The following is a 72,089-nucleotide window of genomic DNA, read 5'->3' as shown; positions in this document are numbered from 1 at the left end:
TCAGCATGTCATTGAACAAGAGACAAAACACTGGAAGAACGCTTTACAGAGGCTCATGACAATAACGCTCTATTTCTCTAAAAAATAACTTGGCTTTCCAAAGCTCTTCACTGCGAATAATGGGAACTTCCTGGGTTCAGTGGAGAAAATACGATGAAGTACTGAAGAAACATTTGTGACACATCCTTTCCAGAGAGGTGACTGATCACTACTGCGGAAAAACAATTCCGAATGAGATACTTTAATTATCGGTGAAGAAAGTGCTGCAAGACATTCTTGAAAGGTTGACAAGTGCCAAGTACTACTCCAATACTAGACTGAACTTCGGACGTGTCTTTCGCTGTTAGATTCCTTGACACTTCTGGTGGCAAAGTGACAATTCAGGAGCACTTTATTGGTTTTAAAACAGTGGACGAGTGCACTGGAGAAGCACTGATGGATACAACACTTACTACTTTGAAGGAATGTGATGTAAATATCGAAGACTGCCATGTCTAGGGTTATTACAATGGTGCAAAAGAAAGGGTGTACAGGTAAGAATCCTAAATCAAAATCCAAGAGTGTTTTCTGTTCCATGTGGATGCCACTTGCTTAATCTGCTGGTGGGGGATGCCGCAACATCTATACTAGTCTAGAGAACTGAAGGGACTAAATGTATGTTGTGGCAAAGTGGTTTGCAGTGCACAGGTGTAGTGGTTATGCGGTGCTCAGGAATGATAGACACTAATAGAGTTCATGGTCAAAAACAGCTGTTTAATTAGTGGGGTTGCTTGTTTGGCAACCTTAAACAATAGTACCTGGCTCTACACAACAATGTGTATTGCGCAGGTAAAAACACAGGGCACAGTCCCAAAATAATAATGCTGTTCACAAACACGCTCTCATGTCCAAAAGTGGCTGTTCCTAGTGCAAGTGGTGACTCAATACAGTTAATGGTGACAACAATGGTGTAAAGTGGTCCGGAAAGGGTGCTGGCATTTAGCGGCAGCTCCCAGATTAGTTCACCGTCTACAAATAACAAACATAAGAGTTATTAGACAATACAAAACAACCCAAAACACTCATGGTTCTATTCTCGCTGTACTCCTTTACAGGGCCTTTCGTAACCATAACAAAGGAACAGATCACTTGGCCACATCCCCTGATATACCCCCAATCATGCCCCTTTGGTGGCGAGTTCAATAACGTATCCTCCAATGCATGACTAAAACATCGTGCGCCACATTAAGGCTATTACTTCTGGTATTGTGACTCCGCCACCTTTCGGGATCTTCGACTTCCGACCGACCCTGGAATGAACTGTCAGACCATCCAGTGCTGTTGTATCGTGCCCTCACAGGTCGAGAGGGAGATTGTTGACTCGGATTCATTCAGTCTCTGTCACAGTATTATATAGTATTTAAATATGTATTATGCACTTAAAACATGAATATTTGTGATTTAAAAAAACAAAAAAAAACAAAAAAGACTGGTGACTGGAGACATATATATATATATATATATATATATATATATATATATATATATATATATATATATATATATATATCACATTTGCTTTCCATTAAGTACCTTGTCCTTACCCCTGGAATGTTGTTTCTTACTGTTGGCATGGAGACCAAGAGGCACTCCACTAAATGGATCAATGCAGTTACAGCAACATAACATTTACAGTCAAGTTCCCAGGAGCATTTTTCTAAACCTGTCATTTTGATTCAGATAACAATATTAGGCTTAGTGCTGCTATGATAACGTATGACTTGTCTCATTAGCTGGTTCCTGCTGCTTACTCTAAATGGAAGCCTATTGTGAAGGGATCCAACGGAGGGCAAAGGGCTTGAAACAGACCATTTAGATGATTTTATTGTTTTTTTTTTCTTCTTCATATTCCTTGTTATTTTATTTGAGATCAGCTGTACGATATAATGATCTAGTACTGGTACAGCAGGGGTGCAAAATAGCGCCAGGGTACTTCATGTAGCCACAGCAACATTAAATACTGCTGCCAGTAGACATGTTTGATAATTTAGCACTAATTTTTTAAACGATTTGAACCTCTGTATAGATATAAACACAGTCAACACTTAATGGTATTTGCATGTAAAATAACTAATAAATCTGCTTTTTATTTACTTTGACACACAAGGTAATGTTAGTTTTTAAGAGGACTTTTTTATGGCAAAGATATGTTTATATTTAGTTTTTTCCCCACGAGTTATGTGTGTTTAAATAGGTTATGCATTTTGTCAACAGGGATGTATCAAATATCATTGTCACAAGTTTTTGGAAAACATGCATTTTTTTTTTTTTTTTGAGATTGCAGATTCAATAAGTAGACATTAGTATAATATTGACAAATAATCTTTTCTCTTGTACACAATCACCTCTCCATCACAGTAAATGCCTAAAATCCCCAAATATGTATTGATGTATTTGGTAATAAATGATACAAAATAAGTACATCTTGCTGATTTGCAATCTGGTCTAAGTGGTCTCCACTCCACTATGTACACTAATGACAACCCACATTAGGACTTCAGAACTATAAAAAGCATTATTAACCCTTAGACAGCAGCAAGGTGTGCAAATGTACCCCAGCAGGTAGAAAATTAACAGATACTGTACCATCATTCTTTGAAGATCACAGGATATCACTTAATGGGAATACACTTTAACTGCTTACCTTTATTTTGATACCAAGAACATCTTTATCCAACTAGGGAAATTGGTGTAATCTTTCTTTAAAGTGTATCTATTACATTTCTGGGGTGAAATAGATGGATTTATCCATAAATATACATTTTTGTACCCAATAGTATTTCTTTTAAACTCTGCATGTATGTGTGGATACTATTAGTTTCAAGCAATATATCTTGTAACTGCATTCTTTACAGTATCGTGCTTATTGACTGAGACAGTACAGTATTGAAAAAATATGAGTATCATTTTTTTTCTCCAATTTTCAGTGAGTTAAAAAGAATCAAGGAAGCACGGCGCATTCCTGGAGGCCAAACAGAGGAGCTGGCGGCAGAACCAACAGTGCCCCTACCCAAGACGTAGGTAGTAAAGATGTCACTGGAGGATGATCTTGAGGCCTACCTGATGGTTTTTGAAAGGCAGGCAATGGCAGCCCAGTGGCCTTGGGGATGGTGGGCTACCCATTTGGGCCCCAATTTGATCAGCATACCAAGCCTTGACTAACGAGGAGGCTCTGAATTAAGATCAAGTGAAGCACGGCATTCTCTAGAGGCTCGACATCACAGAGCCGCCGCACCGTCACCGGTTCTGGGAATACCAGCGACCCTGCATGGTGGTGCAACAGCTTGTGGATCTAATCCGGCACCAATAGCAGAAAAAGCGGCAGAGATGCCATTGAGCAATTTATTAAGGTGCTGGGTGTGGACACTCAGAGCTGGGTCACCCGATATCGTCCCATCATGCTGGATGCAGCAGTCAGATTGGTAGAAGGATATGAGGACACACTGCCTCCGACCTCAACGGTCTTCACCCCCAGTCCTCCTTCCAACTGACCCAGACCAACAAGCCTAAGGATGGGACCCCCACTGCACTCCATCCCCTCACCCCAGGGATCGACACCTCATCGATATTCCATGGTCGGCCTTCCTCCACACTTCCACCACTTCCAGTTGCCAAACCAGGAGCGGGACATGCAGGCTCTTGGGCGCCCTTTTAACCCACATGTTACCAGTACCATGAGGTCAGCCACCTCGCCCAGAATTGTCCAGTGGTAATGGAGTGTTGCGCGGCCTCCCACTACGTATTATCAGCACCAGGTAAGTCCCAGCGTAATGGTCAGGAGGGGCCTAGTATTGTTGATGTATGGGTTGGTAATGTGAGCACACATGCATTACACAAGCAAGCTCTGTTGATGGGGGTACCTTGGTGGTACCTTGGGGTCGTGGTCATTTCCTATATTCATGGGGATAACAAGGATTACCCCCTCACTAAATTAAATTTGACTGTTGGATGTTATACTCACCGCATAATCGTGGCAGTGGCTGCAAAGTTGTCATATCCAGTAATTTAAGTTGAGACTAGTCGCATTTTGTAACAGTGATTAATAAAACAGTAAAGTCAGTCTGCGGTAAGATTATGGGAGCAGTGAGAGAAATGATTGGGTAAATCTTCCCGCTGCATGCTGATTTGTTCCATACCTGATTTTGCACAAAAAAGACAAAAAAGAGAGCGAAGGGTTGAAAAATGGGAAGGAATGTCAATGAGACAAGTCTGGAGTTTGTTGGGGGAAACTTCAAAGTCTATCAAATGCAAAGGAAAGGGGATCAAGACTCAATGTGACCTGCAGGGATGGGTTACTGAGGCCCCCAGTGCTGAAGCTACTTTAGCTCTGCTTGATATCCCAAAATTCTGGAACTGAAATGTGAACCTAACATTGGAACAAAAAAAATATTCCTTGCTGGCTGGAGGCAAGGGGAAGGATGTAGAGGATAACCATCCTCTTACATATCTTTATCACATTATTGTCGGGCACTTGCTATAGAGTATCCAAAGCTACAAGCACAGCCAGATTGTAACACAATTACGTGTTCCCCAGTCTTTTCGACATGAGATCATGCAGTTGGCTCATGATGTCCCATGTTTGGACCATTTAGGTAGCTACAAGACTCGAGAACGAATATTGTCTCATTTTTATTGGATGGGAGTTTTTAGTAAGATGACGAGATATGCAGTGTCTGGAATGCCAGAAAGTAGCGGCTGCGTGGGTTCGTCCAGCCCCGCTGGTCCTTCTTCCCCTGATCTCAATTCCTTTTGAATGAATTGCTATGTATATAGTGGGTCTATTGAGGTAGTCTGACTCTAGATATATGCACATTTTGGTAGTGGTGAACTACACGGCTATATATCCAGAGGTAGTACCATTGAGATCCACCAGTGCCGCAGCAATTGCTCGAGCATTAGTGCAGATTATAGAGAGAGTAGGGACCCCAAAAGAAATTCTAACTGATCATGGGACGAACTTCATGTCACAATATTTAAAGGAATTGTATCAATTATTGTAAGTTCGGTCCATTCGGACCTCCGACTATCATCCACAGAAGGACGGTTTGGTGGAATGGTTTAATCAAACTTTGAAACAGATGTTGAAGCTGTTTGTCAACCACAACAGAAACATTGGGCTAAACTCCTCCTACCTAATGTTTGCACTGAGAGAGGTGCCTCAGAGCTCGAACGGATTCTCTCCCTTTAAGCTGATGTATGGGAGGCAACCCCAAGGTATCCTTGATCTTGTGAAAGAAGGGTGGGAAATTTCCAAAAATACAGTCAAGTATGTAATCATGTTAAGAGACCACGCCAGGAGCAGCAGTACAACAAAGAATGGATTCAGACTTTTCAGCCAGGGTATAAGGTACTGTTGCTACTTCCTACTTTGGAGTCTAAGTTTGCTAAGTGGCAAGGGCCATATGAGGTGATACGGAGAATTGGTAATGTGAACTATGAAATTAGGTAACCCGATCACCGAAATATACACTACTATGAAAAAATCTTAGACATGTTGCATTTTTCTACTCTAGTGTTTTCTACTATTAAAGAGTCAGAGAGCAGAGATCAAGGAGATGCTATCTCCAGTTACAGAAGGGGAGGAGCCGCTGCCGTCTCCAGATACAGTAGGGAAGAAGCCACTGCTGTTACCTCGAGAGCTGGAGAAAACAGTGTCCATACATCAGGAGCTGCCATGCTAGAGAAAACTATTACTGTTGTCATGCTTTGTTTTTTAAAAGTCACTAAATTGTACAAGGATGGTTGAAATAAATGTACAATTTGTCAACATATTGTGCATCACTAATAAAAAAAAAAGATAACTCCCTGGCTATACACAATGTGTAAAGCGCGGGGATAACAAAAATAGGGTACAGTCCCGAACAAAACACAAGACTCTGTCACCAGTCCTGGGTGAGTGCAAACGTGCAAGTGCTTGGTGCAGACACAGGTTGTGTGGTGTGTAGTGGTGCTCCGGATCGTGCTGACCCTGTTTCGACAGCTTTGGAGATGTGCTTTAACTGTCTAAAGTGAAAAACACGGACAGTTAACAATACAAACACAACACGTATTTTCCCTTTTTAAGTGCTGAGAGTTCCTCTCTCCCTCCTTCTCTCTCCAAACATTTACCCAAATGAAGGACAAGATCAGTTTTACCCTGTAATCCCACATGATATCTAGGTAAACAGTTGCAGCTTCCTTACTACTTGCAGCTGACCCTCGTTTACCTTTCAAGTCAATACGGTCTTACAACAGAGTCTCGCTTCTTTCCAGGCTGACCCACTTCCCGGTCCCGGAAACGAACTGTCAGGCCAGCCCTTCCAGATACTTCTCCTCCCGTTCTTTAGCGCCCTCACAGGTCGGGAGGGAGATTTATCACCAGAACTCATTGTATTTCTGTCATAATCCCTTATACATGTTATTTTATATTTTTTATTTTTTTTTGTATGTTTGTTTTTGCCACTTGGACTTGCTGATAGTATTATTCCAACATCAGATGCAACTTAGACAGAATGTTATACAGTATAAAATGTGAATTAAGAACTTACACAGGACATGCCTGAATTCAAACCATTTATGGTCATATGCACATGTAACAGTGTTATTTAATGTTTTTTTGGTTTTTTTTTTTTGCACTTTCACAATATTGTTTGTCATTTAGTAACACACATATTAATATTATGATTATCATATATGTTTATTTAGTTTAGTCACTATTTAATTATTGCTTGATAAAGCGTGTGTATATTTTATTTTATTTGTTTTGTGTTCCTACCTCTGCATCCGTGACTTGAGTGAATGATCCTGCTGAATTCTAGAGCCTGTGATAGATTTCTAGTGATTGACAGCTGGCCTCAGAGCTGGAGATTGAATCAATTTCCGCTTGAGGCTTATTTAAAACAACAAACCGGGTTGGAAAGGAAGAGAAAACGGAGGGCAGTAAAAAAAAAACACTCTGTAGATTGTTCCTGTTTGTTGATTTATCTGTTTGTTGTTGTGTGTTTTGTGGGAGATACGGAGCTATCTTGAGTTTTTAGTTTTTTAAATTCTGGCTTGGTTTTTGTAAATTTAACTTAGTTTGCAGAGTTCATGTGTCGCCGATGGCATGAAAGCACATTCCTTATTAGATTACTGGGCCTTGTTATGTAAGCAAAACAGATTCTGTCTGTAACTTTTAGAATATAAGTTCTGAGCTATAAAGAAAACGGTTTGAAATTGTAATGCTGCTCAAATGATGATTTGTTTTAAAGTGAGTTTGATTATTCTGCCTGTTACATTCTAAATGTAACACACCCTCAGACAGAGGGCTTACAACTATGGATGAAATAAACTAAGCTTTGAAACACAGAGGCATTATTTTTTATATGTAGCTAGACTAAGCCAGTTCAGTGTGATAAAGCACAGAACAGGATATTAGATAATTAATTCATCAGGTTCTTTTTATTCAGATAGCAGATCTAAAATACAGGGACTAGTGTCACCAAGATAAACACACAGCAATACATATGAAATCAATGAACATGTATTTATTTGGCATCATGTTTAAAAGGAGTGGCAACATATTGTCAAGAGCCACAAATGACCACAACTATTCCATTCACAAGCAAGCAGTTGGTACATATTTTCCATTAACAGGTCATCATGATTAAGATAGGTATTTTTATCAACAAAGTGCACTCAGCAATACTTCACGTTAAAAACCAGTGCTTGGTGTATCTAGTAAAAGTATAAGGTTCCTTATCTTAAAGAGAATGTAATACAGGATAACAATGATAACTCTGACAAGTGTAAAATCAAAACACACACTGATTGTGTGTGCAGGGGAAGGATCATCAGAGTGAGAGAAAAATCAGTATCACAATATCTTATGTTTGTTTCCATAACAGTTCTGATCAGGCTAAAAACTTGTAACTCCCTCATTATTCAAACAGGCCAAATACTTATCATCAGGAACGTCCATTTACAGGCCCGTTTCACTTCCCTCTGTTACTCTCCAAAACTGGGTTCCCACTCCTGCACAAACTAAACAAAAAACAGACAGACATAAAACCCCAGGATGACCACCCAGTTTGTAAGAGATTTGGACTATTTGTATTCAGTTAGTTTATACCCAATAAGGCATATCAGTCGAATCAGTGAAGAGGCTACTAAAAAGTGATACAAATCAATTGCAAAGTGTTAGACAGCAATAATATAAAATGTGCACACTAATTAAATCAATGTGTGCAATTATAAAAAATAAACAAGTGTCAAGTAAGCATGTGAAAGATAACAGGCATTTTTTACCCAGTTGCACAATTGTTCTCTATTTTAACCTTTGTTTGGACAATGTGAGTCCATGCCAATGAATGAGCAACATGGGTTTGTGTGATTACAAAGGAAGCATCAACTACAATATTCAGGAAACAGAAGTAAATGTTTGGCACACTTAGCCTTGTTATGGTCAAAACATTGTTGGAATTCTAAATATACTGACTGGAATGCTTGGATCCTACTCAGTGCAGGTTATTATCATAAGGTCCACAGGACACACCTTGCCACTCCTAACAAATATGTACACTTAATTCAACTGAAGCCGATGTATCACACTGGTACAAATTTCCAATCTAAAGTTACACACAGCTCTTGAAGGAATATGTGTAACTAAAATATTAAAATATTTTTTTCATTCATAAATTCACAAACATTGGACTGACCTGGTCCACACACTGGTTAAACATCTTGCTGTTAAATGAACAAAAAACAAACAAACAAACAAACAAAAACAAAAAAAAAACAGATGGAGGAAATATTGTACAAATTTGCATTCTGTCTAAAATGAAGAAAACCCCCAGGTCTAACTACAACACTGATCATTTAGTTCTTATATTAAACTGTGTTACTTCCTGCTGTTTGAATTAAAACACATACACTTTAATGTACTAAAACATGGCGTGGTAGCAGCAAATAAATTATAAATAGGAACCACTTCCTCATTGATTTAATCTTTTAAAAAACTTTAAATAAACACATGCTTAGTATAACTCACTATAATTATTATTTAATGAACATTACGGTTTGCAATTTTGTAAATATTTTTTAGATAATATAACTTATTTTCAGTATGGAACATTGGATAGCTTCACTTTTTTATTTTGAAGTAGTACTTCTAAAGGCATTATGGTATACTGGCATTGTCTATGCAATCGATGCCTGAGTGCATTAAATAGTATAAATCAAACTTAAAAAAAAACAAAAACAAAAAAAAAACATATAAACTATGTTTATTTACAATGTTATATCTTGTACAGTGGTGAAAAATACTGCAAGAAATGTAATGTTTGGGCCGCTTGTGATAATAAAATTGGCTTGGTTTACATGCAGTTTACAAACTCCAAATTCTATCTGCCTTGTACTGAATGTACATTTAGCAAGCACATATCACTCACATTCCTCACATGCAACTGCGGCCAAAATCTACTCAAAGTAACCCTGGGAACCATCTCTGGCAGCAAAAGAATGATAGTGCTTTATAGTTTAGTTCTATAAGTAAGGTTATAAAAAAATACTGAAGCTACTACAAAGAAAAAATAAATAAATAAAACAAATAACAAAGCCCTTTGCAAAGCATAGAATTTGTATCCTTAACACTTCAGTCATTTTCTTGTTTGGTGATCCAATAGCTGAATGCTTTAAGCTTAAGACTTTGCTGTCCCTTAGGAGAAAGATAAGATGTAAGTCATGTTACAGTAGCTTTAAGTGGCATTTATCACAGGTACCTACCATGAACAAAAAAGTCACATTTGTACCCCAAAATGCAATAAATTAGTACAGCTGGGAATTTGTGCCAGTGGTCTCCTATGTTATTTCTGAAGGTATCACCTCAGCACCAGGCTTGATTGACCATTGTTAGAGTTGAATCCAATCTCTTACACCTAACTCATAGGGCGAGATTTGTTTCACAAGAACAAAAGCGTGAAACATTCTCCACAGATTGAGTTTATATAATAGGCCATACAGCTTACATTTTCAACATTTTAACATAGTAACATATTAACCATCTCTACTTACAATATGTCTAGTCCAGGGAGCTACACCTGTGCTTTCGAAGAGATGATGTACCAGTTTTGTGGCTGTCGTACACAAAAACATAATGACAGCTTTTACAAGCAACGAATCCAGTCACTTGTTCATTATTATCATTCGCTATAATTCCAAAATAATTCCACACTTGTGATTTACTTCTCAAACTATTATCCACTACATGGTATAAACCCTGTGCTATCGTTACTTTCACCTCGTCCACAGACATTTTGAATATCACCAAGCACATGTCATAAAAGCATCAAACAAGCCTCAAAACGAACTGAGAACGCTGCTTATTCAGCTGACGCCTGCTGCTTTAGTGCAGGAAATACCGGTACATTTATCTTCTACGACGTTATTTGGGAGAGGGTTACAGATGTTTTTGGTGATTCAAATTCAAACCCGAAAATTACATTTTCTGACCCTCACCCAAACCGCAAACAAAAAATAACGACATTCTACTGATGAGAGCCTTGCACTGTCCATGTGGAATTTGGACTCAGGTATATTATTATTATTATTATTATTATTATTATTATTATTATTATTATTATTATTATTATTATTATTATAATCATATTAGAACATTATGTAATATTTGATAAATGTAGTCTATTCTAGATTTACTACAGTATTTTGAAAATGTGCTGTACTAAACATTTTAACACTACCAGAGTTGTATGCATACATAGAACTAACATGAGCAGTCAATCTGACCGTGGTACTAAAAACAACATAAATATTCTAATGAAAGGACAAACAATCAGATATAAGCTAGAGTTTTAGTCAGGCCTGTCATATATAACATCTGCACAACTGAAACAGTGTAAATAAATGAACATTTGAACAGAAATGGGTTTATATACAGACATAGATAAAGTGCAACTGCAAAAAACTATAAAAAATGTAATAAACAGACATTTGAAAAGGAATACATGAATATACAAGTATTATTTATATATAAAAAAAAAACTGTACAACCAAAATGATGTAAATAAGTAAAAAAAAATCGATTTATATATATATATATATATATATATATATATATATATACATATATACACACACACACACACACACACACACACAAAAAAAAAAAAGCTCAAATACACAACTGAAACTATGTAAATAAAAAAACAAACATTTGAACATAAATGGAATGTCTATACAACCGCAACGGCACAACATGTTAGCAAAGAAGCCAAAGTGTTTGCACAATCCACATGTAGTGCCATTTCCACACACTGCTTTTAAGAACATAAGAAAGTTTACAAGCGAGAGGAGGCCATTCAGCCCATCTTGCTTGGTTGGTTGTTAGTAGCTTATTGATCCCAGAATCTCATCAAGCAGCTTCTTGAAGGATCCCAGAGTGTCAGCTTCAAAAACATTACTGGGGAGTTGATTCCAGACCCTCACGATTCTCTGTGTAAAAAAGTGTTCTGAATGCCCCTTTGTCTAATCTTCATTTGTAACCCCTGGTCCTTGTTTCTTTTTTCAGGTCGAAAAAGTCCTTTGGGTCGACATTGTCAATACCTTTTAGAATTTTGAATGTTTGAATTAGGTCGCCGCGTAGTGTACTTTGTTCAAGACTGAACAGATTCAATTCTTTTAGCCTGTCTGCATATGACATGCCTTTTAAACCCAGAATAATTCTGGTCACTCTTCTTTGCACTCTTTTTTGCATATTGGGCACAACTATCAACAGTATCTTACCTGGCATTGTCATTGCTTGCGGGTGGCACCAAAGTCTTCTTTTGTTCAAAATATTTCTGGCAAAGTTATTTGGCTAGCTGCAATATATAATTTTTTGTTTGTGCATTCCTTGTAAATAATAATAAGAGTTTATGACTGCTAGATCCAATACATTATATGGTTCTGTTTCCAGGTATTTCCAAATGGAGTGCTGGCTATCTGTTTCCACATTTGGCAATTCACAGGCACTGTCTCTACTTTCAAAGCTGCTGGACGTTTCTCCTACGCAACCCCATTCTTCATTATTTAGTTTTCTGTCAGTGGAAACACATTTTTTTGACTCTAGATTCACTTCCAGACAAATTCTGTAGTAATTCTAAGCACTGAGCTGCAGTCATACTTTTGGCGACTCATTTTCACAGCTCAGGCGAGAAGCCATGTAAACTAAAGGCTGCACTGTGCCGATTTATCAATTGAACTCTAATTAGTTCTGACATATTTAGCAACTTGAGTGAATCTAAAAATCTAAATATAGATCACAGGAGAGGCCCTACCTGCTTACATCACTGACACTCAGTAGACTCCTGATTGAAGTACAACTAAGGCTGATTGAAGTACAATAAACATCTCAGATTACAGATGCCATTCCAGCAGATCAGCCAGCGATCTTTTGAAATGTGATTAGCTAAGACGAGTCCTTGCTGATAAATCCAAAAAATAAAACAGAATATGGTAGCGGCCAATTTAACCGTGTCTGGTAGTTCCAGGTATGAGGGAATTATATACCCTTAAACTTAATTAAGATAATTAAGACATATATTTAGGAAAAATCATAAATGCACGGCCCCACATCTGCCAGACAGGTTGAGTAAATTACATTAAAAAACCTCAAACGGTCCAATTGACCACCTTAACTGGGTAATTTTTTAGTAAAGGGTAAAGCTCCATTCGTAGACAACCATAAGGATCTGCATATATATATATATATATATATATATATATATATATATATATATATATATATATATATATATATATATATGTGTGTGTGTGTGTGTGTGTGTGTGTGTATGTGTGTGTGTGTGTGTCTGTCTGTCTGTATTTAAATATATATGCAGTCAAAAAATGTTTAGACAATAATACATTGATGGTATAAATCGCACTGTTATGGAATGCTGTTTCCCTCATTTTACTTAAGAACATAAGAACATAAGAAAGTTTACAAACGAGAGGAGGCCATTTGGCCCATCTTGCTCGTTTGGTTGTTAGTAGCTTATTGATCCCAAAATCTCATCAAGCAGCTTCTTGAAGGATCCCAGGGTGTCAGCTTCAACAACATTACTGGGGAGTTGATTCCAGACCCTCACAATTCTCTGTGTAAAAAAGTGTCTCCTATTTTCTGTTCTGAATGCCCCTTTTTCTAAACTCCATTTGTGACCCCTGGTCCTTGTTTCTTTTTTCAGGCTGAAAAAGTCCCTTGGGTCGACACTGTCAATACCTTTTAGAATTTTGAATGCTTGAATTAGGTCGCCACGTAGTCTTCTTTGTTCAAGACTGAACAGATTCAATTCTTTTAGCCTGTCTGCATATGACATGCCTTTTAAGCCCGGAATAATTCTGGTCGCTCTTCTTTGCACTCTTTCTAGAGCAGCAATATCTTTTTTATAGCGAGGTGACCAGAACTGCACACAATATTCAAGATGAGGTCTTACAAGTGCATTGTACAGTTTTAACATTACTTCCCTTGATTTAAATTCAACACTTTTCACAATGTATCCGAGCATCTTGTTAGCCTTTTTTATAGCTTCCCCACATTGCCTAGATGAAGACATTTCTGAGTCAACAAAAACTCCTAGGTCTTTTTCATAGATTCCTTCTCCAATTTCAATATCTCCCATATGATATTTATAATGTACATTTTTATTTCCTGCGTGCAGTACCTTACACTTTTCTCTATTAAATGTCATTTGCCATGTGTCTGCCCAGTTCTGAATCTTGTCTAGATCATTTTGAATGACCTTTGCTGCTGCAACAGTGTTTGCCACTCCTCCTACTTTTGTGTCGTCTGCAAATTTAACAAGTTTGCTTCTTATACCAGAATCTAAATCATTAATGTAGATTAGGAGTAGCAGAGGACCTAATACTGATCCCTGTGGTACACCGCTGGTTACCACACTCCATTCTGAGGTTTTTCCTCTAATCAGTACTTTCTGTTTTCTACATGTTAACCACTCCCTAAATCCATGTACATATTTATTTGGGTGGCCAAATGAGGCAGACTGCACTTGTGGTTCTTCAACACAACCGAAAAACTTATTGGAAACCCAATTTAAGAAAGCTACACAATATGAATAAATGCACAAGGCCAAACTGGAACACTGACAGTAATATTTAAGTATAACCTCCTATATTTTAATATTAATTATGTCATTAGAATTTTGAAAGATAATTTCTCTGCCTAATATAAAACTACATGGAAACCTTATTTGTGCATGGAAACCAAGCCATTGTTATCCTTTCACTATAGAAATGCATGTAGTCTCTACCAATTGGGTTTCTATGAAGAGACACACTTCTAACATAGCTTACTTGGCTTGTATGGCTAACACACATTTAGTTCCATTCCTTGCCTGCTAAGTATTTTACAAAGCCTGTTTTCTTAAATCTTGAATGGTTTTAATTGAATATTTGACATCATCAAACTTTAAGTGTGCCAATAAAGACACCTGCTTTAGAGCTCTGTTATTGTTTCCATGGTGCCACCTTCCATCACCTATTTTTAATGGTTTACACAACAAGATCAAGGCTGTCCCAGCTGTTACTGTCACAGTTGCTAAGCAACCTGAGAATCAGAGTTCAAGGAGACAAAGAATAAAGCCTGCAGAATCTTTCCAGCTTTTGCTTTTTCAAAACACACACCACTTCTTAATACTGTTGTAAAGTTTGAATGTTCAACTAAAATATTACAATAATTCTTATGCTATCTTTATATTTATTTGTAACTAGGATATTAAGGCCAATTGTTGCCATCTCAAATGAAGTGTAGGCTATGTAAGAAGAAGGGGCAGCACCTGAAATGTAAAGAAAGAATCAAGCGTAAAAGTGTATACAACCTTTGTTATGTCAAGAACTACAAAAAAAGATTAGCAAATGGATAATACACTAATACATGAGGTTAACAGACCTCAAAGACATTGCACACCCCTACAGTTTTATCATGCTAATTTCCTTTTTAGAATTCATGAATTCCACCTAATGGATCTATGGTGGATCAAAAACTAGGCTTGGCAAAGGGTTGCATGTTTATTTTCCCCTTAAGCTTTCCATACAAGCCAGTAAGTGTAATTAGATGATAAACATTACTGTACCTGGCATCCTTACTGGGTGTATACTGCTTTTGAAGCTTTGAATTTAAATCAGTCAACCCTGCTGTTCCTTTTTTTTGTGGGTTAAACCAGAATTATTTATTTAATGTGACATGTCTATTTTGGTGTAGTCAAAAACACATAATTTAAAATACTTTGGGGGTGGGTACAATTCAAAATGCTAACTTGAAGCGAATATCTTTAAACTACAGTAAAGAACATCTTGACCAAGCCAACTTTGACATATCTACCAAGCTTTGGCTACTTTGATTGTAATACATAAAAAATTCACAAAAAAAAACAAAAAAACATATACACTGTACAAAATAATGTATAACATTTCATAAATGTGCTATTTGCGGTTAACCATAAATAATTATACAGACATTTACAGTGGATAAGAGGACAGCAACATGAAACACCTGATCAGTCCTTATTTACATGCAGCATCACTACATGAGATTGCAAACTTAGCAACTCAAATTCAATGTTAACTAACAGGGTTTTCTACATTCCGATTTACAAAGGGCACATTACTGAAAAAAAGTATCTTATTACTTATTTGTTTCTTCAGAAAAAAGGTAATATATGTTCTTATTACTTAACAGAAAAAAGTAGCGTGTTATATTACTTGTTATATTGTTATATTTCTTACTCTTGTCTTATTCTGTGGAACAGTTGTTGTGACTTTTTTACTTTTTACTTTTTAATAGAGTAAACAATACTAATTCTGGTCATTCATTTATTAACTGTGTCAACAGGTTTTTAAAATGTTTGTAGTATAAATAAATTTCATTTTTGGCATACAAACATAATGTATTGTATATTTCCTGACTTTCAATAATTTTGAAGTATGAAGTGAAAAGCATACAAATGTTAGAATTCAATAAAACTACGAATGGCAAATCAACAATAACATAACAAAAAAAGAACTATATGGTGATAAAGCAGAAAAACGCAAAATGATGGGCTGATGCAATAAATGTGGCCACCACTATAAACAAGCAAACACATAAATAAACATAAGTGGTACATACAATCAAATACACACACTTCTCTCAATCATGTACTAGTACTAAACTTCAAAATATGAGTTGGTAGATGGGTTTCCTGTATCATCAAATCTGGCCTGTAGGGATAAACTTTTTTTGTTCCTAGTGCCTAGCTTTATTTAAATACATGCCTCAGAAAGACTGATTTGATTGCCCCACAGTTTATTACTGCCACGAGACATCCCGGAAGAGAGAGTGTTGATGCACCGATGTTAGAGCAGTCTGGCTAGAGTTGCCACCTGTCCGGGTTTGACCTAAACAGTGCGGGAATTGCACATGTGTCAGCAGTGTGACGGGTGACAGCAACTAACAAGCTTGAGCACCCTAATGTCCGGTTTTAAGTGATATGCATAAGAAACACCAACACATAAGAAACACCAGTCTTCCTTTAATATTTTCTTTGACATACATTAGTTGCTTAAATGATTTCCACTACTTATTAGAAATGTACTATTTAGTACTGATCTGTACATTCTACTTTGTCCCCAAGAAAACAACTATGGCGGCTAATGCAAAAACGACATCTTCCACAGCAAAATGTTGTGTATTTGCAACCACAGAGCCTACAGGAATTAAAGAATATATAATAATAAGTTTCAGATACTCTGGCCTATAAGCACCAATAACATAAAATATATCATGCTACTGAATTATCTGTACACATTACTGTACAATGTGGAGTAAAAGATCATTTCAAATTGAAACTAAATGATTAACGCATTTTCTGTTTTTTTGTTTTTTGTTTTTTTTACCATGGCCTACTTAGTACACAATTAATACAAAACAGTACCTTACATACACTACGCACACTTTACAGAAATACATCATTTTAAAACATACATAGAAAATGTTACAGAGTATGCAAGGCTGCAAGTAAAGCACTTAGCCTACCTCCTACCTTTGTTCTCTGTTGGTATGAGTTAGACTTCCTTTTCTTTACACAAAGCAGTAGAAGATTTCAAATTCAAAATTTGTATTACCCTAGTCTCCATCTTGCGTTTCGAACCACTGGTGCCCTTTCCAACTGTTCAATTGCAATTAGTTTAAACTCTAGAGTATGAGTTTATATGCCCTCTTTTACTCATATTCTTCATTTTTATGATTGAATAGTCTACTTATATCTGTTCCTTTATTTATTTTCATGTGTCTTCGGTGTCAGTATAACAATCGACCCAGGGGCACACATAATTGGTTATTATTAAGGGACATACAGTACCTTGTGCCTTGTTATCTGAATGTATGGCATAATGGTGTCTTTATTAGTGAGATATTACTGTATCTCAGAAACCATTTAAGGTGGTGACTTCATACAGTGTTTGCAGGGGTAAATAAACTATACATCCTAAATGTATACCTATACAACCTAATAAAAACATCCTATTGAGGTCATGTAACTTTTTAAAATGTCTTTTGGTTAGAGACAGTACACTTTGAGTTAGTGTTTTAATGTTTTGGCACAGCTGTATTTTTTTCTTATTTGCATGACCGGTGTTGTCAGTATATAACCGCTTCCACTGCCTCATATCAATGACACAGACCACACAGTGGTGTCACTAGGAATACATTTTTACTGGGATAAAAATAAAATTTTAGTCAAAAAAATAAATATATCATTAACTCTTTAGCCAGTCACCCACCTCAGATGATGTTTGAAATTTCATGACCCATATTTTTTAAAAACAAATTGTCTCCCAGCAAAACCACACCAACCTAAAATTACCTTATTCATACTGTCAGAAATATGTGATATTAAAAGGACAAGAAGAATAGAACGTAAACATGAATAAGTTGATGGGTTTATACCTTCATTGAGAGACGTGCATTTGGTTCACTGCTACTGAAACTAATGCTGAGGCTGGTGACACAGATGTTACAGCTGGAACCTGTAAAACTGGTGCTGCCAGTACTGGGACTGGTGAGACTGGTGCTGACACTGCTAGAACTGGTAAGATTGGTGCTGACACTGCTGGAAACTGGTAAGACTGGTGCTGCTACTGTTGGATTGGTAACATTGCTGATACTAGTGCTAAGACATAGGACTCCTGTGACTGTATGATGCAACAATTTAAAACACTGATTTAGATGGCTTAACATTAATATAGTTTGACAATCTTCCTATGGCCTGATCTATCGAAACACTGTAACACTTCCTCCTGGGACATGTCTCTGTGGACATATAGCAGGCAAGGCCATTCAGTCTATTTTCACCCATAGTACTGCAAGACCAATCAAACATATTAAAACGATGCACTCAGTTAAACTCTTTCCACACTATTAACCCAGATATGCCTGATTCTTTTTTCTCTTATTGTTGCAATTTCTTATGAAGATGACAGTAAATAATGTAAGAAATCACAGTATCAGTGTCAAACTGAATGAAATGGAAAAAAAACTGAGGTGAAAAGAGGTGCTACGACTGAAATTGTTTCGTAAACATACTGTAGCGAGGATTGCAACTGACACCAACAACACACTCTTATTCAAAAGCACAGCGGGTTCAGCACCACGGACAGCAACAACAGCACAGTAGCACACCAGACAGTAACCAACTACCCACCGAGCACTGCAGCGCTCACAGATATTTACACAAACTGGACCAACTGAAACCCCCCAAAGTCCCAAACAGCAGGCTAGTGCAATGCCAGCTACAGGTCCAACTTCCAGGGTGGGCTGGCACAGTGCCAAGTAGGGGAAGGGTCGCAGCAGTCCCAGTACTGTAGCGAGTCGGGCTGTGCTCTAAATACACATGGCCCCATGCATTAGCCTATAGACAGTACTGTATAATGCTATAAACATACACCAGGTAGGGCAATACTTGGACAAAGCATCAGTGTGCAGTTAAAGTGACAAGAAATAAATAAACCCATATAAATAAAGATAAACTCAACTACACGGTTTACACTTTTTTAATTTTTTTTTTTTTTTTTTTTTTTTTTTTTTTTTTACAACACATCAATATTAAAAACAGTACTTCCTTGGATTTTTTATAAATATATATTTTAAAAAAAATGCTGTCCCAAACAGTGAATTTATGGATAGAATTACCTCCAATTCTAGATGACATCAGAGCCACTGCAAAAATTATAATACAAAAACAGCTATTAATTATTATATTGGGGAAGGAGGAAGTCATTGCCATTGCACAGGAAAAGCATTAATTTATCAAAACTTATCACAGCTAAACGTCACACAGGACTGTCAGCAGAAAAACAATATTAATATAAGAAGAATTAAAATCACTAAACATTCTTACCTAGAGATGCTTCATCTGAAAGAAATGTGTTATAGATTGGTTTCTTCGTTTCATCTTTCAGTATGTACAGTACCAAACCATCTGTTAAATAATATATTAGACTACCCGCTGCTCCAGAGGCCTGTTGTACTAATGGAACAAAAATGGGATCGAACCAGAGTCCACTGGAGTCGGATCATAAGAAGGTGTTGTACTAAGCCGATCTGGATCAGGCTCCACTGATCCGTAGTCTTGATCCAATTCTGGAGCTACACACAACGTAACTAAGCAAACTGACCAATGAGAAGCGAACATGTCTGTGTGGTGCAAAGTTTCAACACCCCAGATACAGTATACAGCCTGAGATCACAGTAATGTTATCAAGAAATGGCAAATAAAAATAATAATAATAATAACAATATAAAAACATGTTGATTATGCCACTCTTAAAAATGAAAGTGGGAATATTAAAAAAAAAAAAAAATCTTTAGCTATATTTTTGTACTTTTTTTTTCTTCAAAAATGTACCTTGCTGATTTTTACTGAGGTGGCCGCTATACCTCTGCCACATGTTTTGACATTGGGGTTGGTTCTCTCAATAAAGTTCCATTACAGGTGGTGGTCAGTGAACATTATTGGTTTTAGTTGCACAACCTCTGACCATGTTAATGATACAGACCACTCACTTTTAGACAAGCTGTATTCTATTAATAAAATACAATGTAACAGAGTCAAGCGGGATACATAATTGCTTGAGGACAATTATGCCATGAGTGTCTTAAGGAGAGGGCTTAAAGAGTAAGTAGCAGGCTGCCGAAAAATATAGTGTGTCCCACATGTATTGCTACAGTAACGATATATATATATATATATATTATATATATCTATATATATATATATATATATATATATATATATTAGTTATATATTAATGTTTTGACAACTTTTCCAGTAATAACTTTAATGTCTGTTTCAAAGGTCTTTTCAAAATGGTCGCTCTAGTGCACTGGAGTTTGAGATCAGGGTTGTGTCCTCTAATTCACTGCAGGAAAAGCAATTAAGAAAGAAACACACAGTAGTAAGTGCTCTGGTTTTTCTCTTCCATACCACATGATGGACCGTTATTGCTGTGTTACCTGTTTGACACACCCCTGATCTCAAACCCCACTGCAGTAGAGGAGACATTTTGAAATAGACTTTGTAAAAAGTTGTCAGGATGTTAACAATGAAAAGAAACATTACAGGTACATTATTTAAACAGTTGTAGAAGCACGTGTGGGACGTGTAACGCTATATTTTTTTGGAACCTCGCTACTTACTCTTTAATTCTAATTATATATCAATATTAAAGCAGGATAAGATAAAAGATTTAAGAACAGGTAAGTAGGCTTAACCCTTTAACACTAGATCCACCATGGCAGTCATTTTGACGGTTTGAGGTTTTAGAATTGAAACTACAGAGTATGTATTAAATACCCTGACATCATTTGAAAGGCAGGATCACAAAAATAAGTCTCACACACCTAGAACCGCCAAAACTGTCATTTTGACTGCCTTTTCCAATACATCTTTTTATTTTTAATATTACCTACAATATTGTATTTTATTTTTATACACAAGCCTGTTGTTATCTCAACTGGACCTGCAGCCATCAATTCCTTCGTTTGGTACATGGAATGCTCTGGGGAAAATATCAGTAGGAGAGATTTCATCTTGAAGCCAGCCACAACGCTTCGGCAGAAACATTTCGATCAGAAAACTGCAAAGCAGCAGCAGGCTGCAGCAGCTCAACCTGGATTATGTGCTGCACGGAGTGACAAATGCAAGAGAAAACATATGGGGCCCGATCTTCGATCTTCGTGCAATCCCCTCGCTAAATTTGTGCCTCGCAAAAAAAATAGTGCTTTGGCACAAAATGAGAGATATTCCAAAACGGCACAAAGCAGTTGCGAGACATTGGAATATAGCAGATTTTTTAGCAATTCGCAAATCTGCTTTGTGCCTCTCAAAACCGTCTGCGCATTTACTACCAATATAGCACCTGCACACAACAGCCAAGCGAGAATGCAGAATGATGGACAGTCACCATTAGTAATGCGACAAGCTGCTATCACTGGTGTCGCCACAGTATGTACTGATATGACAACAGACGAGACCACACAATATATCGTCCATGTATACATATGTACCATTCAAATACACAATTGGCTTCACAGTTAGTCGCCGAGTTTTTAAATTAATGAACTGATAACGTCACTGTTTTATCGAATGCAGACAGTACTGTATCACAAGGAAACACTAGCGCACTCTCTGATTTGTAAATGTAACAAGTTTATTCAACTACAAAGTAAACATCAGTCAAGCATTTTTATATACACAATACATAGAAATACGTTATGTTATTCATTCTACTCACCCATTTGAACTTCAAGATTAAGCCCAGTTTGTAAGGTTTTGAGTGTCGCCGGAATGGATTTTTTCGTTACGACATTTTTTTTTTTCTTTAAGAATAATAATTAATTCTAAATACGCTCCTAAAATGTTAATTGTAGCCTAAATGATTTCTCAATAAATGAACAGTCTCTGTACAATTAACAACATCGACATTCAGCAGACTGGACAGCTGCATAAAAACGGCCAGAAATTACAGTTAACAGAACTGTTTGTCCCGCCTCAGCTAACTTATGATTGGACTGCTGCAGAGAAAATACAGGTCTTTGATTGGTTGACTGTATCACCGGTCTGGCTTTAGGAAAACGTAAGCATGCCTTTCACAGCAAGAGTGCCCTGACTGTGATTGGCTCTCCGAAGTGCAGCTGCTCACCCCTACACCCGTAATACGCAGCAATCTATGGAATAGCCAAATAAAGCAACAGGCCACAAGATGGGTGTATGACGTATTTATACAATTAATTTACAGATGTGTGACAACACACAGCAAAGATAACAGGCAGGACCCCCCCTCCCCTCTTCATCCTTCTCTCAATCTTCATTTCTATACTTTGATGGCACACGTTGGATGCGGATATGCTTGTGGAGCAGTGAAGAACACATATAACTGTATATGTAAACACACTACCGCTGTCCATCATATCAATACAATACTCAGTGATAAAATACATAACTGATCCGCCCATCCGGTGTGTTTACAACGCTGCTACCCACGTTTCCCATTGTTGCCTGTTTGTAGTCCGTGCTGGAATGGTAGTGTGCACGGAGTTAACGCAGTCCTTTTACAATCCTTATTCTGCGCGTCAGAAACCTGGTTTTGTGCTTGGCGCATACCTTCGAATATACCAGGATCACGCATATTGTCGGCCACTCCCCCCATATTGCGCGATGCATACATTTTATTTCCTCACAGCGCAGAATGGATTGTGACGCACTATATATATATATATATATATATATATATATATATATATATATATATATATATATATATATATATATGATATATTAATATATAGAGTGGAAAATCAGTAGTATTTTTCATAGTTTATGAAATATTGGATAATATTCTTTGGTGTCTCTACTGCTAAACATTGCTTTCTTGATGAATTTCAAAGATAGAAAGGCAAAGTCAACTAAAAATGTGTAAAAACAAATCTCTTGTAATCTGCCCAATACTGTCAATATTTTTCAACAAAACTTTCAGGAAATATTGTACGGTTCCTCAGGTAATAGAATAACAAGTATCTCTTTGAAAACACTAATTGAATAAATAAATAATAATAATAATAATAATAATAATAATAATAATAATAATAATAATAATAATATAGTGTTGAAAAAAAGAAATAAGTTTTTTTTTTTTTTTATGGGGTTGGTTTCTGGAGTACTTTATAATATTCCCCAGAATGTTCTGAAAAAAAAATATTCCAAGATGCTATTGCAAAAGTATTTATATTTGTAGTTCATTTTTATAGGAAGAGTCAAATACAGCCAACAAAAAGCCTGGTCCTGTGGGAGCATCCCACTGAAAAACGTTTGGTCCTTAAGGGTTAATGTCTCATTAAAGTGGAAGTGCTTGTAAGGACTTTCCACAGGTGTGCTGTAGCTCCTTGGCTTTCAGTATTGGATCAAGATGGCAGTTACCAGATTTTGAAAATGAACAAACCTCAGGCAGAATATTGAGCCTCAGGCATCTGCCAAATAAAAAAATAAAAAAATAAATAAAAAGGGCCTGGAATTATGTGGGAAAGTGTCACCCCCATGCTGTAGCAAGGAAAGTGCACTTTCCCACGCTTTAATTGTAAGTTAGTTTTTCTAATGGACCTGAAAATTGATTGATCAATGAAATACAGAAGTTTGGAAGTTAAGATAAAGGTCTGTTATTAATCATTGTTGCACGTCTGCATTAGATATGATTCTAAAAATGTGATTCTCCACACCAAATTGTACCTGTGTACCAGGTTGCTAAGTGTGTACTGATTCTGTAACTATAGAAAAATATAAGTCTATTAACTCATGTGAAGTCAGTTACTTGTTAAGTGTACATCTGTGAATATATTGTCCAAACAGTCAAGGGAGAAGGGAGTGCCCTTATACTGGCATGGCACAATCTCTCACAATGCTTCTAACTATCTGCCATTATGATGTTCTAGGAAGACAATGCATACACATTAGCAAAATGTGATCTGCCATCTGGGTCACCCAGCACTGTCACTGGATCTTAACCCAATTGTAGAATAATGGGATATCACCATCTGATCTACTTGATAAGTCTCATGTTTCTAAACCCACGAAAAACTTTACTGGACAAAGCAGGTTATTAATCAGACCAATGGCATCCTAAATAGTGCTTAGAGGAGTTTTACATTTTGACACATGAAACTGCTCATACAAACTAGACAACGTAACATTTGCTTCCACTGATAACTTTGATTGCAAAAATGTTTTTTAAAAAACAAATATCTAAACAGCAAGATGGTCTGTTTAATAATTGATGTGTTATCTTAATTGCAACACATTGTTCCTCCAAATAATTGCAGATTATTTATAACAAAATCTCTGTTCTGTTGAAGGCCTGCTTTATCATAATTTACAAATGATCTGTATACTTTACCATGCATGATATTTTGCTGCAGTACATTACTCCCAGGCAATTGTAGGTTAGTGTGCCCCCTAGTTACTTTGTAAGTCATACTACAGCCAATATACTGTGCACACTTGAGCCTTGCAGCCAGTAACACAAGAGGGCCTGGAATAAACTGAATTATGCTTTATTATTTATAAAACTGTAAAGGACTGTTAATAATTATATTAGATGGGCTATATGGAAGTCATTTTAAGTAATTATGCCCTTGTGTATTTTAAGAATTATTATGGTCTTCTCGGTTTTTCCAATATGTTGTAGTTTTAATTATTTCAAAAGTAAAAATAACACAGTTTGGGCAGTCAGAACCGCTCAGCTTTAATTCACAATTTATTTTCTTCACTAAAGTTTGTTTTTGCTTAAAACAATATATATATTTTTTGACAGGTAACACCAGTAATACCTATTTCAACTATGGATAAATACTCTTGAATGCTGAATGCCTGAAGAGAGGCAACAGGTATTACAGGTACACTCCCCTTTTAAACCACCTCTTTTCAGAAATTCAGCTTGCCTTGAGACATCACGAACCATGACAACAATATATCGACGATTCATCCAATAAAGACTCATTATTTGTAGGATGATGTTGTATAAATATTGTGTTTATTGTATGACATGGAAAAAGAGCTCAGCTCCTTGTCAAAGTCTAAGTTCTCTTGCACTTCCTCATGCCAGTGTGTAGTAGTATCTTCTAGTACCGTCCCCCCGTTCCGTCCCACCCCCCCAGTAATATTAGTTCCCATACCTAATCTAACAAGTACAAGAAGGATTTGCCAGTATAACCATAATGTTAAAATATACTGCCTCGAATAAACCCACAGTAAGAGCTGTAGAGACCACCTACAAAAAATAAGAGGTTTCAGTGAAGGGGTCAAACAAAAGGAAGCTACAGTACTGGTAGCCCTAGAGACACTATCTACATCACTAAACAGAATCAGTAAATGCAAGTGAAATTAGTAGTTCTTTTCAACACAGTTTAAGCAACCAGTATTTAAATAGGGAGTTTATTGCAGGGTAACATCACAGGTAGGGTTTGTTTCCACCAGGAGAGAGACTCAGACACAAGATGCTGCCGGTTTAAGCGCTAGTGCACATGTTTATTTACAAAAGCAAAACACTAAAAAACAAAACAAACAGACGCAGTGGCCAAAATAAATGCTTTAAAAAAAAAATGACTGTACCTACACCTTTCAATTTCAACATGGTATAGCACAGCACAACAAAATCCACTAACCTTCACCAACATTAACTAACTTAACACTTGTTATTTGTAATTGGAAAGTCGTGGTTGTGTAATAATTTGAAGAAGGACAAGCTCCATTAACTTTTATATTGATAAATGTCCTGCAGATTCATACAAAAAAAAAAAAAAAAACATTATCTGGCAATTTAAATGCTTAAACAAAATGGTATATTATACAGCATCACTATGGACCTTTAAATACTGAATAGGTTATAGAATATCCGGTAACACTTTATATTAAGGTGCTTCTTATTAATGTTTTATAAATATATAATATAGACTTAATAAATATGTTAGAGTAAATCAAATTTTAATTTTGATTAGACACGAAATGCCTGAGAACTGCTATCTACATCAAATCATGTTACTATCTGTTGGATATATGCCTACTTAAATTCCATTCATATCATAAAAGCACCTTAGCTATATACTCTAAAACAGTGCAAAAAGCACAATTTGTGCTAAATCAACTGCATTGTTCTTTCCCAAACAAACATGATATGAGTTTAATGCATGCAGAGTGAATTGTTTTGAGTGTAGTAATGCTGCCACCCAGTGCTCCTTTGTATACATTTCACAATTTTGGTTTTACATTATTTTTTATCATCTGAGATAAATGTCACAAAATCCTCCAAACTATAAATTTTATCAATGGTTAGTAATTAAGTGCCTCTAAAATTCCAGTCTTTTGTTTCTTAAACATAAACTAAATAGATACAGTGATTGCTTAAGCATTGTCAATCTTCAATAATAAATTAGGAACTGGTTGATACAAACACATTGCCTTTCAGGGTTGACAGTGACTATATTGGAGAATCTGGAACCAACTCATGTAGGTAAATTTGTTTACTAGCAGTTGATAGCCCATAAACAGTCATAATTTTAATCATATGGCTACACGTATACACTTATGACCAACGGGATACAGATAATTGATAATGTCTTGACTGAAACAAATTATGAAAAACCCAACATTGATACCCCTCTCAGTGCATTTCACTTACTGATCAATATGCAAATGCTGCTCCACAGCCAACTCTGTACGATAGCAGAGGCACATAGGATTTAAAAAAAAGATTCTTGGACATTGTCTTTGGAGGAATTAGAATCATTCATTGCAATCCTATGTGTTCGCAGTGCTTATGGGGGCAAAAGCCTTTATTTGGAGAGCTTCTGGTCAACTCAGTTGGGCATTCCTTTTTTCAATGAGACAATGTCACACAACCGTTTTCGTGAAATTTAGCTATTCCTGCGTTTTGATTGAAGAGAAAGTAGAAGCGCATGCCTGGAGACAGACAGATTCTCCCTGGCATAAGATATTTGGAAAGGCTTTATCGGAAACAGCATTGTCTGCTATAAGTCTGGAGAGAACATCACCGTCGATAAGCAGCTGTTTCCTAAAATAGCATGCTGTCGCCGGACCCAATACATGTCCAACAAACCGGACATGTTTGGGATAAACTTCTGGTTAGCAGTGGACATGGATTCAAAGTACCTAGTCAATGGTTTCACCTACCTAGGCAGTGATGAAACTCGACCAGCTTGTTGGAGACTGGGGGACACTGTTGTACTTAGGCTCTTGGAACTATATGTCGGGAAGGGGAGGAATGTCACCACCGACAATTTCTTTACTTTTCTCCATTTGGCAAGGGAGTTGAAGAAAAAAAAAAAAGCCTGGTAGGAACTGTGACCAAGGTGAGAAGAGAGCCGCCACCATCAGCACAAGCCTTGCACTGTGCTACACTATTCAAACAGAATGACTACGACACTTAGTGTGTACAAGTGCAAGCCGAGGAAGAAAGTAATGATTGCTAAGAACAAACCTGAGACTGCTGCTTTCTACAATGCTAATACAGAGTAGATATTTTAGATCAGATGGCATAGCAGTACTCCGTGAAAGGAGGGTCTCATCATTGGCCTGTTGGTGTCTTCTACAATGTTCTGGACTTCAGATCAATGCATTTGTTTTATACAAGGAATGCACCAGAGTAGCTGTTCTTAAATTATGGGTCGTGAACACATTTCTGGCAGGTCGTAGCATGAGAAAATAAAGAAAGCCTTAAACATGTTTTCCAGCAAAAGCGCCACAGCAGTCTGTTGACAGTGCTGCTCGTTTACGCTGTGCTTGTACGTACTCGACATTTATTTTTATTTTTTTCTGAATGGCTTTTGCGATACGATCAACCTATTGATTATCTGCATGTACTCTGCGGTAGTCCAATCATAAGTTAGCTGGGTGGGATATAAACTGTGTCTGTTTCAGGTGTAGGTACCGACTGTAAGTTTAACCAAAAGGAGAGTCAAATATCTGCCAAGTTTTACACATCTGTCCAATCATAAGCAAGCAGAGACTGTTCACGGTATTCTCCATGAAAATTGAAGGTGAGTGAGTAGCTAATAGGAACGTGAAAGATCTGACAGCTGTCCAGTCATTCGTGAGCAGATGCGGGGTGTTAATATGCCGGGAAAGCACTGAATTTCGCCGACTGTTATTGAGAAAAATAATACGAATTATTACGAATCCACTTTCTCTGAATAATTGTACTACAGATGAGCTATCTTTAAAACAGAGTAGTGTTGACAAATTTGTCAAATTGAAACAAAGCAAGATGCTAGCTACCCTTTTATTCACTGTTATCTGTGTAAACATACTATTTACAAATATTTGCATTGCTTATTTTATGTAAATTATTTAAAGAATAAGAGCAGCACGCACAATTACTGCCTGAGACTTGGCTTTATCAGAGAATAACCAAGAAAACTCTCAAAGAATATATATATATATATATATATATATATATATATATATATATATATATATATATATATATATATATAGAGTTTTAATATATATATCTATATATATATATATATATATATGAGAATATATATAATGTTCGAGAATTATGTTGCGAGAAGGCAGTGTGTAAGATAAGAACCTATGCAGTAATTAGTGTGCTCGCAAACAGCCAATTAAGATCAATTTATTCCCGTACCCAAATTACTTTGAGGACCACTGACCTAGAACAAGTGCTGAACCCATTGTACGCGCAAGAGGAAACAGTGCCAGATAGCTAAATGCAATAAAAACAGATGTTGTCAAATCTGTGCCCAATGGCAAAAATACATTTGTTTTAAATGCACAGCCAACGTCGAGGAGTATTTTATTTGTGTGAATTCTGCAACTTAGATTGTAAAATAGATTGTATAATAACAATATAAGCTCATTTGATCCCTGTTTCCCTCAAAGAGCATGCATGATACATAATGTCAATTTAGGTATTTTCTTTTTTATGTTATTTTTTATAAATAATTATTTCAATTATACTATTGTGTATGTACATATAACCAGTTTACACAATATCTTCTTTTGAAATGTTTATTTTATTATAATTTTTCATTTTTTTTACGTCATGCATTATATGGTGTAAAGTGCGGGAAAAAGCCTTTTATGTTATTTTTGTAAATAATGACTTTGTTTTTACAATTTTGCTTGTGCATATAGCATTTTACACCTGTTTACACAATATCTTATTTTAAAATGTTTATTTTATTATTTTTTCTTTTTTTATGTCATGCATTATATGTGCTTATAAAGCCTTTTATGTTTATTGTTATTTAAATACAGTGTTTCTGCTATGCAAAGATATGTAAAAATCATAAATAAAACTTTTGAGTAGCAGATATTTTGCTTCATTTTCATATCAAAGCTGTTTAAAATGTACCTGTCAAAATGGCTACTGCTGGCGGTTCTCGGTAGTAGCATAAACCCGGTGGTTCTAGTGTTAGAGCAATTTAGCTGTTTTTCTGGATATAAACCAAACCTACACAAGAGCGAACTCTTCACTATTAATTCAGCTGCCCTCCGTTGTCTGCTTGGTGAATTCCCTTTCAAAACTGTGTCCAATAGTTTCACCTGTCTGGGAATATCAGTTACACACTCGTACAGCAAGATTTTTAAATCTAACTCTATTCCCCTAGTCGAGCACATTAAACAAGACTTTCTTCTTTGGTCCATTCTACCTCTTTCCCTAGCTGGTTGCATTAACTCTGTCAAGATGAACACACTCCCTAAGTTACTCTACCTTTTTCAATGTATCTCTGTTTATAGCGTTATACTGTCTCTGCATTGCCCCTCACTGTCAGGATTTAGGAGTGAACTGCACAGATTTGGGAATCCATTCTTGCCATGTGCATTCCTCTTCAGTTTGAGCTTGACATGGGCTCATTCAATTTAAAGTTTTACATCGCCTCCACTTGTCAAAGGTCAAACTGGCCAGAATCTACCCTGAACTGGATTCAACCTGTGACAGATGCAGACTAGCTCCTGCTTCTCTCAACTATGAGTTATGGTCTTGTCTCAGGCTGGCTCCATTCTAGACCTCTATCTTTGAGACCCTCTCTCAAACCTTACCATCTTATCAGGCTACCACCAGAAGGATGGGAAAGATGGTCAGTGATGTAACCACCTACTGCTGAACAGTACTGTAACGGATGAAGATCAAAATGCAAAGCAAGGCCAACTTAAATTGAACACTATGAACATAGTATTCATAACATTTAGGGAATTTAAAATGTTTCTCCAGTAATCGTTGTATATGCGCTACATTTTTATTTTGTACTACAGCATCAACCCATAAGCTCCGGAAAAACACAGGCCCTTTATTTATAATGCATTAACAACATTTAATTCCATTTTTTTTTTTTTTTTTTAACATAGATATAACCAAAATATGAGTAAAAACTGCTCGACATTTCAATTCCTTACATTACAATCTACATTTTTGTTTGTATTTTCATATACCTTCTTCCTGCCAGGGGTGACATACAAGGCTGTACCCCATTATTTTAATAGCTGTTATGTGTAAGTAACTGGGTTTCAATTAGTATGGAGCCATTTGTGTTCACATTACCATGGCAACATCAGATTATTTTTTAATAATATGGAATTATTTATTTGCTACAGCCTAGATTAAAGTACCAGGTCATTCTTAAACACATGTTTTATTCATCAAGCTCTGTAAAACCAGACATGGCATATTTGCATGTTATCATTTCATCCGGAGGCAAATGCTCCAGGAACTCCTCGAGAAGCATTAACAAATAATCAGAATCCTATTTTTCACAATTTTACTCCAAACATTGAAATGAATCCTTTACCACAACCTTTAAATCACTATCAGATTAGAAAAGTACTATTCAGTAAACCTGTGCTGAGCAACGTAGAAACGAATAATCCTAACGATTGCAGACATTTTTCTGATTACAGTAATAAGCAAGTCATTTTGCTATTAATCGTTATTCGGTAAAACAAAACAAAAAAAAAAAGCAAAAACAAAAAGCATTGAATCATTTCCTGGCTTGAATAGAGTAGTGACAACTGTTAATTTTGTCTGGATATAGAGAAGTAATCTAGGGGAAGGAGGAGCACAGCAGTGTTTGCGCTACACAAAATGTCAGTTACTGTTTCAGAGGAGAGCAGAGCAGAGCTACTGTAGAATTCCATACATACATACACATTGAAAAAATATTTACTAAGGATATACTTTTCAAAAAGACTTATCATTTAAAAATATTTCTTTAATTAATAGTAGGTTTATTTACAGATTTCAATGTTTTAATTTGTCAAAGAAAAAAGCAACTAGCATATACTTTCTTTTAAAGGTGTTTTTGGTATTTCAGTCGTTTTCTGGGGGCCTGTTTGTGGTCTGTTTCTCATGTCTTTTTCAAGACAAGGTTTAAAAAATAAAGAGCAGCTAGTTTACTGCGACTGCATGCTTTAATTTTTTTTTCTTGTGCCACGATGTCTTTAAATTTAGTCTTCCTTTCCTTTCTTTAGTTAAACCAAAATACAGTAGTCCGTGGCGTATCTACCTGCGGTGGGCCCAGAGTAAGGGCGGATCTGTAAAAAGGCAGATAAATGAATCCTGTTTTAAATACCGTTATACTCAGCTGTAACAATTACTATATTCACACAATTATTCTTTTGCGATTAAGCTTTTATTAGGGAGCTCCCCTTAATCCCTTGTTTAGAAAGATACAGGGTATTAATGCTTGTGACAGGGTAGCAGTTTGCCATGTGGGTGCGTGCATCCGCTGCTGAGTGACAGGCAGGAGATCGAGAAGTTGAAGTTGATATGCCTCTTCAGGTGAACAGAATTTATTAACATACCAACACACTGAACAGCTCACATGGCACTACCAGCAATGGTAGCACTCAGGGTACATACAGCACAGTCTACGAAAACTTTGGTGGGATCTACAATCTGTGAACTAATCTTCTCTGTTCAACTTGCTTACTCGCTCTTCGGTATCCAACCGTGGTTGTCTCTCACTCTTACACACACACACACACACACACACACACATATAATAAGTGCCTCATTATCAGAGCTAATTGCATTACAACGGTATATATTAATATATTATTTATAAAATAACATCAGACAATGAGTCACCATGTATTTTTGTAAAATAAATAAACTCATTAAGAAAACTTCAACCTGTCATCTCGTCTGTAATCTTCAAAATGCGGATGTGCAACAAGTAGGGATGGAGCGTCGAGCAGTGCCTACAAAGGTACCACGAAATGTTCCTGTCAGGACAACTGAGGAAGTCAGTACCTCTGGTCACTTTTTTTTTAAAGTAACAAAAATGCTTATTCACTGCCAAACATGAACTACTTTAGATGTGTAATGGCTGCAGTATAGGATACTGACATTAGGTTTAGTGTCAGTGTTGGGAGAGGATTATTCATTGTTTAATTAACAATAATATAGTGCAGTCCTGACAGGAAAATTTGGTGGTACCTTTGTAAGGACAGCGAGAGTCGATCCCAAAAGAATTGATTCTCAATTCTGTATCTTAAAAAATAAGATTTGATTTTTGGAATCGTATGCAGTCGACTCCAGCACCAGAATCGATTCCAACTCATGGAATTGAATATTTCAAATAATATAAATATTGAAAGTGACAATTTGTAACTTTTTTTGTCTTATGAAAGCACAACTGCTGTGTGCGCAGCTGTGCGAGAAATCGAAACCAAAATGAACTATGAGGATTGTAGTTTTTCTAGTCTAGCACATGAACCAGAGAATTAACCATTTTATATGTAAGTAAATACAATTCCCACAGTTAATTTCAGATTCGGAGACTCGCTCTACTTTTACAGGGGCTCAACAGTGTCAAATAGCAGTGCAATTTAATTTCTCACCTCATTCACATGACATGGGGCCACTTTGACAATCGAGGTAATACTGTGGCAATGACAGTACAACAAGTTAAATTTGAAAAATGTTGGCAGCATCTGGAAGCAAAGCAAAGTCAGTTGTGTGGCGCTACTTTGCTTTTTTTGACGATACACAAAAGAAAGTAAAATGCGTCATTTGTAAAACAAAACAAAACAAAAAAAAAACACACTGGCTTACAATAAGACGACTTCGACATGTGGAAACACTTCGGGTTTTTTCACCCAACTGAAAAAACAGAATTTTTAAAGTCAGATTCCCAGGTATGTGTTTCTTTGAATCCTCCATAACACAATTCAAAGTATAAAGTGAGAAACAATCAAAATCCAAAATATATCAATAATAATGACTTCTGCATATGTAATCATGAATTGTAAACGGTTAATGTAAAGACATAATTTAACATTTAATAATAGCTTTATGTAACTGCAACAATAAAGTAGACTTTTCTGTTAGGAATCTCAAGATGATCCTCCTGTAAACATATAGTCAACTTCTACAATGAGTGACATGCCCCCACCAAGCAAAAAGACATCGGTGTGTCTACCACAGCAGACAATGACATCATTTTTTGTAATGGCTCCATATTCAAGTGAGTAGAATGCAAACTTATTTAAATGATTATTAGTAATAATATTAATAATAAATATCACATTAAGTTTTTCAATTAACAAAAATTATTCAATTTAATATCTTTGTCATTATTTTTCCGTTTGTTTTCAGCAAGCAGTTTGTCCAAAAAAACGCTGGATAAGAAACTGGTTAAATTATAGTAAAAGACACATTTTCCATTGTTGAAGATGCTGGCTTCAGAGGATTTGTACATGCTCTTAATCCAAGATATCAACTGCCATCCAGATCCACAGTTGTATGACTGATAGAAAGACAGTATTAAGAGACAAAAACAGCCCTGGCAAATGAGTTAGATGTATTTAATCAGAAATACTGTCTGTTCAATTCAATATTAGTTATTTTAAAATTGCTTATGTTTATAAAAAAAGGGGTGATTACTATTTACTAATTTTTATTTATTTAGCAAATGTTTTTTATTTAAGGTATTTTTATATGTTTGTGCTTTATAGTATTTTATATCAAGATGTACTTACGACTAACAAAAAGTATATTCCCATGGTAGAGAGAGGATAAAAGGATAAAAGACGGATGAGTTTCCAAAGATATTTTTCCACCCCATATAGGACCACTGCACAGAGAGCATGTGCTTCTTAACACACCAGAACAAAAATAAATAGTGTCCCAGAACCTTAGAGTTAATTTCTGCTGTGATTGAGACAACATATGTATTTAGTGGGAGGCCTATAACTCTACAGGTATTTTTGTGGGCACCCTAATACAAAAAGCTGAGTTGCTGGGTCCGCAGGCAAGTATTATGGTATATGGTATACTATCTGATATGTATCAAAAGTTGTCTTGTAGCCACACAGCCATTTTTCACAACTGGTTCACATACTGTAGGAAGTATTGTATACCCATGTCTGTCCTGGGTCCTGCACCATTTTACATGTGGAGTGGACAGACCTCTGTGGAAACTCACCAAGGTCCTTACAATAAAACATAACTTACTTATGTATTGCATAAATAAAACCTGATACAAAATACATTGGTAATACTTCCAGTATAATATGGTTTTACTAGTATCACACAGGAGGATGGTTCCTGCTTAAGTTTTTTTGTTAAAATCCTCAGTAGGAGCCATCCTTCTGTGTAATACTAGAACAGTTAAATTAAAACAGTATTGTGTTACTTACCTGGTGCAGAGACATTTCCACTTACAATCTATACTGGGGAACATTTCTCTCCTCTCTAGTGCCACATAGTTAAAATCTTCAAACTGCAATATTGTTCCATCTGCACAGAATTCATTTATTTTTGCTTGGCAAACCTAATCACAATATTGAGTTTGTATTTGAGTGTTTGACATATTAATTATTTGCTTAAAGTAATGCTTGCATAAGCCTATTCCTGGCACATTCCCTAGTTTAATTTCACTTCCTAATAATCTAAATATTGTTTAGTGCATTCTTTATAATTTATAGTGGTGTCACGTGTTTGCTCTAGGTCAGTAAATACTGTCTGGTCATAAAAGATAATATTAAATATGTTTCTGTAATTATTCCAAAGAGACTACATTTATTTACGTGCACTGTATATTTGCCTTGTTGACATTTTATTTGGAACAGTGCTTACTGATATGATGTTTTCATACAGTGCATGTCATCTACATATCTATATCTATATATATATATATATATATATATATATATATATATATATATATATATATATATATATATATATATAAAAGATTGATTCTAACTACTTAACATGGACATTTATCATTATGTATCAGTACTCCTGAAACCCTAACCTGTTCTATGGTGACTTACTGCCATATTCTCAGCAGATGGCTTGAAAGTGTTTCAAAAAACATCCAGTGTAGGCTGTGCATAATCTTTTTTTTTAAAAATATTTTTACATAGGATTTATGGAACACTCTACAACCTGGTTTCTCAGAGACGTCGGATTCAGTGGCCAAGATTTGTGTTGCACAGTGAAGAACTTATCTGAAGCAGCAGAGAGGAGCAGCAACTGGTTGTGGTTGTGACAGAAAGATTCTGGTTGGGGATCTCAAGCACAATAGAAAGAAAGAAACACTGATGTATAGGACTTGTTGGGACGCCATTGGGACAATTGTTGGGATGCCAGAATCACTGTTGAGCCCTCTTGAGGTGTTGTGGGCTAGTCAATGAAACACAGAGGATGGAAGGTGCCCACTTGAAGAAACCAGAGATGTACCTTACTTAGCTCAATCCAGGTGGCTGTCATGCTGATACGCTGGGGAGACCACTTTGTGGTTGATTCCTGGAGCCAGCATCGCAGCTGTTGTTTGTGCTGATGAACTGGAGAGACAAAATAAGCTGATCCCTGGAGCCAGCATTACACTTCAGCCATCAATATCAGACAGAAGGATATTTACATCATCAGATGAAAGGAAACGCAAATGGATGGAGTCACAGATGGACAACATTAGTTTTCTCTAAAGCTTCTTCTTAGTTGGTGCTTATCTTGGCGAGAGCCGAGTTCAAATCAGCATGAAGTTTCGACATCTGTTCTCATGTAATGGAAATCTTGAAAAGGATTTGAATGTTTCATATCCATTTGAAAGTGATGCGTCACTAGTCTTGATACTGCATGGTGATGTCCCTTAATGTGCATTTGTTAGCTAGTGAAAGCAAAAGAGATGTGTGGAGAGCTTGGAGCAACGTAGATATGTTTTGGGGATTGTCAAGAGTAGGATGGGTTTACTGGTGAAGCACCTGACCATTCAATATTTATATTATGGAAAAGGAGTCGTGGGACCTGGCCATGTATGGTCTGAATCCTACAACTACTTAATACTTAATCCATTTGCTTGGACTACCCAGCATTACACGGTGTTGCGTCTTTCATAAGTACGTGTAGTTATTTCTTAACAATGCAAATTAATAACACTTAAAAAGTAGCATTTTTTAAATAACAGCGCTGTATAATTAATTGGCATTCATGCCACTTCTGTGCTTAATAATTTTCCACACCACTATTAAAATTAAGTGCCTTGATTCAGTTTTTTTCTTTTCTTTTTAATTAAAAAAACCAACCCCCCCCTCCCCCCCCCAAAAAAAGCAACATATCCATGGTTACTTTCATGTTCCCATTTATAACAGGTTTGTGAACTTTAAAAATAGAACCAGAAATGTGCTAATGAACTAACCAAACACATGTTAATCAAGGTGGTAATATTTTTTGTGATGTGGATAATTTCAGTGGTATTTATATATTTCTGAACCATTAACATCTCATGCATAATTGTTTCCCATACTGCACCCTACAAACACACATAATGTTCAAATGTTTATCAAGATCTATTCTAATTTGAAATATTCTTGCCCTTTCTTTGAAATTACAAAACTGCATTCTGGCTAACATATGCTACCACAGTTAATTTAAGGAAGCAAGATATGTAGGGTTTCCCCAATAGGGCTCAATAACTGTGCCTTTCCAGACATATAAAATTCAAAATTCAACACCTATAGCTATGAAAATAGAAAGGTCATGCAAAACTAACAAAAAAAATATATATGAATTGACCTTTTCTGTGTGAAAAACAAGAAACCATAACAACATACCTTATTGATAAAAATAAAGGTTACAGCAGTGTGCTGACCAACAAGACCAAAGCAGTCCAAAGAGCATTAGGACACAAGAACAAATGCCTGTGTTCTTTTATGGAATACTGGGCTTTGAATTTATTTAAAAAACAATTGTGTCTCTTTGTAGGTAGCAGGATAGCATCAGACTTTTAATATACAAATAACAAAACGCAAGAACAAATAAACAAGCACACCGGCCAAAATAAAAGGTCAAACAAAACAATATGTAATATAGACTGGGCAGTCACCTTCACTATAAGTAGAAAACCACACATCAGAGTCCTGTGTGGGGGTTAAATTGTTACAACGTGCAACCTGACCCAACCCACTTTAATAAGTGGACAGTACAGTCAAATCAGGTTATTGTTGAATGTAATATACACTGTTTAAACTTGTTTGAGAGTTTCAAGTTAATGTTTTTCTCTTTCCCCAAATCTCTTGCTCAAAGTAGATTAGATGCAGTTTTGAAGAGGAGTCCTAAAAATTCCTTTGCATTATCAAAAACTAAAATCTCTGCAAAGGAGTGTTCCCGCTCAGGGGGCACTCGAGGGGTGTCGTTCAACCCCCCCCCCTCCCCCCATCCCCAAGAAAGCGGGGGGGGGGGGGGGGGGGGGGGGGGGGTGGCTCACCTTTGACAAGACAATGGAAATTTGGTTGAACTGTCAATCATGAGCTGTGGGCAAGACCAAATGTGACGTTAAACACCACCCATGAATTCAACGATCCAATCACAATGGGTCAGCGCTTAATTAAAAAATACTGGGATAGGCAAAGAAAGTGGTGCTGAGAGGAAGTAGTTCTGAGGAAATAAATTAAATGAAAGCTGAACTGCTCTGAAGACACTTTCTGAAGCTTGGAGAAAGCAATGGGAAAGTATACGGGAAACATGGGAGAATCTATGGTCTGAAGACTGGCTAAAATCTTCTTCTGAGAAAGCTGACATCAGCTTTGAAGAAGGCCCTAGCTCTTTGCTCTACAAGACTGAACCAGTAAATCGGACAGTCTTGATCTGAAAGCAGGTCTTGGTTTCCATGTCATTGCACGAAAACGAATTTAATTTGAATATATAATCAATTGAGGTTGATATATTATTAGTTTGATATATCACGTCTAAACTAAATTAACACGGTAAAACTAATTTGCTAAATTAGGTACTGGAATGTTGGATTCTGTTCTGAATGTGAAGTTAAATTAATTCGCATGCATATTGATATGAAACACAATCGATTACAATGAGAAATGAGTATTGAAAATAATAATGCAAAGTAAACACTTTGTGTAATCAGCCATAATTAATATTATTTATAATCGTTTGACTAATTGCCTTTTCTTTCTGTAATATTAGATGTAGTTGTGCACCATTATTATAGTTAAATAAAATATTGTTTTATATTCCTGAACTTAAATAAGGTATATCTAATTTCTTACATTTTAACATCCCAGAGTGGGCGACTAGAGAGTAATTTATATTTAAATAAATTATATATAAGTAATTCGTTACATTTTGGAGGCTCCACTGGGAGGTCATTGACTGAAATTAACTTGACTACCTCACCTCATCCACAGGCATTTTTAATATCACCAAGCAGACGTGATAAAAGTATCTTGCGACATATCAAACAAGTGGCAAAACAAACTGAGAACACTGCTAAGTCATCTGACTCCTCCCTAATCGCATCCTACTTTGGTGCAGGAAATACATTGACCTTCTAATACGTTATTTGGGGAAAAAAGTTATAGACAAGTACGTTGAAAGGACAGAAAACTTAGAATTTAGACCTGATCCTAACCAGAAAATTATTTTTTTTTGACCCATACCTGAACCGCAAACCAAGGAAAAGTTTAAAGTCCGACCCGAACCCAACCTGCATTTGTTGGTCACCCGTGGGTACCCAACCTGAAGCAGGACTCTACCACACATCAAAACACCCCCTAACTCCCTCCCGTCAAACGAAGGCTTTCTCCTCCTTTTATACAGGTGGCCATTCTCCAAATAGCACTCAATTACCTAATTTGAGAATGGCCACACCTGTGATTGTTGGCAGAGACAGATTTAACCCCATCCCTGCCAACCTTATATTCCCCTATACACTATCCACAGCAGCAGGGCCCTGCCACACTCTTACTCAACTGGTATATTGGATATTGAAATACATTTAAATTCTTTGGCAGCAATGAGTGTTGTGTTTGTTATCTGTCTGACACACTTTTATAGACTGAGTCAATGAAGTATGTAAACATACTTCTACTTGCATTGTTTGTTTGTTCAAAGACTAACTAGTATTACTTTTTTTTTTTTTTTCGGAGCTGCCAAATGTTCTGTCTCTAGATGTTTGACTGCTTTACTCAGTCATTTTTAATTTACTGTAGCTGATTTAGCAACAGATTTAATACATTGATCACTATAAACACTTACTGTAATCCAAGTGAAATACCATTTTTGAAAAATCAGGGAAAACAGTTAGTTTTTATTGTAAAATATAACGATAAAAGGTAGCTGACAGGAGGTTTAAATCCCCTTCAGAGCCTGGTGTTCTTCTGAGGACTTTCATCCAAGTATTAACCAGGCTTTTTTAGCTTCAGCGATTTGTATGTGATCAGAATCCATAGCTTATTTAACAGTCTGAGGTTGGCAATGAAGTCTTGCAGCTATTTTCACAGACCCAAATTAACACTAGTCTTGGACTATCCAATGTTACTTTAGGTATGGTAGTCCAAGATTAGTGCTAATCAAGATCTGAGAAACCAGAAAACAACAACCTGTCCAGATGGATGCAGCCAAACTGTACTTGCCCCCACTAATGTTGCTAACCACGAACAACACGATGCACCCAATAAAATGTGTAGTTTTTATTTTTTATAAAATTCCCCCCATAGATATTTGTTCACGTGTTTGTGATTGTAGGTTTACTTTCTCATATATGCGTGTGTGTGTGATTATTTTTCTTGATACGTAAAAGCTATATTTTAGTTTAACAAAAATAAAACATTTCAACCAACATCCAGTGTCTTTTTTTTGTCTTATGCTTAATACCTGCAGTAGCACCCTACAGTCCTCTCAAAGGAACCAGTGGTAAAAAAAAGTGAACGCAGACCTTTAATGCAACAGGCAATGGATTATATCTTCCAGTATCTCTTTCCAGATCTGCCTGCAGATATCAGCTATAATTGGCTTGCTTAGTCAGAGGCAATGTCTTTATTTACTGTCTGATCGGCTTAAAAAGAGACACCGGTTCTGAAAACTCTATTTTGTTATCTCCATCTCTCCCTTTGATGCAGGAATGCTAATTCATATTCCAAGCTCTCTACAAAACAAACACAAAATTAATACATATTCGATTTATAAAACACACACACACACACATTTATATATATATATATATATATATATATATATATATATATATATATATATATATATATATATATACACACAGTATATACATATGTTACACTTATGACACTTATGTTTTGACTTTACATCTTATTTCTCCACATTTCACTTCCTTCTACCCCTGGCTGTGCTCCAAAAGAGTGTCTGAGATTTCTCTTTCAAAATGCAAAAGCAGCACCCAGTACTAGTTTTGTGCCGCATCAAAATCACTTCACAATGAAATGTTAATGATACCACACCTCAAAAGTTATGCCGACCGACGGTGCAAAGAATGACTCCAAAAGTTTGTGCCGACTTTTAGCTCCAAAAATCGTACCCAAATGACCTTTGCGCTGGCACCATTACTTTGTGAAAACATGAAAATCAGGCCCTAAGCATTTAACAGGAGGATTTTTTTTTTTTTGTTTGTTTTGTTTGTTTGGTTTTTTTTACAATTTTTTTTTTTTTTTATAATTTACAACAGCTTTAAAGTTATTTTCGTAAATCTCTCATATTTCTCAATGTCCATTTTCAAACTGGAGTGATACAAGGATCTTCATTACATTTTTTTTTTTTATTTTACTCTATAATAGTTGGCTCAAAGCTTCAATAATTTCATTCATCCTTTTGGCTTGGAGAAAGCCCATCATATGGCCATGTTACTGTGTGCATGTGGCTCTCAGGGTAGTACCATTTTTTTCTTTTTTACAATTCTTTCAATTTGTGTACCTTATTATTATTAGTTTTGTTATAAGTATAATGGGTCACCAAAGACTTTTAAGATACCCCTCATTTGTTGCTACATTAGAATGTATCAACAAATCAAATTCAGAGAATTAACACATGACATTTCAATGGGCAGTTAAACCTAACTACACACATACATGTTTATATGCACTTGCTCACTTGATCTATCACAATACATCTTGCAAACTATTAGCAAAGGTAAAAAGCATTAACAAGATCAATAAAAAAAAAAATTGCAAAAGCAGCATTAAAATTCTATAATGAGGATACTTTTTCTGAGACATATTATTGCAGCCCCTCAAGGATAAAAGACTATGGTGAGTTTCCAAAGAGATTTTTCCACCCCATATAGGACCACTGCACAGACAGCATGTGCTCCTTAACACTCCGGAACAAAAGTAAATAGTGTCCCAAAACCTTGGAGTTAATTTCTGCTGTGATTGAAACAACATATGTATTTAGTGGGAGACCTATAACTCTACAAGTATTTTTGTGGGCACCCTAATACAAAAAGCTGAGTTGCTGGGTCCGTAGGCAAGGCTCTATTCTGATATGTATCAGAAGTAGCCTTGTAGCCACAAAGCCATTTGTTTATGTTTTCTATTAATTGGTTGGTTTTTCACAGCAAGTTCACATTGTATACCCATGTCTGTCCTGGGTCCTGCACCATTTGACACGAAGAGTGGACAGACCTCTGTGGAAACTCACCAAGGTCCTTACAGTACGTACTGTAATTAAATATGGATTGGACTTTAAAACTAATGTGATGCGTAAATAATACCTGATACAATAAACATTGGTAATACTTCCAATATAATATGGGTTTACTAGTATCACACAGGAGGATGGTTCCTACTTAAGGTTTTTGCAAAAATCCTCAGTATGAGCCGTCCTTCTATGTGATACTAGTACAGTTACATTAAAACAGTATTGTGTTACTTACCTGGTGCAGAGACATTTTCACTTACAATCAATACTGGGGAACATTTCTCTCCTCTCTAGTGTCACATAGTTAAGCTCAATTGGAGTTCTTCCAACTGCTCCAATCCTTCTAGCAATTGTTCCATCTGCACAGTATTCATTTATTTTTGCTTGGCAAACCTAATCACAATATTGAGTTTGTATTTGAGTGTTTGGCATACTAATAATTTGCTTAAAGTAATGCTCGCATAAGCCTATTTCTGGCACATTCCCTAGTTTATTTTCACTTCCTAATAATCAAATTATTATTTAGTATATTCTTTATAGTGGTGTCAAATGTTTGCTCCAGGACAGTAAATAATGTCTGGCCATAAAAGATAATATTACATATGTTACTGTAATTATTCCAAAGAGACTGCATTTATTTACATGTATATTTTCCTTGTTGACATTATTTTATTTGGAACAGTGCTTACCGATGTGATGTTTTGTGGCTGTGTTTCACAGTATAGTATATATATATATATATATATATATATATATATATATATATATATATATATATATATAGGATATATACATACACACAGGTAGTGGTTTTTTTTTTAACTTTTGTGGACCCATTTATGCGTCACAAAGACGCTGTAGTCCACTGACCAGTCAGGTCTTTGAAACAGGTGTCCAACACAGAACAGACACAGACATGGAGTATCATGAAAAAACTTTCTGTTTGTTTTTGTGTCTGTGCCGTGACCATTCGGTTTTGTTTCTCTGTTGTTTTTGCCTGATGTGTCCGTTTGTACATCGAGCTGTATTACGCTTGATATTATCATTACCTCCGGCTCACACTTGAACACACACCCTGAATGAGTGAAAACATGCTGCTTTTATGCAGCTATACCAAGACTCAATTGATAATCAATCATTAAATTGGAGTCTCGGTACAACTGCACGTGAATTAATTAAGTGTAATTTCCCATGCTTATATATTATTACATTTTACCTGCACGTGAAGTGCTGTGCAATCCTCGTGCCTAAATACAAATATACATTTTAAACACTTGTGTGCATAACCCATATTATATCCTGTGTACCAACTACAATACACCAACATTAAAACACACTACATGCAACATTTCAAAATGCTGTCAGCTCCCCTGCTGGTAGTGGCACGGCGGAGAGCATGGTGGTTCACTCCCCCAGCGGAAAGGCTGATGAGGAAGGTGGTCTCCTAACCTTTCCCCCCCGTCTTCACAGCTGGCAGCTCCCTCCTGTGGGACTCCAGCCACAAAAACTCCTGCAGCGAAATTGCTTTGGGGGGAGTTGGTCACCTGACCTTTCCCCCCTTCCTCATAGCTGGCAGCTCCCTTTGGTGGGGCTCGGCCACACTGACCACTGTGGCCAAGCAGAGCTGACTGCAAACCAAGGCGAAGGCAGCAGCGGACCCTCGCGAGGTGAACTCTGGAGGGGAGCCCCTGGCCATAGAGCCGGCAACGGGAGCTCCACTTCTCCCTCATGCCCTGCAACCAGTGGCTCCACAGGCACTGCAGACACAGGCAGCCCCAGGCGATGAGGAGCAGCAGGCAGCCCCAGACGATGTGGACCAGCAGGCCATCCCAGGCGATGCCAGGCAGGCATCCTTGGGCAAAGTGAGGCAGGCTTCCCTGAGAGATGACGTGAAGGCATCCTTGGGCGGTGAAATGCAGTCATCCCCGAGCGATCACGTGAAGGGAGTCAGGACAAGCTGGGGTGTGGGTTTTGGCCCTCTTTGCGGCCACTGCAGCCAGGCGGTTCTTTCCCGTGTTTCCCTCAGTAGCCTATGCAAGTGCTCTTGAGGACTGCCAGCATCACCTCCTGGTCCTTCCTCTAGTGGTAGAGGGGGAAGCTGTAGGCAGTTTCCCTCTTGTGGTGGAGGTGGGAGTGGTAAGCAGTCCTCCCACATTGATGGAGGCGGAACCAGCAGGTATTCACCCTCTGCTCCTAGCGGTGGCAGAGGCAGAGGCAGTTCCTGCTGCTCTGCTCCCGGCGGTGGAGGTGGTGGAGGCAGAGGCAGCTCCTGCTGCTCTGCTCCTGACGCTGGTGGAGACAGAGGTAGCTGCTGCTGCTCTGCTCCTTTTTTTTTTTAATTTTGCCCCCAAAAAACTGTGGTTCCTGATCTGGTCTGCGTCGAGGAGCTGCTGGTAATCCCGCTGTTAACACCACGTGTCACAAAGACGGCTGTAGTGGGTGACGTCAGACCAGAAACAGGGACCAACACAGATTTATTTATTTAGAAAACGATTGAGATTTTGGCTTCTATTTTGGGTAGATGCCCGCTGGAACTTTGAAGTGCTTAACTGTGAATTAAAATTTAAATTAATCTGCGCATATATACCGGCTTTTTCCCTTAACATTCGAATCTACAACTAATCTGATAACATAGAAAGCTACTTAAAAACTTACTTTCTGACGCTGGTCTAGAGACAAGCAAAATCATGTCTGAGTCCGACTTAATACTACACGGACTATTCAACAGCTGTACATGTCCACATAAATTATAATAAGAAAGAGTAAGACCCCAATAAATAAATATGTTTGCAATAATAATATTTTTTAATAATAATAATAATAATAATAATAATAATAATAATAATAATAATAATAATAATAATAATAATAACAATATTTTCTGTACATGTATGTCATTTTTCTATTCTAATTGTGTTAGGGACTATTTTCCTCAGTGGAATGTTACTTGTCAAAATATCAAAAGTTCATGGTAAATGTAGGTTTTAAAGTTTTTTTTAAAAGAGAAAATAAAGAAATAAATAGTTTTCTAATAGCGATAGAGCCATCTTGATGTGGGCTCTACTGTGTGGTAGATAACCTTGACTTTCATTAGCACCCTCGCCTTCGGCTCAGGATGCATAACTCCAGTTGCGGTCATCTACCACACGGTAGAGCCCGCATCAACAAGCTCTATCACTTTATATATATATATATATATATATATATATATATATATATATATATATATATATATATATATATATATATATATAGATTGATTCTAGTACTTAACATGAACATAATGTTTCTTAGCTTTTCAATATATCAGTACCCATGAAACCCTAACCTGTTCTGTGGTGACTTACTGCCACATCCTCAGCAGATGGCTTGAAAGTGTTTGAAAACAACATCAGGTGTAAGCTGTGCATAATGTTTTTTTTTACATAGTATCTGAAAGGGATTTGCATGTTTCCCAATCCATTTGAAAGTGGTGCATCATTAGTCCTGGCTTGGACTCCCTTTATTTACCGATATCAGCCTACCTAGCATTACACAGTGTTGCATCTTTCATAAGTATGTGTAGTTGTTTCTGAACAATGATTTAAATCAGTAACTTCAGTATTAGTTGACATTTATGACATTTCAGTGCTTAACAGTTTTCCACACCACTGTTGAATTAAATTAAGTGCCTGGATTCAGTGTCGTTTCAATTTAAAAAAGCAACCCCTTGCCAGTCATAGAAAATTCAAAATACAACACCCATAGACACGAGAATAGAAAAGGCCATGCAAAACTAACAAAAACTACATCTGAATTGACCTTTTCTGTGTGAAAAACAAGAAACCATAACAACATACCTTATTGATAAAAATAAAGGTTATAGCTGTGTACTGACCAAAATGACCAAAGCATTAGCACACAAGAATATATGCCTGTGTTATTTTTAGGGAATACTGAGTTTACAATTTTGTTGGAAAACAATTGTACCTCTTTGTAGCAGGATAGTGACAGATATAAGATTCAGTCAGGAAAAGCTGCAGCTCAAGCACGTGTGCACACTTTTAATAAACAAAGAACAAAACACAAGACCAAATAGACAAGCACAAGATAAACAAAACAATACGTAATATAGGCTGAGCATTCACCTTCACAATAAGTAGAAAACCACACATCCGAGTCCTGCTCCAGTCAGACTCACTTCCGACCCCTGAACACTCTTCTTATCCGCGACCCTACCCAACCCGCTTTAATAAGACCTGCAACCCGACCATGTTTGTCCTTTACCTACTGCCTGCGTCGACTGACTCTCTCACAGTCACACACAGATATCTCTACCATTACCTTCAGATTGAGTTTACACAATAGGCTGTACAGTATGGTAGCTCACTCAAGTGGTCTGGATATATTTTAACATAGTAACATATTAACTATATCTACTTACTTTACTATTAAATATCTATTCCTTTCGTGCAACCAGTTGAAATGGAGCTACACCTGTGCTTTCACAGAGGTGGTGTACCAGTTTTGTGGCTGTCGTAAACAAAAATATAATGACAGGTTTTACAAGCAACGAATCCAGTCACATGTTCAATATTTTCATTTGCTCCGATTCCAAAAGAATTCCTACTTCTGTTTTATCTCTAGCACTATTATCCACTACGTGATATAAACCCTGCACTATCTTTTGTTTCACCTCGTCCACAGGCATTTTTAATATCACCAAGCAGACGTGATAAAAGGATCTTGCGACATATCAGACAAGCGGAAAACAAACTGAGAACACTGCTAAGTCAGCTGACTCCTCCCTAATTGCCTCCTGCTTTGGTGCAGGAAATACATTGCCCTCCCCCCAAACAAAGGCTTTCTCCTCCTTCTATACAGATGGTCATTCTCCATTTAACACTCAATTAGTTAATTTGAGAATGGTCACACCTGTGATTGTTGGCAGGGACAGATTTAACCTCTTCCCTGCCAACACACTATCCACAGCAGCAGGGCCCTGCCACACTCTTACTCAACTGGTATATTGGATATTGAAATATGTTTAAATTCTTTGACAGCAGTGGGTGTTGAGTTTGTTATCTTTATGAGAATTTACTATAACCAGTAACTGAGTCAATTAAATTTGTAAACATACTTTTACTTACAGTGTTTCTTAGATTTTTGTTTTTTGTTTTATTATTTATCGGAGCTGCCAAATGTTCTATGTGCTTTACTCACAGTCATTTTATATTTACTGTACCTGATTTAGCAAAAGATTTAATACACTGATCACTATAATCACCTACTGTAATCCAATTGAAATACAATGTTTGGGAAAACAGTTAGTTTTGAGTGTAGAATATAAAGATAAAAGGCAGATCACAAGAGGTTTAAATCCCCTTCAGAACCTGGTGTTCTTCTGAGGACTTCCATCCAAGGAAGTATTAAGTAGGCTTTTTTTAGCTTCAGAGATTGTATGTGATCAGAATGCATAGTTTATTTATCAGTCTCTGATTGGCAATGAGGACTAGCAGCTGGTTTTAGAGACCCTGATTAACAGCCTTGGACTATCCAGTGTTACTTTAGGTAAGAGTCAGAGATTAGTGCTAATCAGGATCTGAGAAACCAGCTGTAGAAGTGGGCTCAATGTCAATTTTTCTGCGGGTGTTAAAAGTAATTGGAGAGACCACAACAGTGCATGATGCAAATAATTATAATAACTGCTGCAGCCCACAAAGCAACATGTCTTGCCATGAGAAGAAAAGGTTTGCTAAAAAATGTTTTTTATCCAAACTATAAATCACAAACTCCAATTAATACTAAGCTTGTACTATTTAATTTTACCTTAGGTAAAGAAGTTCAAGATTAGTACTAAACAGGTTCTGTGAAACTAAGAGTAAAAATTTGTCTCTGAATTTCAAAGCCCTAAGGTTTTTAAGTATTTATCTTTTGACTTTTGGTTGGATTACGAAGTAAAAATCATGATAAAGTTGTTTGTTTGTTTTTTGAATACTAGACATTTTGCCATGCTTAGTGATAATTTTGAAGAGGAGTGTCTAAAAAATAACACCAAAAGCAGGGATTATATGTTGACATAATCTATATCATTCAGCTCAGTACCTTAGGTTTCACAGGACTGAAATCATTGTGGGCTACAGTACTTTAGAACGTAATTTCTTTTTAGACTGTCCAATTACTCTTCCTCTTCACAGCAATTTCCTACAAACGAGAAATAAAAACCAGTAGGCATTCTCCTATCACTTGACCAGGCCAGTAGGGTCCAATGTAGCAAGATGAAGAGAAAAAGTCACTTCCCGTTTTGCCTCCCTAACCCTCAGGAGTGCAACAGCCAATGTGACACTCTTTGTGTATGCACCAGCAAACACCAAATTACAATATTTACAATTCCGTTGATCTGATCACAATTAAATTGTCTTTTTTTTTTGTAAGGACACTTTCATTTCTAGTTTGTTTGACCCTTTGATGCAGATTGAAGTGCGATTCATTTTGCTTGGAGTGATATGTGAAACTTCTGAGAACCAAGTAATCGCACCAGGATGCGCATCAAACCAAGTGAACTGAGATCACTTGAAATGGTGGTCTTGGTTCGCTTAAAAAGGGACTTGAAGCATTTGCCACTTTGCTCCGTTTCAACTTTTTTCAATATGTAACAAAACAGATTCCAGTTCCCTTGGAAACAAACCGCTCCAAACAAGATGTTCAGATGCTTATTTATTTACATTTTCTTGTTTTGATTTGTAAAGTAAATGTTCATGTGGCAGGCTGGCGAGTGGATAGAGGCCCAGAGACAGACTGCAGTTCAAAAAAATAACTATTTTATTATAAATAAACAAAAATAAAGTGCACAAGGGCAAAATAACAGATACTCAAACACAAATAACGCAAAAACAAAACTCACAAAAATAAAGTTTCCAGGCTGGGCAATGCCTTCACTGGATTTAGAAAATTCAAAAACCACAAAACAAACACCAACCTGCTTCCTCAGCTCCCCCTCCCCAAATGAGAAGCAGAGGCCTCCTTTTATATCAGGTGGCTGGGCACTGATTGATCGTTAATCAACCTAATCAACTAATCAACCCCAGCCACCTGAACATAATAAACCCAGGCAGGTAGGGGAAGTTAACCCCATCCCTGCCAATTTCTAAAGAGCAGAGCTTTGCTCTGCCACAGTTCATATATACAGTACCAGTCAAAAGTTTGAGTACACTTGCTGGAAACTAGGTTTTTTTCATAATTGACAATGTTTTATGTCGTATATGTTTCTGTAAATACTTGAAAATGAAAACACGTTACAATATACAAAACAAAACATAAGGAGTATCAAAGCGATGTTCAAGAAAATTGAAAATTGTCTCTAAATCTTGGATTCCTCAAAATAGCCACCCTTTGCCTTAATAACAGCCTCACAAACACGAGGCATTTGGTTAACAAGTTTCAGCAGAAAACCACTCGACATGTCTTCCCAGCTCTTCTGCAGCAATTCCCAGAGATATAGGGCACTTGTGGATAGCTTTGCTTTGACTCTTCTATCCAGTTCGTCCCATACAAGTTCTATGGGATTGAGGTCTGGAGACTGGGCAGGCCAGATCATTAGATTGAGTTATCCTTCACTTTCCTTCTTATTAAGCTATTTGTGTTCAAATATCTGTTTAGAATGCAAAAAGATGGCTCAAACAATCTCTCAGTCTTCACTGTCACTGGCAGCACTAGCAGCAGCACTTGCAGGATCTGCATCTGTAAATAACAAGAGAATTAAATAAGTAATAAGACCCTCCACATTGGACATTACAAGGCATTACACAGCCTACCTCTGTAAAGCGCTTTGTGATGGTGGTCCACTATGAAAAGTGCTATATAAAAATTAAGATATTATTATGTTATTATTATGGACTGTTTGGCCAAAGATAAAGTAAAGGGATTACATACAAATAGCACATAAAGGGTCTTGCTTTTGGCTTCAGAGTTACAGCACAATTATAATTTTTATTTGAACTTGTACCCATGTCTCTATGAAAGTGTATGAAATGTTTTTAAAACAATGGACATATACAATTCTATTTAAATAAACTGAGACCTGAGAACTGAAACGAAGACCTACCCTTTCTTTGATTTATATATATATTTTTTATAGATTGAAATTGACTTCAAATGTCTTGTCGGTTGCAAATGTAATTATTTTTTGTAATCCTGTTACAAACATTCTAAGGGCATATACAGTACTAGGGATTATATATCACTATCTCAGCCAATCGGGGTGCAAGTAATCTTTCCACTGAAGTGTAAGTGACAGTAACAATTAGTTAATTTAACCACTAAAAATATTACATACCCTTGTGGTATAATATTTAAAAAAAGCATTTCAATGGCAATGAAAAAGCAAAGTGTTTAAACAAGGACAACACAATCCAGTTGTAAAAATCAACAATGTGTTTGTTTGTGTTAAGCATTGTGTTTGTTGATTTTTTCAACAGAATTAAGTTGTCCCTGTTTGATCAAATATATTCCTTGTACTTTTCTTTCCGGAATAGAATACATGTATGCTATGTTATTATTATTTAGTGACTTTTTTCATGAATGGCTAGAACAATTATTTAATTGTCACATTGATTTTGCATGCATTCCATTGGCTTCGACTTATGTACGACAGTTCAAATGCCAGCAGCACAATTTACTTTTGATTACTCTCACCAAAGCAAGGACAGAAAAGGGGCTCTTGTTTCCCAGCCCCAGCCAGTTGTATCTTCTAGCCAGATTGTCGGTCAGCACGTGACTCATCATGCGTCTTATGGTGTCATTGGCTGTGGTGCCACCAAGACTACAAATGTGTGTGATCCAGAATGAAATGTATATGAAGGCAAATGTATATGTGTTACAACACTACTGCCGTCAACTGTGTCAACTTTCCTCTCTCTCTTTCATGTAAGAAAATAACAGTTTCTGCTTTTATAAATTCACAATAAATTATTATGAAGTTTCTGCTATTTCACCAACCCTGATGGTAAATTTTGCAATGGCAGCATAACCAGTTATTCTCTTGACAGAAAGGGGGGCGGGGGGGTTACTGCAACATGTCCACATTATAAAGAAAAGGAAAATCCCCAGCCTTTTTTTTTTAGCATGTTTAATTTTTTCACCCATTTTTCTCCTAATATGGAATGTGCTGTTAGTGCATTAGCAGAAATGAAGTCATGTGCCCAACTGATGCACTAGTTCTGAAGCAAAATGAATGTGCCAAAGACAAATTGAGCTGCAAAATATGAAAAAGGAAACAAATGACTACATGTGAAACACAAGGAAACTTGTAGTGATATTTTTTATACCTTTAAAATGGATATAATAAATAAACACCATAGAAAAATGCAGCAATATGTAAAGAAGTAATTGTCAGGAATAATTATCTAAAAATCTGAAAAAAGCTGAAAATAAATTTAATAAGGACAGAAGCTTTTAGCATCTGTATTGCATTTTTTTTTAAAACTGTTCAATGACAATGTATTGGTTATTATAATCTGAAAAGAAAAGGACTTTGTTAGCAATCATTCAACTGTCAGATACCAGTGCCTTTTCTGTAGCCTGGTCCATTAACATCCTCTCTACTCTGTCAATGTCCTCCTTGGTGGCAAGAGAAAACCAGAATTCGTCCAGACGCAGGCTGCCATGCTCCTGCTCTACCTGAGGCTGCTGCTTGAGAAGTGCCTGAAGCATCAGGATGTTTTGTCACCCCTGGCCTTTGATTTCTTCTAAAATGGTGAAGAGCATCCTATCCCTGTCTATTTAATAGAACAAAAAACATACATATAATCTTCTATCTTTAACTGCCCCCGTTGGTCATTAAAAAGAGAACCATTACATGTAATTCACACAAGTGCACATAGGAAAATAACTTTTTACAGACAGATACTGCAGTTGTAAGAATACTGTAACCTTTTCATGATTCATTGTAGGGATGCAAAATAATTAAACGTTTAATTAAATATGTACCTGATAGAGGCACATAGCTGCTCTTGTCAGTGTCCCTGTTCCCAGTTCCAGTGTTATTGCTCCTGGTGTTGCTGTTGTAGTTCCTGTCATCACTGCTGATAGTTCAATCCTCACTGTTGCTGGTCTTCTTGCTGCTGTGTGATGCTACTGTTGTTGGAAACAAAGGTGGAGTTGGCAAGAGTGGCATCCTTTGTGATGATCTCACATTCCTGCTTATGGAAAAATCTTCTTCACCTTCTAGAAATGACAACTTTGCAGAGGGTCTGTTTGAAAATTGGAACATGTTACTCATGGGCATCTGTGAAATGCTACAATAGCTGTTTTATTATTGGTCATTATGCATAACGTTGGTTTATTAGTTAGTTAATGAATGCGTTATTTATTTTTCTCTTTGTGTTTAATATTTGTTACTTTAATGTTTTTTGTAGCTGGATGGATCAATTGAAGTGTCTGTCACTTCCGCTTCCGTATTTGTTCATCATCTGTGGTGTGCAGATCAGATGTTTTGATTGCCCTGGTCAGTTTCTTGCACGCCTTCTCATATGTCGCTATAAGAGAACAAAAATGAACATGTCTTACGTGCATGAAAATGAAGCAAATCATTTATTAAGCATGATAACATGTTTGTTAAATTAAACACACAGTCTAAAATTGGATTGACACATATGCAGTGTGTGACCACTATCTTATATATATATATATATATATTATATATATATATATATATATATATATATATATATATATATATATATATGCTTCAGTTGTTCAGATGTTTATGTGACGTACTCAATTAAAAAAAAAAAGCTAATTACATTTGACTCACTACAGTGTTTTGAATATAGCAGTCAGAAAGACAGATGCAGGACTTCTAGGTATGCGTATATCTCCGGTCCTTCTCGTGTTAAACATAAAACGATTGATTTTCTAACACCACTGTGACAAAGTGACTGATTGAGAACAGGTGCAGGATTGATGCAGAGCAGTAATTAAATAGACAAAGCCTTGTAATCCAGTTAGAAAAAGTGATATTTATTCAAATTCCAGGCCTGGTGACCAAAACAGTAATCCCCCAGCAATACACAACATGTGTACTGCACAGGGTAAATAATAATGCAATTGCAGTTTAAACTAATAAACACAATATCTGACCGACAATAATACATACACAGTCACCAGTCCTGGGTGTGTGCGGTAGTGGTGGATGATACAGGTTACAAAAGTAGTTTTTAATGTATAACAAAAGTAATGTATGTTTTCTCTTGCATGTGTGTCACTCAGTGCAACACAGAATCCAGGTTGAGCTGCTGCAGCCTGATTGAAATGTTTCTACCGAAGCACTGTGGCTAGCTTCAAGATGAAATCTCTACTACTGATATTTTCCCCGGTGCTTTCCTTGTATAAAATGAAATATATGCTTGCGCAACCTTTGATGATGGGCTGTGAAGCCAATCGTGTCTTTCCACCCAGCCGAACCTAAGCAAAGTTGCTAAGCTACTAAACCCTGGAGGAAAGGGCCTGGTCTGGAGTCTCTACCTGGAATTGTTGCAGGCTTGAGGCAACTAGAACATCCGATTTTCCTCTCTAACCTCACAAAGCCAATGAAGTGCTACCTGTGGATGTCAAATCAAGATTGACGACTTGTAATCATTCCTGCATTACTCACACTGCACTCCAAATGACAGTGCTTTTTCTCTGTGATCCACTGGAGATTTCTAGAGGAAACAACACACACTAAATATGATTACTGTTTTGTATTTCTCATATTTTTTATACCCATCTCCTGTACCTCTCAACAACTTTGTCCCAGAGTTCTTTTGAAAGCGCTTGGTGCTCATGGTTGAGTCTTTGCTTTGAAATGCTCTACCCAGCAGAGGGAACATACAGGAACTGCTGAATTTATCCTGAAATCATGTGACTCACTACAATTTAACACAGGTGGAGGCCACTTAACTTTGTGTGTTTGAAGGCTATTGGTTACACCTGAGCTAATTTGGGATTGCTATTACAAGGGGGTTGGACACTTATCCAACCAAGCTATATCAGTTTTTATTTTTAATTTATTTTCTACAAATTTCTAAAATATTTTTTTCACTTGGAAGTTGTGGGGTAGGATGTGTAGATAAATTAATATATATATATATATATATATATATATATATATATATATATATATATATATATATAATATATTTTATTCCAGGCTATAAGGCAACAAAAATGCATCGATAATTCCAGTGTATTTTTACCCACAAAAAATGGGTGTAGTTATAATATATATATATATATATATATATATATATATATATATATATATATATTCCAGATTGTGTAGCTGCATTTGTGCCATATAAAAATGTGAGAAATGTCATCCGTGTGTGTGTGGGAGTCCATCTGTCTGCGATTATTGTTCTTATATAATTCTACGGTTATGCACCATAAAGTGCTGTGAACATGGTTTATATTTTCTGCACTCTTAAATTAAGGATAGTTCATACACTAGTACAGCGTGGTCCGTCAGCCCCGTCGAATCACTTATCGTATGTGTTGGGTAGCTTTGAGCTCCCTATGAGATATTCGGATACAAATAAGCACTGTATGAACCTAATTTGGTACGAATCATAGGCAAAGTTTGAAATGTACACGTTTTCAGTACCAGACAATGATAATGAAAAACCGTCTTCGATTCAATCTGCAGTGTGTCCCCCATCTGAGGTGGAACTCGCGACCTTCCAATACTCTAACCCCTACTCCACATATGCACTAATGTCTTGTTGTATAACTATTTATTTATTTATTTATTTTTTTACGTGAAACATCAGCCAAATCGATTAATATGACATATTTTTTCTGGCTTGCTATTTATTAATGTATTTATACATTTATAATATAAACATTAATATATCTACATTTATTTATTTATTTAAAAATATTTCTTTATAAATATATTTATTCCTCCATGCATTTTTTAAAATTATTTATTTCTACCTAATAAATTATTCCTTTATTTATTTTTGATTAGGAACTACAGTGATTTAGGGAAGGAAGCTACATGCCACTCTTGTGTACAATTCCATTCTATGTTATTTACCAAACAGGAAACTAGATATTTTCAAACAGGAAGTAGGGCATTTCTAGAATCGAGCTGCCCCTTCAGGTTTTCAGTGAAAGCTGGTCGGGAATGGATGTAAAGTTAAAAAATTAACGCATGTCAACAACAGCACAGTGGTACAGAGGGCTAAGGCTGTATGCTTTTTAAGCACGTCATGTTGCAAGTTCAAACAACGGTATTTTTTTTTTGTGTGTGTGTGATATGTGCTGTTTTAAAACATAAATACATTGTTTAATATAAATGGTGTGGATATCAAACTGCTTGAGCGCCCTGGTTTATATTGACGTTGACCAAGGTGTGGAATCACATGATTGGTAGATGTCCTGTTCTTCAGCTTTTCTGTTTGAAAAGTCGCTACACACTCTTAAAAAACTAAAAAGTAAACGGAAGAGGAAGAAGGAGAATAACAATTTTGCATTAGTTTGACGACTTATATCTCATTGTGTATAAGAGGTATTTACGTTTTAAGTAAGAAAGTTTAAGACTTTTGGTACTGGTACAGACGATAATTCTAAGTGATTTAGTTTTGCCGCTGCAATATGCTGAAAACAGCAAAACTCTTGAAGCTGCAGTAGTTTTTCCAGCTTGTACGAGGAACTACCGTTCCTCTCAATAAAATTATTTACTTTATTCTTCTCTTATTTGAATGTGATATTATTTTTTTCTGATTTTACTGCTTTTTCTGATAACTGCTCTTATCTGTAATGTGATACTTTGTAACAACCCTAAGTTGCCATGGAAGGGTGAGAAATTCACTGATACAGGCGACAGAAGGTTGCAGTACTAAACACCACTTGGGTGCAGTATTTATTTATGTCCACGAGGGTGCACTGTTGTCCTATTTTTACCAGCAGTGGTATAAGGCTTCATAGAGTACCTTAGGCACACACGCAGGTGCACAAAACAATAGTCAAAACAGAAGGCACAAAGAAAAAGAGAGAATAAAACTACAAAATAAAGGTGCTGCACTCTGCAGCTTTTCCATGACTGTCGCTACCCGCACGGCCGAAACTGTGACCTACACTGCACAGTTCCCTCAACTGCGCGGTTTAAAAATATGCTTTCGGGGTCTGCCCAAGGTATATTTCTTTTCTTATTTTGTTTTTCTTTATTTTGGTCGTGGGTGGTCTCCTTTTGTTTCTCCCATCTGGCCACAAAGCTTCCACTGCCTTGTTTACGCCCTATAGGGGCAGATCTGAGGGAACAACAGAGCGTTATTTATAGGTTCAGCAACCCCAAGGTCCACCTCACAGCCAATCAAAGAGAGCAAAATCCAACACACCCTCTTCCCCACCTCTCTGTGTCATTGCCATGACTGACAGGTAGATCTTAGGAGGCTCATGCCCTCTTCCTGCAGCACCATGCATACATCAGACAGTCAGCACAGATCTCCCCTGTTACATGCTGGATAAGGGCATCTGCTAAAATAAATAAACAAATAAATAAATAATAAATTAATTTAAAAAAAAAACAACAAAAAAAAAAAAACTTTTTAGTGCACGAACCTCGAGCTATAGAAAAAAATACAGAAATTTATTTAAAATTCGGAAGCATCTTGAATTGTACATAAGCTCTAAACAATTTTGTTAAAAAACTCCTATTAATTGTTAATTTAATGAGATTAAAGACTAGCAGTCAAATCTTCAGCATTCAATTTTCTTTTTTTTTTTTCAAGGAGCTGTTTTTCGTGGCAGTATTTCCTTGTTATTTTATTCTATTTGAGATCCAGTGTACTATTATTGTTGCACAGTATGTGGCTTGGCAAAGGCTGGCAGCCATCTTGGCTCAGGTGTGGAGGAACACCCTGAAGCCAGTATGACAACCCTTTTCACAACCACATGTAAATTATGTTAAACTGAAAAAGTGTGGAATGTGACTAGGAGTTCATTGATTTATTGACTGACAGTTTAAGCATTTTGTTTTGCTTGAGAATAAATAAAAAGTGTGTGAGAATGCTGAACTGCAGTTTCTGAGTCTGTGGTTGTTAATCTTGTCTGTGACCAGCCTTGATCGGGGCACTACATTACCACATATGATGTTAGAGTGGGATAGCACCCCATAGTGAATCTGCTGGAAACTACAGAAAATGGTAGCCCAGTTGCAGAATTGCACCAGCAGCAGATTGTCAAGACCAAAGACAGCAACAGCAGCAGGCAGAACTTTTCAATATGTTGGTTGCTGTAAAGCAGCAACAGACACAGTTATTGCAGAAGGCTAGGGAGGAGCTGTCGTTTCAAGAACCAGAGGGCTAGGTGCCGCTGTCATCCCAAGAATTAGGAGAGTTAGAAGAGAGAGGGAAGACTGTGCTCTCGGTTTATGTACTGAGATAGCCATAGCTTGGGTACTTTGAGTTTTAAGCAGGGTTGGGATGATTTACAATAACTCAGTAATATCGTGCAAACAAGTCACGACAAAAGAAAATTGCATTATAAAAATCAGAAATTATCAGTTATCAGAAATGTACGATATTGTATAAATTAACAATTTTTAATGACATCTGAATTTCAACCAACTATTCCATCTATTCTAATAATATTGGATTTTTGTGTCTTGTAGTGTATTACAGTAGCCGGTGTCGTGCTGAATTCTGCCCCTTGCTGAATTTTGCACTTCTTTGAGTTATGCGCATGCACGATTCTTTCGTTGAAGTTTGTCAGCGTGATTACTTAACCTATTAATGTAATCATCGATGTGGGTCACCGTGAACTTCCTCTAGCAGCAGACGACTCATGTAATTTTTTCCAAAGTGTAAGCAAGAATTATATAATATAGCGAAGCACAGTTTTGCATAATAAATATAGTAATGAAACATGGTCATGCAAACATGGGCACATACAATAATGCAAAAAAAGCTAATATATATATATATATATATATATATATATATATATATATATATATATATATATATTTCCGAGTAAAGGCGTCAGCTAAATAAATTATGTATACTGTGTATGTGTGTGTGTGTGTGTGTGTGTATATATATATATGAAGTATGTATATAAAGGAGGTATAACGGCAGTGTACAAAAATGTGCACATAAGGTTTAAATGATTTAACTGTTAAAAATATATATTTCAGGACATTTCGGACAATCCCTTCTGTGTAGAAAATAATGCATAAATATATAAAATGTACATTTAATTTGTAATACTGAAAGTTTACGGTAAACCACGTCAATGAATACATTAATAACTTAAGTAATCATGCGGACAAACTTCAGTGAAACACTCACGCATGCGCATATCTCAACCAAGTGCAAAATTCAGTAAGGGGCAGAACGACACCGGCACCTTGGCCCTCACGACGATCCAGGCTTGTGAGGCTTCATGATGACCCAGTGGGTGTGAGGCTTCACGATGACCAGGTCAGTGTGGGGCCTTTGCAAGATTTCATTGAGAAAAGGCGATGAGTGAAAGCAGCAGTGAGCACCCTCTTTCAAAACAGCTTAACAAAAATGAAAAACACTACAAGTTCAGTATCTATTTCAGTATTCTTGGAAAATGGAGGTGACCCATGTGCAAAATGTGCTACACTAAGGTTATAGTACCAACAGAAAACAAAGATTTGTGGAGTATTTTTGAGCTACCAAGCAGGGACTTTCCCAGCTGGTGAAGTGTCCGCTTGTGATTGGCTGAAGCAGGCACTGCCTCTCCGGCTCCCCTATAAAAGGGGCTGGGAGCTGGACATGGGGGTTAGCCTGGAGAAAAGGGACATGGAAATTGTTAAAGCTTGTTAGTTTTGTGTGCGAAATAAAGCCAAGTGTTGTACTTTCATTTATTTTTCTGCACATACTACTGCTTTGCATACATAATATAGAATATGTGATTGTAAAATCTAACACTAGTATGTACTAATCTCTTTCAAATAAATGTTATGATTTTGAATGTGCGCTTCTTAAGAAAGGCATTATTGTCATTACTTGCGTCTTAGCATCTCTTTCTTTATAAATTAAGCACTTAATTACTATTTTTGAAAATAAACCAAAATGTTATTATGTTTAATCAAAGTATAAATTCACTAAGGACTTCTTCAGTAGACAAGTCAAGGAATGTTACACGTTGTGTATATTCTGCTTGCATGTTATCTCCTCTTTTTCTGTTGCTCTGCTAGCATTTGCAAATATAGCTGTCTGAAAGCCATGTTCACTCACTTTAACTAAAAATAGGGATTGTCCTGAAATAATTCCTGCGAAATAATTAAGAGGAGTGTAACCAGTCTTAAGTGATTTCCATGCAACATAGTGATTTGCGAGCAGATTAAAGTTTGAATTTAGCTCGTTCTTAATTCATATCAGAAAGTTGCTGTGTGATTAAACATTCTGTGCTTTGCTTCTAATCAACACTCGTTCCCAGCACATGCCCTCAAGTGAATTTACCTGTCAAATTCATTGTAAAACTAGCCACTAAAGTCTCAAATCGAAAATTGCCTATTGTCAAACAGGCAGATATTGCAGACTGATATGACAGAAAGACGGATTGAACAATAGAATAACTTAATACCACTCTATTTACCAAAATTAAAATGTATTATGGATGAGGGAAAAACACATTAACAATACACTTTGCAGAAATGCAGAGAGCAAATACTAAAGAAAACCAACAATATGGTAAGCAATATGTGTATATCCAACTATAAAGCAATAAAAATAACAAAGTGCAATTGTTGTTCCTTATTAGAAAAGGATGAAAGTATAAGCCCCTAGAAAGCCCCCTTCCACTTTCAATAAACCAAAACCGAAGAACAGGTGGTTCACTTTTTCTTTCCTCAGCTCTAGCATCTACTGGCTGTACTATACAATACTATAAAGCAGCGTCAACCTAGAAATCTGTTTGTGAACTTTATTTTGCATTCCATTATGAACATTTGTGTTTAAATGCTTTGGCAACATTGGATCACTCCTGCCATGCCAATAAAGTCAGTGTGAATTTGAATGAACCATAAATATATAAATATAATATGTTTTTGTGTAAAAGAGAAAAGATGAAAAATGTATTATCTGAAATCAAATTAACTGAAGTACAATCTCCTAAATGCGTAATTGTATTACAGACGTAATAAAAGTGAAAATGGAATGATCGCGAAACATGTTTCTTTTTTGCAAAACAAATAATAAAAATAATACAAAATTTAAGAATACTATATTATATATATATATATATATATATATATATATATATATATATATATATATATATATATATATATATAGATAGATAGATAGATAGATAGATAGATAGATAGATAGATAGATAGATAGTTCTGAATATATCTGAATCAGATTGACTTCAATTCGGGTAAAAACTGCCAAAGTACATACTATAGTCCAGAACATGGCTTCTATCAAAGTGAAAAACAACGCCCACAAACTTTAACTTGAAGCTTATCTATAAACTTCAGGTACATTCAAATAGTATTCCAATTCCAAAAGAAAATACATTAGTGACAGACAAGTTGAAAAAGGCATGCAAATAGAATTATTTTGTGCATTTTTCCAGAGGGATGTTAGGTACTCTGTACCCCCACTACGACCACTTGTTAAATGAAAATTAATTTAAGTTTGTTTCAAGGACTCAAATAATAGTGACTCTGACTTGGACACTAATGACTCGGACATGGATATGGACTCGGACTCGACGTTTGAGGACTCCACTACAAGTCTGGAGGACTTCAGTATTTATTTTACCTGAGCTGCAAGTGATAGCTGTCTGTGGAGTTTTGAGTTATCTCGAAACGTTTCCCTGGAGGCAGAGGAGGTCATTTTTCCACCACCGCCCAATGCTTTTGAATCTTCACACCTACGAGTGTGAAGATAACATGGCGTGCCCATGGAGGCAATGTTCAAGGAGGATGTATGTTCAGTTACCCTCTGACGTTCGTTCTGCTTGGTCATTGGATTAGCAGCAGGACTGTGTTTGTCAAAGTTTCTTAATGCCTGGCTCTGCTATTGGTGCTTTACACCATCTCCACTACCTGTGTGTATGTGAGGGAACCAGGGACGAGGATAGATTACTTAGTCATTGTTGTCCTTTAAGCAAAATGGTGAAGGGGTTAAGCTTGGGTGATTCCCCTCATTTCTGGGACGAATGATCCTCAGAAGAGGGGCAGTGTGGTCTACAAGGGTGATGTACACAGCAGGTGGCGGTGCAGTGAACCACATTATTGGCAGTGGTGATTTGGGAGAGGTATGCAAATGCAGGGTTATTGTTATTAAAAATTACAGTCAGGCAATTAATTCTGCTATTACATGGTAATCTTAATCCAATGCAAATTTAGAATATCTGTATCACAGCTTTCTCCAACTAGCTGAATGCACTTTATGAAAGAACTTCTCCTGCATATATTTGCTAGTTTAGTTATTCTCTGTCAGCACTTTTGCTGTGTAAAAACTGGTCTTTGCAAATAAGAGAAATAATTTTGATTTTTTGACCAGAGATGAGTATATTAAATTATCATAAATGTTGCCAACCCTCAGACAGTATTTCTAACAAAAGTCACACTTGGTAATTAGCTTGGCAAGTCATCGTGTAACTTTAACCACATCCCTATCAATTGACATAAGAAAAATGAAAAGAAGTATAGGTCTGTGACTCAAAATGATTGTAAAAGAGAAATAATCCTATTGTTACAGTGCCAGGTGTCTGTACCATGAATATATGGATTTGACATTATTCCTTGTCTCTTGTATTATAACTATGGGTTCCTTCTCTCATCAGTGCACAGCAATGTCATAAGCATTATGGAAAACTAATGAAAAAAGAAATGATCACACAGCCAGTGTCTCAGATATCATATAAAGATATTTTTTTGACACACATAGGTTCCTATAAGGAAATTAAATGGGAAGACAAATGCAATATTAAAATGACCTCATTATAGTCCATTTCGGCCAGTATTGAAATGTCTCTATATCTGGATTTTGGTTATTAAGAACATAAGAAAGTTTACAAATGAGAGGAGGCCATTATATGTTCTGTTCTGAATGCCCCTTTATCTAATATCCATTTGTGACCCCTGGTCCTTATTTCTTTTTTCAGGTCAGAAAAGTCCCCTGGGTTGATACTGCTGATGCCTTTTAGAAGTATGAAAGCTTGAATCAGATTGCGGCGTAGTCTTCTTTGTTCAAGACTGAACAGATTCAATTCTTTTAGCCTGTCTGCACATTACATGCCTTTTAAACCCTGAATAATTCTGGTTGTTCTTCTTTGCACTCTTTCTAGAGCAGCAAGGTGATCAGAACTGAACACAATATTCTAGAAAGAAAGAAACCACAAACCTACTTTTAGTGTGCGACAATTGGATTGGAGCAATCCATTCTCTTTTGCTGGTTAACAAAAAAAAAAAAGGAGGGTGGAGGTTTTGTGCCGACTACCGGCACCTCAATGACGTCACCAAAAAAGACTCTTATCCACTACCCCATATCGATGAGTCCCTGGACCTAGTGGCTGGCTCTACCTGGTTCAGATCCTTGGATCTGAGAAGCGGATACTGGCAGGTGGACTACACTGATACTCGACCCTGACGCCCGCCCCAAGACCGCTTTCTCCACTGGACGTGGGCTCTGGCAGTTCCAAGTGCTTCCCTTCGGCCTCTGCAACACCCCTGCAACTTTTAAACATTTGATAGAACAGGTATTGACCGGCATCCCCTCCAGCAATGTTTATTGTATCTGGATGACCTGCTGGTACACGGCGCCACCTTTGAAGAGGCACTATCCAATCTGCGCACCGTCTTCCAGCACCTGCAAGATGCGGGTCTCAAGCTTCATCCAGGCAATTGCCTCCTGATGCATCGCAAGGTCACTTTCCTGCGACACTGTGGGTGAAAGCAAAGGATTCGGACAGACCCTAAGAAGGTGGAGGCTGTGCAGCGCTGGCCAGCCCAGGCAAACATAAGACAGCTATGGAGGTTCCTGGGATTAGCTTCCTACTACCGCCGCTTTGTTCCCTGGTTTGCCACCATCACCACTCGCCTCACACAAACACCGAGCTTTCACATGGAGCCCTGAATGTGAAACCGCCTTTGCAACACTCAAGGAAGCCCTCATCAGCTGTCCAGTCCTAGTTCCCCCTGCCTTGGACGTCCCTTTCATCCTCGACACAGACACCAGCGACCAAGGTCTGGGTGCGGTCCTCTCCCAGCTACTGCCAGGAGGTGAGCGGTTTACACTCGTGCTTTTAGAAAACCAGACCGCAGGTATTGTGTGACCCGCAGGGAACTAGAGGCTGTTGTCGTTTCACCTTGCTCAGCACACTAACCATGCATAGCTTCAGTGGCTGGTGAATTTTAGGGAGCTCGAAAGACAGCTGGCGCGCTGGCTGGAGCAGCTTGATTAGTTCAACTACACTATCCTGGATAGAGCGGGTACGCAGCACGCCAATGCAGATACTGTCTCTGTGCACCTGAAGGTTGCCACTACTGCCTGACCATGGCAACAGGACCATGGGGAGGAGAACTGTGGTGAGTACCTCATCCCTCTGCTGGCATGCAAAGGGCTCTCCTGTCTCTCCCTCAGATTGGTGAGCGCAACAGGATCGGGAACCAGATCTACAACCGTTGTTTCCCTGGCTTTCACAAGGCACCCAACCCTATAAAATAAACAAAAAATTTACAGCACCAGGCTTAGCAGTGATGTGTTTGTATATATATATATATATATACACACACACACACACACACACATATATATATATATACCCCATACATATATATATATATATATATATATATATATATATATATATATATATATATATATATATATTTTAAAAAATTTTAATATACTTTTATTATTATTTTAATTTATATTATACAATTTGTGGTCAATATTGGGACACATTTGTGGTAAACACCAGTTAGAACCCATTGGTTAGAGCTGGAATTTAGTCTAAATGGACTTCAATTGCAAGTCTACAGTAGCTCTAGAATTATTTTAATTATGGTCTTTGTAACAAGGGGTTTTGTTACTGCCGTTAGTGATCACTGGATGAACGAGTTGGGACACGGAACTAGAGATATGCAAACTGGTTCATTTGAAATCAGGTGCCTGGTTCCTGCTTTGGAACTGACGAACTGGATACAAATATCAGGGATCCTGTTCCAGTGAGTACTATGATGTTTTTTTTTTAATGAAACAGATTATTAAAAAACATTAATTTCTGTGAAATACATTTGATAACTATAATTGATAAGTTCACACAAAAAGAGAACTTTTCAGGCATTCAATAAAGAGAACTGGCGTAATTATTGACCGATTAATAGGCGTAATTCATCCTAAATAGATAATATTTAGATATACCCTATATATATATATATATATATATATATATATATATATATATATATATATATCTCTAATATATATCCCTGGAGAATAATTCAGTCTCTCTTTTATATGAAGGGTTCAAAACTCAGATGGGTATTTCAAACTAGTTACACTCTGACATGAAGAGATGATCAGAACTTCTTCAGATTGGCTTCGGGTAAAGTGAATTTTTTTAACCTTGATGGGATCATGTGCAAGATAACCCCAAGCCGAACATGACAAGATTTTGGCTATCTAAAAATTTAATTTAACCCCAAACCAATGGGGTGATGTTGCAGCTTGGGATCCTATATGCACTGACCTGTTTGCACATACCCTGTGGTTAAAAATTTATTTTAATTCCGAGACAGCAATTTTAAGTTGGGCCAACGTTGGTCTTATGTTGGCAGTTTGATTGGCCTTACGTTGGCAACTGGCGACGGGCTAACATCGTTTAGGTCATCGGGCCAACATTGGCCCAACATTATATAAAGTGCAGTATGTTGGTGCAACGTTGTTTTTTTGGTGGTTTGGAAACTGGCCCAAAATTGACATATATTTCAGTTTTTAGTTATTAAAATATAATATTGTTCTGTAAATGCTTATTTTATTATTTCACTTCCATTACTAACAAGCCCTGTTCTACTTCAGACATGGCACTGCCTACCTATTTATTTCACAGACTGTTCTGATGAATATAGTTTCTGTATTCATTAAAGTAGCTCGTTATTTTCCGAATTAGATATTGAACACATTTTCAAACGAGTGCAAATGGATATTTTTCTTATAATAAAACAGTTGTACTCATATCAAACTAGAAAAAACAGTTTTGCAAAAACGTAACATTATGTTTTTATTCTGAATAATAGAACTGTAATAATAGTAATTCCTTTTCATATATGAAACAGCAATAAAATCAAATACAGTATTTCGATGGAACAAATACATGTACAAATGTACAAATTTGTACAAATTAATTTGGCATTTTGCTCTTTCCATTCCAAACTTTATAGTTCTGATATTACTCATGACAAAGACAAATGCATGCAGTTTCTTCAAAAGCTGCAATTGCCGCACCTTTCGGCCAATAAAGCAGCGCTCCTTGGTACTCCAATATCTTTAGCTGAACTCAAAGAAATTCTTCAAGATATGAATGAGGGTAAATCCCCAGGCTTCAATGGCATTCCTCCTGAATTTTCCCTGACTTTTTGGTCTCAGTTAGTTCCTCTTTTGCTTGATATGTGCATTCTGCAGTTGAGAAGGTTTTTTTTTTTTTTTCTAGAGATGTTAATACTGCTATTGTTGCCCTGCTATTGAAAAAGATAAAGATCCCACTGACTGTGCGAGTTATCATCCCCTTTAATAAATTGTGACGCAAAGTTATATGTTAAGGTGCTTGCACACCAACTTGAAGCCTATATGACTAAATTGATTCACCATGACCACACTGGATCTATTAAAACTTGGTTGACATTTGATAACTTTCACCTCCTGCTTCATATTACACTATGTAACACAATTTTTGTTCCTGGGTGGTAAGTGTTATTTCCTAATTGCTTATGCCTCAAAAGTATAGAAAATGGCTATTATTCCCCACAAACTTTGCTTTTGTGACCAGGACAGGTACATTTCAAAATATCACTATTTCCAATGAGAAAACGGGTGAATTTGTGTCTTTTCGTTCACATAAAGTCAGAAAAAAACAACATATGAATCCAAATTAACATGTATCTATACTAAAGTAATACAAAAATGACTACAAAAGATTTAGAAGTGAGTAGTTTTTCGAGATTTATGATTATACTGTAAATCACTTTCACGAATCAGCCCCCAAATGTAGTATCCCATCATGTTCTTATTATGCTGTCCTTGCTCCTCCGAGTACGCTCCCATGTTCTCCTTGAATTTATCAAGATGAGCATCAAGGATATGGACTTTGAGGGACATCCTACAGCCCATTGTGCCGTAGTTCTTCACCAGAGTCTCAACCAACTCCACATAGTTTTCAGCCTTGTGATTGCCCAGGAAGCCCCGAACCACTGCAACAAAGTTTACTAGTGAGCTTCTTGGGGAATTCATTGCACTCCAGGATCTTCTTTATCTGTGGTCTGACGAAGACACCGGCTTTGACCTTTGCCTCAGACAGCTTAGGGAAGAAGTCTTGAAGGTACTTGAAGACTGCCGACTCATTATCTAGAGCTCTGACAAATTGTTTCATAAGGCCCAATTTGATGTGCAGTGGTGGCATCAGTACCTTCCGGGGGTCCACCAGTGGCTCCCACTTGACGTTGTTCTTCCCCACAGAGAACTCGGTCCGCCGTGGCCAATCCCGCCTGTGGTAGTGTGCCTTGGTGTCCCTGCTGTCCCAAAGGCAAAGATAGCAAGGAAACTTGGTAAAACCACCTTGGAGACCCATCAGGAATGCCACCATTTTGAAGTCTCCTGTGACCTCCCAGCCATACTCATCATACTTCAAGGCGTCCAGCAAGGTACTGATGCTGTTGTAATCCTCTTTGAGGTGCACCGAGTGAGCCAGGGGAAGAGACGGGTACTTGTTACCATTATGGAGCAGCACAGCTTTGAGGCTCCTGGATGAGCTGTCAATGAAGAGGTGCCACTCATTCTGGTTACAGGTGATTCCAATTGCCTCGAACAGACTGCTCACATTGTGGCAGAAGCAGAGCCCATCTTGATGGGTGAAGAAGCTGGAAAAAGGTTGGTGATGCTTCCTCTGATCTGCGACTTGCACACTTTCATCCAGCAAGTTCCACTGCTTGAGCCTAGACGTCAAAAGCTCGGCATTGGACTTGGTGAGACCAAGATCTCTAATCAAGTCGTTGTGGTCTTTTTGGTTGGGGTAGTATGGGTTTCTCTCCTCAGCTCCACCTCTGAAATTGTCATCTGGATCTACAACGTCTTCCTCGCTCTCTGACTTGCTGCTCTCTTCTAAAGACGGCTGCTCTCTCTCCGGAGGAGTGGGTACGGGGAGCTCATGGCAGTGTGGCACCGGGGTGATGGATGAAGGAAGGTCCGGATACGTGATAGCAGGTGCATTCTTGCCAGTCCGACGTTTGGAAGGGTCCACCATGCAGAAGTAGCAGTTGCTTGAGTGGTCAGTGGGTTCCTGCCAAATTCTTGGGATAGCGAACTTCATGGCTCTCTTTTCCCCTCTGTACCATCCTACAAAAATACATTTATTTCACCCATGACTAATGTGTAAGAGATTCTCGCAACATTTTTCATATATGATATATTTTTTCAAAAACATTGAAAATTGTAAAACATTTTAAAATTAAAAACTTTTACAATTTTAAAAATCTTAACAAATTTTATAACATAAAATTCCGAGCAACAATTGTCCATCTTACCTTCCAGAGTTTTTTTGCAGTGCTCGCAGGTGAAATGACGTGCCCAGGGTTTGTCTTGATCTCTGACAGGCATGCCGAGATATGCCTTGTAGGCCTCGCACATCTTAGCAGATGCTTCCACGGAGTACTTTTTCGCTCTTGTCTTGATAAATTGGCCTCAGACATAGCAAAGTGTGTCTGCCGGATGCTTGCAGCCTCTTGGTGCCATCTCAGAAAAATGCAGATATGTATCCACTTAGGCAGCTGGAACTAAACTGAACTGGTGGGCTTAAGGCCCCTGTATTTATACTACTATTTATATTACTAGAAAGTTCTAGAAGTTACTCCAAGTTTACTCAGCACTGAATCTATCTGGAATGTTCTGGAAAATAGGTAAATTTCAAAATATCACTGTCCTGGTCACAAAAGCAAAGTTTGTGGGGAATAATAGCCATTTTTTATACTTTTGAGGCATAAGCAATTAGGAAATAACACTTACTACCCAGGAACCAAAAAAAAAAAAAAAATTGTTACACGGTGTTATTCATGCGGCAGAGGACATAAAGCCCCCATGCATCGTGCTGTCTCTGGATGCAGAGAAAGTTTTCAGCTGCTTAGAATGGCAATCTCTTTGGTCGGGTCTAAATCATATGCGTCTCGGGGAAAACTTCATAGGCATGATTAAGTTCTTGTATGCTAATCCCACAGCGATGGTGCTGACAGGCAGTGAGTGTTCTCCCCAATTTAACATCTCCAGGGAACCAGACAAGGTTGCCCCCTCTCTCCTTTGCTGTTGACCCTGTGACTTGAGCCACTTGCCCAGGCTGTTCACCAGTTGGTTGATTATACTCCCATCACCATTAATAATACTCAACATCATATTTCGCTTTATGCAGGTGACTTATTACTATTTGTCGAAAATGTGTCTCAAGCACTTCCTCACCTACTGACTATTTTTTTATATAAATGGGCACTATTACCTCTAAATGGTGCAATGAGAAATATAATCTTGCCCTCGAACATGTCGGTGGTTCAGCACTTTAAATATCTTGGTGTAGAGATCTACCCCTCCTTACACTCTATTGTAGTAACTAATTTCTATAAGTGGTCTCAGTTTCCTAATTCAGTTCAAGTGCGTATCTCTATAGTTAAAATGAATGTGCTCCAACATATTAATTTTATCATCTCTATGATCCCCCTCTCACCCCTTATAGGATTCTAAGATAAATGACGTTCTTTAACTTCCAAATTTATATGGAAGGGTAAATGCCTGCACATTACATTCTCCACTTTATTGCGGGAGAAGTGTACAGGAGGTTTATCCTTCCCAAACTTTACATTTTATTTTTGGCTATTTGTTCTGCGTCCCCTTACTATATGGTTTGACCCTAATGCTCTTGTCTGTTGGTGTTCCCTGGAAGAAAATTTGTTTTACCCATACAGACACCAAGATTTAATCTACTCAAATATTGCTCTCAGACATTGTAAGCTACGGTTTGGCCCCATAATCACACAGTTAGTTACTGTTTGGAGCTCTGTGGAGAAGCATACAAAAACCCAACTTAGGTGGCACTCTCACTCTCCTATATTTCACAATTTTGCTCTTCTTATAGGGGGCCGACCCATTTGTTTTCCACACTGGCGGGAGAGGGGGATACATACCCTCACTCAGAGGTGCCATCACAGATAAAAATATGTGGAGGGGCCACTAGACTAATATTGGACCAATATGATAATATTGATAATTGGACCAATATGATATCAATTATTTAATTACAGAACTGTAAGGTTTACAGAAGCAAGAAAAAAAAAACAACTTATTAAATAAACTCTGGTGTATATCCACTTTCATGCAGCTTGGTGCTGCCGATTCAATCTGGCCACATCCAGCTAAAACACTGTTATGTTCCCTTCTGTTTTCCTTTCCCATAACCCATAGAAAGTGAGTTCTAATTTAAATTAACCACACTTTAAGAAAATAAAAACATGTTAATACACAACAGCGCCATGACGCTACACTGAGGGGAAAAAAGTGCAGGGGCCATGGCCCCCCTGGTGGTGGTGCCCCTACCCTCACTGATATTTCTAATGAGGACTGTCTCCGCCCATTCCAGTACAATTTGCTGAGGTCATCATTGCCTATGGGGTGCCTTGAGGGACTGCACTGTTAACACTAGAACCGGCATGCGGGTCATTGTGACCCATTTTGCGTTTAAAATGTTAATTATTCTTCCATTGTAAGTCATATGTGTATGTCAGTTTTAGACTTTTCCTAAATATATGAAAAAAAATATGACCCATGCATTACAGTACACGTCTTTTTTTAAACTATAACATAATGTAGTCTATTATTTTTGTAAATGCAACAAACTAGACATGTCCTCTCCTCCTGGCACACGTGTTTTTGGTTTTTTTTAAGCCTTTGTTTGTAGACTACAAGACAAAGATGCCAACTCAGTGAAAGTCTAGTTGTTTATTTATAAATGTACCTGGGAGACAACAATCCTTCATTTTGTTCCACAAATGCAACTGGGAGTATATCAGAAGGAAATATTTAATCTTTAAAGTAGTCATTTTGATTGGAATACAGCAAAGATTAAATATTTTATATATTCTTTTTTTATGTTACTTAAAAAAAAAAAAAAACATTTCAGTTTTGCTTGTTTGTATGTACCAGTTTACACATGTTTACACAATAGTGTTCAATGGAACTGCATCTGTGTTTACAACACATCTCCTGGATGCAGGCACAGTCAGATGGCAGACTTGTACGCTCCTCCATAGAGTACAATGCAGCCCTCATACCGGAAGTAGTATTATATTTTATTTTTATGTAGTATTAGAAACAATGATTTCTGTTTTATAGTTTTGTGTGTACATATACCCATTTACACCTGTACACCGGTACATGTACATGCCCGTTTCTTTTGAAATGTGTATTTTATTATATTTTTTCACTGTTTGTAGTTGTACTGTATATGCACTCATTATAAAAATAATGATATTTTTTGTTTAGTTTAAATATGGAGTTTCTGCGATGCAAATGTTAGATGTGATGTTCATGAATACAACTTTTCAGTTGTATCCGATAGTATGTCTTTCATTTTCAAAATGTATGGATCAAAGTGACCTGGCTCTAGTGGCAACACACCCACTCCAGAATTTGCTAGACATGAGGGGTAAAACTAAGGGACTGGTTTCCACAATTTATATTTTTCTCTTAAAGGTGTCTTATAAACCATTAACAATTAACATAATTTGGAATAGGGATTTACCACCATCAGATAAATTAACTGGAGTACTGTCTGATCTAATATAGGCTTTGCCTCCAGGAACCTTAATCACCAGATGATTCATTATAATTTTTAAATATATTTCTGCTTTTACTTCTACTGAATGATGACTCATCCCTTGACCTATCGTCACATAGGCGGATCTGGTTGGCAGGCCTTACCGAAGCAAAAAAGATGATTGTTTTGCACTGGCAGCCACCGCACTCTCCCTTATTGCTAATGGATCTTCTCTTACCTTGATGTTGTTCATGTGGCGCTCTCCACAGTTCGGATTCATGGCGCCGGGGGGTGGGGGATGTTCTAGCCTGGAAATCAGCTGCTGATATCATAAAATCTATGTTGGTTGTACCATTTGCTAAAAGGGAGTGATGTGGGTTCTTGAGGTACTCTGGGTGGGGGGTGGTTAGGTGGGGGTAGCTATGGGCAGGTGGGGGGGTGATTGACGGTGGGTGGAAAATTGGAACTTAGGGTCTTTTTCTGTCTGTTTTATTGTAATGTGCTGTTTGTTCCAAAATAAAAAAATAATAAATTGATTACAAAAAAAAAAGACAAGAGGATGTTTATACTCTCTGGAAGGCTTGCACATTCATTTGTGATCTATTAGAGATTTTCCTTTGCAGGTCTTGAAGGATCTTTTTGTTCTGCTGCACCTGAGCCTTTATTTCATCTAACATGTTCCTCAGTAGCTGTGAAATTTCAGTCAGGAAAAAAATTAATAAAATAAATAAAAACAGCGGTCTATTCAAAAAGATTAAACTAAAATAGATGAAGGCTACTAGCACCACCCTGCAGGTCAAGTGTGCCTAGCAACAGAACATAACAACCAGTCACACAGGACTCAGTCACACACACACACACACACACACACACACATAGAACATGCAGTGCAGTGGCCACGGCTCTGTGCTCGAGTCTCAGTGTTGAATGAGAGCTCTCAGTGTCGCGTGCAGCAACACAACACAGACACTCACCGTTATCTTGTCTTTAACCCAAGATTTGCATATCAGAGGAAAGTA

The sequence above is a fragment of the Polyodon spathula genome, chromosome 5, assembly GCF_017654505.1.
Source record: "Polyodon spathula isolate WHYD16114869_AA chromosome 5, ASM1765450v1, whole genome shotgun sequence".
Classification (NCBI taxonomy): domain Eukaryota; kingdom Metazoa; phylum Chordata; class Actinopteri; order Acipenseriformes; family Polyodontidae; genus Polyodon; species Polyodon spathula.
This window is presented reverse-complemented; position numbering follows the sequence as displayed.